The following is a 72,089-nucleotide window of genomic DNA, read 5'->3' as shown; positions in this document are numbered from 1 at the left end:
GGGCTGTCTTTGAATCCTTGGACTTTTCCCTCCTTAGCTAAAACAGATTCTCTGGTACAATAAGAATCTACATGGACATTTTTTCCCTCAATGTGGCTTTCTATAAGAAGGTATTTAGTTGCTTTACTGAGAGAGAATTTCCAAGATTTCAAATTTGAGTCTCTGGTCCTAAGCTACCTGGTTAAAGTCATTTGCTAAAGCTATCAGGCCTTGTGTACTGTATGTTACCTATGGGTCAAGAGACCTGGCCCCTTAACTCACCACAGGGCCAGTGGGGGAGAGAAGTATGTGCTGTGGAGCTGAAGCTGAAGGCTGTCAAACATGAAGCCTGCCCAGTGTGCTCCGAACTTGCCTGTTATTCTTGTTTGACAACACATTATATTCTTCTTATTATTTTTGAACTCACGGTCTTGTGCTTGCTAGACAGGCACTGTACCTTGAGCCACGCCCACGGTCCTTCAACTGTACATTATAGAAAGGAGAAAGAATAGGAAAGCAAGTTAATGCTTGACAATGATCACATCCAAGGAAGTTTCTAGAACCTGAAATCTACACACACCTGAGCCCTGACCCTGACCACACCTCCACCTTATCATTAACATCTATGATTCTCAGCCTTGGCTGCACTTTGATTCACTGAGGGGTTGAAGGTGGGAGGTATCTTTTAAAAAATTAGAATGAATGCCTGTGACTGTGATTTTATTCCTTACCCTACTATATGTGAGTCGCCCCAACTCAATCCCATTCATATTTTACCTGATGGTCTATAAGGCAAGCTGTGGCTTCTTCAGTTCCCTCTGTCATCTGTTCTGCCCAACACACACCTTTCTCCCCGCCCTCTCAAGATACTCACAGATGTCACCTGTCTGAGCCCAGAGCTTACATGCTGTCTTGGCACTGGATATCTTGGCCTCCCTAATTCCAGCCTATGAGAACAAGATCTGGCTTGGTCATGTTTGATTGTTGGCTACACCTCCCACTGGGAGTTGTGTGCAAATGTTTAGATCCTTATAAGCAATCTTTGAGGTAGCAATAAATCCTATTCCCGTTTGACAGTCAGGGAGACTACTACCCAGAAAAGTTAAGTGACTCATAGAAGATGACCCTGCTCTGGAACTTACTGTTGTTCATTCTGTAATCCAAATAATTATGATCCTGATTTTATTTGAAAACAGCAAAAATTATTACCCACTTACTTGAGGATAAAGAGACATAGATGCAAAATTAGTGAGACTCAAATAAATAAGGTTGGAGTCACTGAAAGCCAGCTGACTAAATGAGGGTACCAAACATTACACCAAGTGTTTCTTATTCATCAACTTGGCCTGCCATAACAAAATACCACAGCCCAGCTTGCTTGTGCAATGAAACTTACTTCCTCATGGTTGTGGAGGCTGGAAGTCCAAGACAGGGGCCAGCACAGTCAGGTTCTGGTGAGGGTCCTCTTCCTCTTCCTGACTGGGGGACAGCCACAATCGTGCTGGATCCTCACATGGCAGAGGGGAGGAGTCACCACATGTGTCACACAACACGCTCAAGCTCTGTGTCTCTTCTTGTAAGGGCTCTATCCTATCAGGCTCCCCTCCCCCATGAGCTCATTCAATCTTATTTATCTCTAACTATAGGGCCTTATCATATGAATTCAGGGGAGGGTACACTGAGTCCAGAGCATGTTCCTTGAGAAATCATTAAATTGAAGAATTGGAAAAGAACACAAAGACCTTTTCTTAATTTGCACATTCTTTGCCCAATTACTCACATTTCTGCTCAGCATCCATTCTTGAAGAAAGGAAGGGCAGAGTGGGTGGGTGGAGGCACTTTTCTGTCTGAATTCTATTCTTGTGCTCCAGAAAAGGTGATTCAAAAAGATTTCAATTCTTTTCAGAGACCTTTCCAGCCTGTGGGTTGGTTATTCACACAAATGCCTCAGGAATTGCCAGGAAAAGCCAGCTCCAATTCTAACAAGCCAACTTCCACTCTAGGTTCAAAGCTTTGTCCACTCAGCTGATCCTTCCACCTTAAGGAAAGGGAAAAACTAAATAGAAAGGCAGTTTTTCTTATCTGAAGAGCCATTTTATACTCTGGGTGAAGTGGATGTTGAAAAACAGTTCTAAGTGTAAGCCTATAGAATTCACTCCAGTGATAGTAATGACCTCCAAAAGCATCCTCCACAGTAGGAAGTCAAAGCTTAGCTTCTCCCTGAAAGATCACAGCTTCCCATTTCATCCTGAGCGGCTTTTCCTTATTATCTTGTTAGAAGTGGGCTGAGAAGATCTTAAGAGGCCCTCATTGTAATACTTTCAAAAAGCTTAAAGTACAGCTGCGTCAGCAGACACTCCTGGAAAGAAAAGTTATCGTGAGAGGAAAGGTTTACTTTGACTCATGGTTTCAGTCCATGATTTCTTGGCCTGCACATTATGGTGGGAAGCTTGTGGTGGGCAAAGATGCTCACCTTATGGTGATGAGGAAGCAAGAGAGAAAAAGAAATGGGAGGGTCCTAGTACCCCCTTCACAGGCACTTAGTTATTTTTTGGATAGGGTTTCTGGTTTTTGCCTGGGCTGGCCCTGATCTTCGATCCTTCTACCTATGGCCTCCTGAGTAGCTGGGATTTACAGGCATGCACTGCCAGATGCATTATTACTAATAAGCCACTCAACAGTTTTATAAGGTAAGGATTATTATTACTCCTGATTTAAGATGGAGGGTATGGGAGAAATAAATTATTTATTTAAGATTACAAAGCTAGTGAAAAGGGTAGAACTAGGAGTTTGGCTCCAGACTCAGTCTGAGAACAAAACTGGGCAATTACACAGACCTGAAAGGAGAGAGGGAAGAATGACAACATGAATGCTTTTCTATTGACTTTGCCAAAAACAATGTTGCGTAACCAGGCATGGTGCTTATAATCCTAGCCCTTGGGAGGTGGAGGAAGGAGGATGGCGAGTTCGAGGGCAGCTGGGGCTATATATTGTGACCCTGACTCAAACAAAACAAAAATGGTTGCACACTTTTACCTTCATTTTCCAGGTAAACCCTGTAAGCTTTCTTGTTTCTCAGAAAGGCTCAGAGAAGTGAAATTTCTTATCTATGGATGCCTTGAATTTCTCCCCAAGTGGCCACATGTGTCACTGATGACATCATTAGGCTCTGTGGGCTAGTGACACTGCTCTAGGACGAGCTATGAGACAAGTGCTGATTCTCTGCACATACTTGTTTTCTTGAGTCAGGAATTCTTCATGACACCACAGTTCTGCTATGCATTATTTTGGTTTTCTGACTCTCTATGTATTTAATATGCCTTGCTTTTATAGCTGTGTAATAGTTGCAAGCTGCTAGGAGTTGGTATGTATGTCTAAGAATGTGCTCAAGTAGCATTCAAAGAAAATTAATTTAGGATCCTAAAGGTCTGAGAGATACAGCCCTTTAAACTCACATAACCACAAGTCCAAAAATAGTTCAAATTAACAACATTAAGCTAAAACATTTTGTGGAAACGGAGTTGCAGCAGTAACACGAGTGTGACAATGATGCTGAAGGTAAAATGTCAGGTAGCTAAAGGATGGTTTTGAAAAAAGACAAAATCATGACTCATGGACAGATAGAAAGAACATGTACTAAATGATTTTATTTAGTTTATTAGTTAATTAGTTAATTAATTAGTTAATTTATTAATTAGTTAGTTAATGAGGGAAAAGGATGCTCGAAAGACTGGTTTAAAGAGTGTTTGAGAAGCTAGTGTTTATAAATAATGTAATAAAGGAATGATAAGATGTAATCGCTAGGTTAGACACAAAATTTCTTGACCTCCTATGTAGGGTAATGAATTATATTTTCTAGAAAGCAAACAAAATGTGTGGCTTTCCTAGGCAAAACTCTACAAGCTAAAATGGAATTTCACTGAGCCTGGGGTTAATAAACAGTGAATTCAATTAAGTACACTGCCCAGTTCAATGGTTTTTAAATCTGGTCCATGAGACCCCTACTGTTTTGGAGAAGCTTTCAAGAGATCTGCATGCTCAAACCTATTTTCATAATAATAATACTAAGACATTTTTTTTTAAATTTGAGACAGGGTCTTGCCATGTAACACAGGTTGGCCTTAATCTCCTCGGTGCTGGGATTACAGGTGTGTGTCACCATGTCTGGCCATTATTTTTCATTTGTTTACATTTGTATTGGTGGTTTTGCTGCCATTTTGACACAATTCAAGGCAGTGACACCAAACTGAACCACTCAGAAAAAGAAGAAAAAAAAGACTTTCACTTAAAAATGTTTTTTGATGAATCTGTATTCAATGCACAAATCCTTTCAAATATTCAGTTTGATAAAATGGGAAATACACATAAAACACTTCTGCAGTGTTTGGAAGAAAGCACTTACATTGAGTTGTCAACAGAATTAGCCACTTTAAAAAAAGAGATGACTGTAGAGAGGAACCTCAATTTAGGTATACACAATTAAACCTTCAAACAACAAAGACAACTAAATGACAGGAATCACCACATACCTATCAGTACTAGCACTTAATGTTAATGGACTTAATTCTCCCATCAAAGGCACCGTTTGACAAACAGGATTAAAAAGGAAGATCCAACAATTTGTTGCTTACAGGAGACCCATCTCACCAACAGAAATAAGCATAGGCTTAGGATGAAAGGCTGGAAGATTTACCAAGCCAATGGCCCCCGAAAACAGGCAGGAGTAGCAATACTTATCTCTGACAAAGTAGACTTCAAACCTACATTGATCAAATGAGATAAAGAAGGACATTCCATACTAATAAAAGGGGAAATAGACTAAAAAGAAATAACAATTATCAACCTATATGCACCCAATGTCAACGCACCCAATTTCATCAAACATACCCTGAAGGACCTAAAAGCATATATTACTCCAACAGAGTGGTTGTGGGAAACTTTAACACCCATTATCATCAATAGATAGGTCATCCAAACAAAAAATCAATAAAGAAATCCTAGATCTAAAATATACCATAGTTCAAATGGCCCTACTTGATGTCTACAGAACATTTCATCCAACTTGTACACAATACACATTCTTCTCAGCAGCCCACAGAACCTGCTCCAAAACAGATCATATCCTAGGGCACAAAGCAAGCCTCAGCAAATGTAAGAAAATAGAAATTATACCATGCATTCTATCTGATCACAATGCAATAAAACTAGAACTCAACAACAAAAATAAACACAAAAAACCATGCAAACAGCTGGAAACTGAATAACTCATTGTTTAATGAACAATGGGTCACTGATGAAATAAAAGAGGAAATTAAAAAATTCCTGGAAATCAATGAAAATGAAAACACAACCTACCGGAACCTATGGGACACAGCAAAGGCAGTCCTGAGAGGAAAGTTTATAGCTATGAGTGCATATATTAAAAAGACAGAAAGATCCCAAATCAATGACCTAATGATACATCTCAAACTCCTAGAAAAACAAGAACAAGCAAATCCCAAAACAAATAGGAGAGAAATAATAAAAATAAGAGCTGAAATCAATGAAATAGAAACCAAAAAAAAAAACATACAAAGAATTAATGAAACAATAAGTTGGTTCTTTGAAAAAATAAACAAGATCGACAGACCCCTGGCAAACCTGACTAAAATGAGGAGAGAAAAAACCCAAATTAGTAGAATGAGGAATGCAAAAGGGGAGATAACAACAAACACCATGGAAGTCCAGAAAATCATCAGAGACTACTTCAAGAACCTATATTCAAACAAATTCTAAAATCTTAAAGAAATGGACAGATTTCTAGATACATATGATCATCCAAAACTGAACCAAGAGGATATTAATAAACTGAATAGATCTATAACACAAAATGAAATTGAAGCAGCAATCAAGAGTCTCCCCAAAAAGAAAAGTCCAGGACCTGATGGATTCTCTGCTGAATTCTATCAGACCTTTAAAGAAGAACTGATACCAACCCTCCTTAAACTGTTCCATGAAATAGAAAGGGAAGGAAAACTGCCTAACACATTTTATGAAGCCAGTATTACACTTATCCTAAAACCAGGCAAAGACACCTCCAAAAAGAACTATAGGCCAATCTCCTTAATGAACATTGATGCAAAAATCCTCAACAAAATAACGGCAAACCAAATTCAACAACACATCAAAAAGATCATTCACCACGACCAAGTAGGCTTCATCCCAGGGATGCAGGGGTGTTTCAACATACGAAAATCAATAAATGTAATAAACCACATTAACAGAAGCAAAGACAAAAACCACTTGAGCATCTCAATAGATGCAGAAAAAGCCTTTGATAAGATCCAACACCATTTCATGATAAAAGCTCTAAGAAAACTAGGAATAGAAGGAAAGTTCCTCAACATTATAAAAGCTATATATGACAAACCTACAGCCAGCATTATACTTAATGGAGAGAAACTGAAACCATTCCCTCTAAAATCAGGAACCAGACAAGGATGCCCACTATCTCCACTCCTATTCAACAGAGTACTGGAATTCCTAGCCAGAGCAATTAGGCAAGAAGAAGGAATAAAAGGAATACAAATAGGTAAAGAAACTGTCAAAATAGCCCTGTTTACAGATGACATAATCCTATACCTTAAAGACCCAAAAAACTCTACTCAGAAGCTTCTAGACATCATCAATAGCTACAGCAAGATAGCAGGAAATAACATCAAAATAGAAGAATCATTAGCATTTCTATACACTGATAATGAACAAATTGAGAAAGAATATATGAAAACAATTCCATTTACAATAGCCTCAAAAAAAATCAAATACCTAGGTATAAACCTAACAAAGGATATGAACGACCTCTACAAGGAAAACTATACACTTCTGAAGAAAGAGATTGAGGAAGACTATAGAAAGTGGAGAGATCTCCCATGCTCATGGATTGGTAGAATCAACATAGTAAAAATGTCTATACTCCCAAAAGCAATCTACATGTTTAATGCAATTCCCATCAAAATTCCAATGACATTCATTAGAGAGATTGAAAAATCTACCGTTAAATTTATGTGGAAACACAAGAGGCCACGAATAGCCAAGGCAATACTCAGTCAAAAGAACAACGCTGGAGGTATCACGGTTCCCAAATTCAAACTATATTACAAAGCAATAACAATAAAAACAGCATGGTACTGGCACAAAAACAGACATGAAGACCAGTGGAACAGAATAGAGGGCCCAGATATGAAACCATACAACCATAACCAACTTATCTTTGACAAAGGGGCTAAAAATATTTGATGGAGAAATAGCAGCCTCTTCAACAAAAACTGCTGGGAAAACTGGTTAGCAATCTGCAAAAAACTGAAACTAGATCCATGTATATCACCCTATACCAATATTAACTCAAAATGGATCAAGGATCTTAATATCAGACCCCAAACTCTAAAGTTAGTACAGGAAAGAGTAGGAAATACTCTGGAACTAATAGGTATAGGCAAGAACTTTCCCAGTGGAACCCCAGCAGCACAGCAACTAAGAGACAGCATAGATAAATGGGACTTCATAAAACTGAAAAGCTTCTGCTCAACAAAAGAAATGTCTCTAAACTGAAGAGAACACCCACAGAGTAGGAGAAAATATTTGCCAGCTACACATCAGACAAAGGACTGATAACCAGAATATATAGGGAACTTAAAAAACTAAACTCTCCTAAAATTAATGAACCAATAAAGAAATGGGCAAGTGAACTAAACAAAACTTTCTCAAAAGAAGAAATTCAAATGGCCAAAAAACACATGAAAAAATGGTCACCATCTCTAGCAATAATGGAAATGCAAATTAAAACCACACTAAGATTCTACCTCACCCCTGTTAGAATAGCCATCATCAGCAACACCACCACCAACAGGTGTTGGTGAGGATGTAGGGAGAAAGGAAGCCTGTTACACTGCTGGTGGGAATGTAAACTAGTACAATCACTCTGGAAAAAAATTTGGAGGCTACTTAAAAATCTAAACATTGATCTACCATTTGATCCAGCAATACCACTCTTGGGGATATACCCAAAAGACTGTGACACAGGTTACTCCAGAGGCACTTGCACACCCATGTTTATTGCAGCACTATTCACAATAGTGTGTGAACTTGGGCAAGTCACTCAGCTTGCTGAGCCCTGGTGTCCCCATCTATAAAATGGTCAGAGCACCATGTGCACTGTCTGCTGTGTGGAGTTGTTGCAAAGCTCCAATTTGGTAAGGGACATGAAAGTATCTTGAAAGTCATAAAGTGCTAGTCCAATGCAAGTTGGGAATTCAACAGATCTTGACATAGTCACAGTTCTTTCCATCAAGCCACATAGGAAGCACAGATCAACACAAGGAAGATTTAGAAATGAGACTCTTACATAGAGGATTTCTCTGCCTTACGTCTTCCAACTGCAGTATTTTACATTTGAATATTGTGCTTGATGAGAAATCATTACCTTCTCAAAGAGACCACGCTGCCTCCCTATTGCCAAAAGAGGTCTCTGTGGAGGAACCAGAAATGGAACTCTAGGCCCCAAAAGATCCTTTTCCCTTTTCTAGTGAAGCACATTAAAGAGAATTAGAAAACCAAGAAATGAAAACCATGCAGAATCCTACTGGAATCCTACTGTGTCTTTGAGCAATGCAGCCTAGCTGTAGTCTGTAAGCACAAGTGGCTTAAGATGACCACAATGACAGTGGATACATCATTTTGTATTCTGCCCTGTTTCCACTTCACATATGTCAAACACATCTACACAGTCTCCATGGTTACTACTGTACTGGAAAAATAACATTCCACGAAACTAATCAATCCCGATTTCCTCTGGGGCAAAATTTAGTTTGTCTCTAGGTTTTTCTTTCACTGCTACAGGTATTAATGCCACAATGGACAGTTTCTTAAACACATCCTCTTCCATTTAAGATAAAGTCTCAATGATGGATTCATTAGCTTAAAGGTATGCTAATAGCTGGAATAATCAATTTCATGCCTGCATGGAAAAATCTTCAGTGTTCTTGCAAATATATTTCTATTGCTTTACAAAAGGATTTCACATATTATAACATGTTTAATTTCATTTCAAATAGTCCAGCAATGAGTGATTTATAATAGATTTTACTAATTTAATAAGTGTAAAATTTTACATTTTTTAAATGCTGTTTTCATTTTCACAAAGGAAAAGTACTTTTCAAGGGCTACTTTTTAGAGAGAAAACTTTTGGTACCCAAAAGAGAATCCCAGGTAGCAGATAGCATTGTCATTTGGCCGTTTGTGTACACCAAGGGGATGAGAGAGAAATTTGGTAGCCAACCTCTTTTTAGAGTGAGAGAAGTCAGACCAGCTTCCTCATCCTGCTAGTATCTAGTAGAGTGAATAGTACTGAAAGAATTCACATATTCTTGCTGGAACTCATCAATAGACAGTTTCAGTGTTGTTGAACTTCTAAACCAGCAACACCAGTTAAGGATCCAGGAAGGAATACTAGCCCAACAACATGCAAGTTCATTACCATTCACCGACTGCCATGCAGACTCAGTGAGAAGGAATTTTCAGGCAAACAGAGTCTGGTGTGATCAGAGAAAGCCAGGCTCTTAGCTTTATTTGTATCTGTTCCCAAGGGAACTTGAGTGGAAAAAGCCCACTCTGGCTTTCTCAGTTTAAGTTGCCCATTTGCCTGAAAGAAATGGTGTGAAATTTGTGAATCAGAAGCTTGAAAACATTCTGATGTCTGCAGATGGAAGAGACAATTACAATTAGGAAAGCTTTTTCCATTTAAAATAAAAAACCAACTTTTTCGCTATTCCTGTTATAATTCAGATACTCTTAATAAAATGCAAAGTGGCCAGGTGTGGTGGTGCACATCTGTAATCCCAGCTAGAGAGACCAGGATGCAGAAGTCAGGAGAACTGAGGTTGAAGGCCAGCCAGGGAAAAAAGTTAGTGAGAACCCATTTCAATGAATAAGCTGGGGTAAATGGATGGAATTGGAGAACAGCATTCTGAGTGAGGGTAGGTAAGACACCTAAAAAATTAGCTAGCATTTGTTGCCCTTAACGCAGAGAAACTAAAGCAGATACCCTAAAAGCAACTGAGGCCAATAGGAAAAGGGGAACAGGAACTAGAGAAAAGGTTAGATCAAAAAGAATTAACCTAGAAGGTAACACACACGCACAGGAAATCAATGTGAGTCAATGCCCTGTATAGCTATCCTTATCTCAACCAGCAATAACCCTTGTTCCTTCCTATTATTGCTTATACTCTCTCTTCAACAAAATTAGAAATAAGGGCAAAATAGTATCTGCTGGGTATTGAGGGGGTGAGGGGGGAGAGGGAGGGGGCGGAGTGGGTGGTAAGGGAGGGGGTGGGGGCAGGGGGGAGAAATGACCCAAGCCTTGTATGCACATATGAATAATAAAAGAAAAAAAAAAAGAAAAAAAAATGAATAAACTGGGCATGGTGGTGGGCCCCTGTGGTCCAAGCTATGGGGAAGCATAGGTGGAAGGAGCAAGGCCAGAGGCCTGCCTGAGCAAAACCGCAAAACCCCACCTGACAGATTTGACTTCGATAAATTTAAAATCAGTAGAAAAATATAAAGGGAAATTATTTAAAATTTGTTAAAAATGATACTATAAGTTGAGTGACTTGGTGTATTTAGGGACATTTAATTGTCCTTTATTTAAACATTTTTTGGTAGAAAGGTAGATTGTAAATGGAAACAATTCTTAGAATGAAGCAGATGTCATTATTGTGGCTTTCATTTTACACAGGAGGACCAGATTCCAGGAAGCTAAAGAACTTGCCTAGGTCACATGGGTCAGAAGCTCATCTAAACCCCTTTTTCAAGCCCTTCTACTGCTAAGGGTTTACCCAGTCTGCATTTGAACTTGAACAAAGGTTGAAATTCTCTTACCCAGGCTGTGGAATGGGTCTAGAGACGTTGAGAGGATCATGTGTGAAGGTGGTGGAGAGAAGCAGGTGTGTGGGCGGGGGGAGAGAATTATGAACAGCAGGTGGCAGTAGTGTCCTTGGAGTTCAAGGTTACCCCCTACAGTCCTTGGAAAGCACTGAAGGTTTGAATAAAGCCTGACCTCTCATCTCTGACCTGTCCACCTGGTCCACCTCCTGCGGAGGCAGGTTTCTCCTTCCCTGCGGTGCATCCCCAGGAACAGAGGAACGAGTGAGGGGGGAAGACGGGAAAGGTGAGTCAGGTGAGTTACAATGGAAACACCCTCATCTAGATATTTAAGACAGCATACACTTGTGTGACCTTGCCGTGGTACTCACTGCCTCCTCGGTACACTTTTCTATAGAATTGGGATAATGGCCGCCAGCTCCATAGAGTCAGTTACTGAGATGATTAAGGAAATACAATCTACCCAAAGCCCTTGGAACTGTACAGTGCCTGGTGTGCGCGTGCACACACACACACACACACACACACACATACACACACATCACACACCACACACACACACCACACATACACACCACACCACACACCCCACACACCCCACATGCACACCACACGCACCCCCCCACACAGCACATGCACACACGTACCACACGCACCACACCACACACACACACCACACATACACACCACACCACACACCACACACACCCCATATGCACGCCACACGCACTCATGCACCACACACACGCACATACATGCACACACACGCACACCACACACACACCACACGCACACACACGACACACACTATGATGCTCATTAGTATTATTCTCTGTAGAAGCTTTCTCACTTGCAGCAGACTTTTCTTTTTCTTTCTTTTCTTTTTTTCTTTTTGAGACGGTCTTGCTATGTAGCCCAGGCTTGGCCTTAAACTTTTGATCCTCCTACCTCAGCCTCCTCAGTGCAGGGATTACAAATCAACATGCCCAGCTTGACTTTTTTTTAATTAATGCATATTAACTGTACAAAACACTGGACTTCATCCTGACAATTTCATGCATTCATATAATGTACTTTGACCACTTTCACCCTCCATTACTGTTACCCCTCCCTCTAGTCCCTTTCTCTTCCCTAATAATCCCCCTTCTGTTTTCATGAATCCATTCATTTATTTTTTTCTCTAGATTCCACATCTGAGAGAATACATGCCGCACTTATCTTTCTGAACTTGGTTTACTTCACTTAACAGGATGAGCTCCAGTTCCGGCCATTTTCCTTGTGGGGGACTTTCATCCCTATCATTTCATTACAACCTCTTCCCATATTTTGAGATGCAACCATTACATTCATGTGACAGAGAAGGACACTCAAGTGCCTCAGAGGAAATGAAGATTAGCATGAGCTTTGAAGTCAGACTCCTCTGAGGTGCTTATGCAAATTACCTAGTGCTTGTGCCTCAGTTTCTTTGTCTGTAAAATGGCAATACGATTAGCTATCTTGTGGGTTTCTTATGAGGATTAAATAATATCACATATATGAAGCCATTTCATACAGTTCCTCTTACATAGTGATCACCTAAAATTATTAAAAAGATGCCCTAAAACATATAGAAAAAAATAGGAGGAAGACAAGTAAATTTATTCACAATCCCATTGAGGCAGGCTAAACTTAGGGAAAGTTCAGGACTCACAAAAACATATTACAGCTCAGATTAAACCATGGTTTGGCTGAGGGACTGCCCTCACCTGGCCAGGAGCAGCCCAGGCCTCTCCCACTCATTGACTGCTGGATGGGAATCACCTGGTTCCTCCCTTCCCATAGGTTAAGTTTTAAAAGGCCCAGAGCAGAGATGCATCCTTTGCCGCAGACTCTACCTGTGCCTACCATGCTCCATCTTGTATTTCCTTCCCTAACTTTTAATAAACTCCCTTTATACCCACGTGCCTGCCTTGGATTCTTCCCAGTGGGACACAAAGAATTTGGAAATCTTCAGATCACAGACTGCCCTGGCGCTGTTAACACCATCACCCAGAAATCACCTTGTCCTTATTGTCACATAAGATCTCATCTGTGTAAGTACTGACCCAGGCACAGTGGCTTACAGCCTTGCTGCCTCCGGAACCCGACTCTTCAGTGCAACACCTTCTCTACACTGCCTTGAAACTGATGAAGAAGTACTTAGTCTTTCGAGTTTGAAAATACATTCTTATATTCAAAAGTATGTAAAGTGAGAAACCAAACATAGCCCAAACAATCTTATATGTTTCAAGGCTGGAATTTTCCCAGAAAAGTAGTGTTTCATGCGGAAAAAAAGTTTTTAATTTCTACCTGTTTTTGTTTAGCCAACATTTTAATCGTTAAAACATTACTGTTTAAACTGTTACAACCTCAGTGGGTAAATTTAGTAAGAATCAGCAAATTAGCTGGGCACCAGTGGCTCATGCCTATAATCCTAGCTACTCTGGAGGATTGTGGTTTGAAGCCAGTCTGGGCAAATAGTTCATTAAACACTATCTCAAAAACACCCATCACAAAAAGGGGCTGGTGGAGTGGCTCAAGGTGTAGGTCCTGAGTTTAAACCCCAGTACTGCAAATAAATAAATAAAAAAGAATCAGCCAATTGTTTTGACAATTGATTTTTTAAAAATATTTGTAACTTTTTTTTTTTTTGGTAGGACTGGGGTTTGAATTCAGGGCTTCACGGTTGCAAAGCAGGCACTTTACTGCTTGAGCCATGCTTCCAGTCCTGACAGTTGATTCACGTGGCAATTCAGTTGACTTGAGTATTTGGTTGCACTGATTTTTGGCAAACTGGCTTACAGCTATTGGACATGGACTTCAAATTAATCAGTATGTAGATGAATGAATTTGTTGAATCTTGCCATAATGTAGTGATCTTTCCCTCTGAAAATCCTCCCTGCGGCCTCTCACGTTGAAGCCCAATCCCCATGGGGCTTGGAGTCACAAGAACCAAGTTTGCTTCTTCCACACACTTGCTCATGTCGAGCTGGTTCCTCATCTATGGCGTGGGGACAATTCTGAGGCCCACCCTATGCTGTTCCAAGTATCACTGTGAATAAAATATGTACATGTTCTCTGGGAGCAGGAAAGTTCTAGAAGGATGTTAGCTCATTATTGTGAAAACCAAAGTTACCTTGTGTGCTGTGTGTTGTGGAGGGAGGAGCTAGAGGGGAGGGGCTATTGGGGAAGGAGGGTCAGGCCTGCTCTCTAGAAGACTGTCACTTGTCACCTTTGCTCTTTGGTCTCTATCTTTCTGGTCACTGACATCCACAATAGAGAGCCATGGGCACCTCTTGAACCGCCTCCCTTGGATCATCTGCCAGTGAGGATGAGGTGGCAAACACTAGCGGATCTTGCCTCCCCACTGGCCACTTCATGGGTGAGGTCATAGCTTAGAGTTTGGTGCGACAGGAGAGGAAGACTGGGTCTATGGCTGTTCGGGCTGGGAGGTAGCCACCTCTGTCCAGCCTCCCTCTTCAGCTCTCACAGTTCTGCATCCAGCCTGAGAGGAGGCTGAAGTGGTGTCTGCTGGCCACCTTCCCAGCCTCACAGAATGGAGATTCTTGAAACCTGGCTGGGGAAGATGAGGGAAGAGAAATGACAGTTGGGTGTGACAGGGAAGGCAGGTAATGGGATAAGCTTGACAATAGCAAAAGGAGGAAGGGGAGGAAGAGGGGGAGAGGAAAGGGGAGGAGGAGAGGAAAGGGAGGAGGAGGAGGAGAGGGAGGAGGAGGAGGAGAGGGAGGAGGAGGAGGAGAGGGAGGAGGAGGAGGAGAGGGAGGAGGAGAGGAAAGGGGAGGAGGAGGAGGAGAGGGAGGAGGAGGAGGAGAGGGAGGAGGAGGAGGTGAGAGAGGGAGGAAGAGGAGAGAAAAGTCTTTCAAGCAGAACCCAGCCATTAGTGGGAACTCTATGCTTGACTAAGATGGCAGACATTCCAGTTGCAGTCAGACCAACCACCGCTAGGTGACACTGCCAGACAGTGGCCCTGGTGTTTCTTCTCACAACCAGGCCACTTGCCACCACCCAAGTAGTGAATCACTCTCAGTTCATTCTGGTTCACTCTCTGTCATGGGTTCTTCAGTCCCAGAGGAGACATTTGACGGGCGCTTCTTCCTTCCAGAGAACTTTGCATCCACTATCCAAAAGCTCATCTCTGAATAGCCCTTCTGGGCTGAAAGCACTGTGTACAGACAAACTCTGAACTGGAAGGTTCTGAGGGTCACCTAATCCAGTTATTTATTACCCAGATATGGGGCCTCAATCTCACCCTAAGGAATCTAGGTGAGTGTAGCCTGAACCTCAATTCCAGAGCGTGTGACCAGGTCGGAGTAAGACCCTTGCCTGCCCCAGGGCCTCTAACTGTGGAGCTTACATCCTCATGATACCTAACTCACTGGAATGGTCTCATAGTTCACATTAAGCAGAAAATGGTTGCTGTGGAAAGGATCAAAAGGGTTTTATTATTCTTGCTTTGAAATTATTTAGCTACGAGTATTCATTTACTACACAGCTGGCTGTGCACCCTGGGCTCATTGACTCATGCAGAGGCAATTTTATGCAGTGAGAAAATCAAACCTTAGCATTATTTCCAAACAGGGAACTTAGAAATGCTAAATTTAAAACTCAGTGGGGTTGACATGATTCCATGTTTTATAGACATTTCATTAAAATGGATTACTTTTGATTTTATTCTTTTCTTCTTGTGTTTTAGATCCAATACATTTTGCTGTGGGTCTCATGTGTTTTCATAGGCACTTGAAAAAAGCTCATTGACTAGGGACTCTGTGCCTAGGGTCTAGTGACCAGATGGCTCTGTTTTGGCAGCTGGAAGTCCTTGCAAGGGGAACAAGTACTAGAGAAAAGGTTAGATCAAAAAGAATTAACCTAGAAGGTAACACCCACGCACAGGAAATCAATGTGAGTCAATGCCCTGTATAGCTATCCTTATCTCAACCAGCAAAAACCCTTGTTCCTTTCTATTATTGCTTATACTCTCTCTACAACAAAATTAGAAATAAGGGCAAAATAGTTTCTGCTGGGTTTTGGGGGGGGGGAGAGGGAGGGGGCGGAGTGGGTGGTAAGGGAGGGGGTGGGGGCAGGGGGAAGAAATGAACCAAGCCTTGTATGCACATATGAATAATAAAAAACAAAACAAAACAAAACAAAAAAACAGTTGCTCAGCCAGACACCAGTGGCTCACACTTGTAATCTTAACTACTTGGGAAGCTAAGATTGGGAGGATTGCAGTTCAAGGCCACCCAGGGTCACAAAGCTTGCAAGACCCCATCTCAACCAACCAGTGATGGTACAGGCATCATTCCAGTGACAGTGGAAAGGAGGAATGTGATCCAGGCTGGCCTGGGCAAAAAGTGACACCCTATTTCCAAAATTACCAGAGTAAAAAGGACTGGAGGTATGGCTCAAGCAGTAGAATACCTGTCTAACAATTGTGAAGTCCTGAGTTCAAACCCCAGAACTGCCAAAGGGAAAAAAAAACCCTACAAATAAACAAACAAACAAAAGTTGCTTGTAAATGTGTGGGCCTATTTCTGGACTCCATAATCTTATCCATTGATCTGTTAAATTCCAATGTATGTTAAATTATGATCTGTTAAATTTCATAATTTCAATTGAAATTATGCCATGTTGACTTAACTCCCTTTCAAAGTTGTTTTAATTAATATAGGTTCTTTGTATCACCACATCAATTTTATAATAAACTTGATACTTTCTAAAAAAAAAAAAAAAGATTTTGGCTTGCCTCTCACCTCCTTCTGGCATCTTTCTGATTCCTTGAGCCTGCCAGTGTTCAGGCTGCAGTGGGTGTCAAAACTAGTCACAGAGCTCAGGTCCTTCCTTGTTACACCGGGCATCTCATGCAGCTGTAAGTGGACAAATTCTGAAGGCCATGCAGAGCAGTCACCTAAGTTCCTTGCAATCTTCTGCCATCTGATTAACTCTACTCTTTACTGCCCAGTGCTTCCCTCTCTCATCCACTCCTCCAAGCTGCCTGTGCCTCCAGGGAGCCTGTGTCACAGCATCTATGTCTCTTTTCTGGCTTTCTCTCAGACAGTGGCCTTCCAGGGACGTCCACGGTGCCTTGCCTTCCTGAACCTGCAGGACATCTTCTCCATCGCCTCTCTCAAGTGTCAACTGAAGCGTCTCACCTCCTCCAGAGCCGCCTGGTTAGGCGCTGCTGCCAGATTCTTCCCACAATAAGGAAGAATCATCTGTTCAGGATGATGCTTTGGGCCTGTTCTCACTGGTGCAGTCACAAGATGAGTGTGAATTCTGGCTTCATTTCACCTGATCTGATCCTGTCTTTGGGCTCCTCTGACCTTTTCCCTACACGGTGAGACAGACTTCTGTCTCCACCGGAGCCCATCAGTCAAGCGGGAAAGTCCTGCAGAGGCCCAGGCCTCACACTCCCAGTCTTTGGGCTCTCTCTGTCTCTCTGTCTGTCTGTCTGTCTCTCTCTCTCTCTCTGTGTGTATCTCGTCTGTCTGTCGTCTCTCTCTCTCTCTCTCTCAGGATTTCTTTTCCCCTCACTCTCATTCATTACTGGACTTTTCCTAGGGAACAAACACTCTGTGAATTCCCCTCAGCAAACAGAGGCTATGTGCTTGTTGAAGTAAACAGCAACATGGAGGGCAGGAAGCAAGGGGGAGAGGGAGAAGAGCAGCCAGCTTCTCCAATAACTCCCTGAGTAACAAGTGACGGTGCCCAGGGCCCCTCATACTCTTAGGGGTCCATGGGAAGGCTTCAGTTTCTTTTAAAATCAGGGAAAAAAAAAAGAAAAAAAAACCTTTTAGGTAAAAGAAAAATGTTCTACTATATATATAATATTTGATAATTTATATCTTTTTATGGTGAAAGGGGCTCACAAAGGCAAGAGCATCCAGAATTATAGCAGTTATGCTATGGCCCTGTGGGCAGGAGTCTCCTCACTAGATTTCATAGGTGAGCTCCATTCAATGGACAGTTGTGCTACTGGGAGGACAGAGATGGCACTTCCTAGCCTACAATGTAGCTCCTGACCGATGAGCTAATGAAAAGGCTGCTGGTTGTAGGGCTGGTAGAGTGGGTCAAGTGTAGAGTTCCTGCCCAGCAAGTGCAAGGCCCTGAGTTCAAACCCCAGTATAATAATTAAAAGAAAAAAAAAAAAAAAAGAAAGAAAGAAAAGGGCTGGTTCTAGGCCAGGTGTGGTGGCTCATGCCTGTCATCCCAGCTATTTGGGAGGCAGAATAGGGAGGACTGCAGACTGAGGCCATCCCAGGCCTCACCCTATCCAAAAATAACTAAAGGGATTCAGGAGGCAGAGATCAGGAGGATTGCAGTTTGAAGCCAGTCCTGGGAAATAGTTCACAAGACCCTATCTGGGAAAAAAAATTTCACAAAAAAGGGCTGGTGGAGTGGCTCAAGATGTAGGCCATGAGTTCAAACCCAGGTACTGAAAAAAAAAAAAAAAGTGAAAAAGGGCTGGGGGTGTGGCTCAAGTGGTAGAGTGCCTGCCTAGTAAGCATGAGGCCCTGAATTCAAATCCCAGTACTGCCAAAGAAACAGTTGTGTGTCTGGGGGTTGGGGGTTGGTTCTGCCAGCATGGTCAGCAGCATGCACTGGGCCCAAGCCCAAACCTGTCAGAGAATGTCCCCTAAGAGGAGAAACATCAGTGTGTGTAGGGTCGGTTTTTGTACTGAAAGAGGAAAAAGCATAATTTGTGGCTTAGGATCAGACTGGTTCTTTATCTCCTATCAAGTCAACAGGCACAGGTACACTGCCATGGCCTATGCATCACAGGGGACAGAAGTGTGGCCAAGGCCATGCTCTGGCTCACTCTGCTTGGGTCAGTTTTTCTCCTTTGGATTCTATTCCAGTAACACTCAAGCCAGAGCTCCCTGAAGGACAGATGGGCAGCCCAGTAAATCAGAAGGCTCAGGACCCTTGCACGGCTCGCTCCCACTGGCTGCTCCCACTGGCCTCTCCCATTGGCCGCTCCCTCTCCGCAGCAGCTTGTGACATTCTCAATGCTGGAAAGTATAACATGGTGCCAGCCCTGATTCCCAAGCCAGTTCTGCCTCTTCCCAGCTTATCCTTTCTGAGCCTCATTGTTTTTAGCAATGAAAATGGGCTAGCGTGACCCATTCACAAAGTTGGTGCATTAAGTAAGTATGAGGGCCCATGGAAGCAGGGGGGCTTGGGGCTGCAGTGTGAACACAGGCTCTGTGGGTTTTGTGTCTTACATGATAGAAAAAAGTATCAATAGCTTGTATCAGAGGTGGGGCGGCAGCCTCTGGTGCTTCCTCAGTCTGGGACCTAACAGACGACCTCTTTTGTTTTCTGTCTGGTTTGAACTCAGGGCTTTGTTCTTAATAAGCCAAGCGCTCTACCACTTGAACTACACCTCCAGTCCATTTTCTCTGATTATTTTGAAGATGGGGTCTTGAGAACTATTTGCCCAGGCTGGCCTTGAACCACAATCCTTCTAATCTCAGCCTCCCAAGAAGCTAGGATTACAGGCATGAGCCACTGGCACTTCAGTCTTCTTCTTAATGACTTGATCCCCTCCTCCAATTATCTGCTTTCACAGTTTTACCGAACCCCCGCCCCCCTCCACCAGCCTGGGAAAGAAGGCAGCAGGGCTTCCCAGGAAACGCTCTGGGGATGATGTCAGGGACTCCGGATCATAACATGACCCCTGCAGTCCCTTAGCTGCAGGATCTTGAATGACTTGTTTAAAAAAAAAATGTGGTCTTGGGCTCCACATCTGTAAAATTAGGTCTCTGCAATGTCTTTGATGATTTTATGACACTGGGTAAACTTGAAGTTTCTTCACATGAGGAAAAGATTGGGACTGCTCTGTCTAAACGTATTTCACGAGGCTAGAAAAACAGAACGGGGTGGACATTTCACTACCGGCCGTGGCCGGGCTGGCAGCATCCACATCTGTTGCCTTTCACGAACTCTCCTCATGTCACGTGGAATTGACTTTAAAATTGCTCCCCAGCAATTCAGAGTGAAGCTAGAAGTCTCAGCGCCCCTCCTGACTCAAGAATTGGCATCTGTTCACCTGCTGTGACACAGGAAGTGAGAAGGGAAAATGCACTTCAAGGCTCATACCAGTGAGGCCAGCAAAATCCCTCTGGCAAATCCAGGAAAATCTAGAATTCCAAAGATGAAGGGGAATCACACTGGGTCAGACTTCATCAGCTTTCCCCACTGCGAGGTGACTTGAAAATCCTGTGACTCAGTCCCAGTTTCCTCTCCTTAAAGTTGACCAGCTGCCAAAGCAGGAGTTTGGGAAAAGAGCCCATGAAGGGACGTGGGACACTAAAATGACAATCACACATTTACCAAGAGGTGAGGGTGGGGGAGAATGAGAGGAAAATCTTGCCCTGGAATTCCTGCCCTAGCCTGTCCCCTCCCCCTGCTTCCAGCATTATGGAAACCATTTAGCTGCAGACAGGTTTCCCAGGCAGATAGTTGGGACTACCTAAAGTAAATCAATTCCTTCTCTGCCCTGAGACAAGTCTCTCTCTTGCTTGGATCATAATTCAAAGAGTCTGCCTCCACTGAGCCAAGACTCTGAGATTAAGTATGGCATGCACCAGCGCCATTCTTGGGCCTGAACTCCAAGAATTATGAGCAAAAATATGATGAAGAGGTGGTACACCTGGGGTCACACAGCCCCTTCTTCTAACAAACCTGTCCCCCCAAAACTCGGAGATAAAACTCTCACTTCTCTAAACCTAAATAAATTATTTTAAAAACAAATATAAAGACTTCATGGGAGAGAATGAATTATGGCTGGTCTCTAATAAAACCTTATTTATAAACACTGAAATTTTCAGTTCATGTAATTTTCATGTTACAAACTGTTTTTTGTTTTTGTTTTTGTTTTAAGGTAAGGTCTCACTGTGTAACAGCTCAGGCAGGCCTGGAACTCCCTAAATAGCCTATGCTAACTTGGAACTCACAGTCCTCTCTCTCTCTGCCTCCCAAGTGCTGGTATTACAAGCATGCACCACCACACCAGCTAAACCATTATTTGTAAGTTTTTTTTTTTTTCCTCCAACTGTTACTTGCTGGTGTCGAGGGTCCTTGCCTTCACAGGCCAGAGAACTGGCTCATGAGGCAGCTGAATGATGAGGCAAAGCCGGTATATAAAGTGGGATTTATTAGAGAGAAAGGAAAGGCTACAGTTAGGGAACTGCAGCGGAGCTCAGAAGCTGCTGCACAGGTGAAGGCTGGGGTTTTTATGGACGTTTAACTCTGGGTTGGGGAGTTTTCTCATTGGCCTTGCATTTCAAGGGCTTTCTCAGGTGAACTGGTTTGGTCAGCACCTTTATTGGGGGAAGGGAACAATCGAGAGCATTTTGCTCATCAGCCCTGTGGCAGACCTGTATCTCTCCTTTAGGACGCAGGAATGCAGGCCTCCATCTCCTCAGGATGTAGAAATGATATCTCCATGGGGGATGGGATACTCACTCATCTGCCTTAGGTCTCCAGACCCAACACAACCATTTAAGACTGTCAGAGTCATTCTTTGTTCTCAGACTGTACAAAAACAGGTGGTGGGCTGAACCTGCTTTAGCTCTGGTTTAGAGGGTTCCCTGGGCAAAAAAAAACATAAGGAAGGTAATTTGTTTTTAATTAGAGTAACCTTTCCCTAATGGTACTGATATTGTATAATATAAGTGGACAAGGGAAATGAAAATCAAAGAAAAATGACTGATAGAGAATTTCAAATATTAAAGAATGTCCCTCATTCAATGCTTTGTAAACAACTACTAACTTGACCTTCAGGTGGAATGAGTTTCACCTCTATCAAATTCAATTTCTGGCTTCTGTTTTTTTTTTTTTTTTTTTTTTTGCAGTATTGGGGTTTGAACACAGGACCTACACCTTGAGCCACTCCACCAGCCCTTTTTCTGTGATTTTTTTTTTTTTCTACATAGGGGTGGGCTTTCGAACTGTTTGCCTGGGCTGGCTTCGATGCGCAATCCTCCTGATCTCTGGCTCCTGAGTAGCTAAGATTACATGCATGAGCCACAAACCCAGCTTGGTTTCTGTTTTTTTTTTTTTTGCCACCAACTACTCTGACACCTACAGACTCTGAGTAATGGCCATATTACACACCAAGTCATGTCTCAGACCCCTGCTCCTCAAAGTGTGGCATGGCCCCACTCACACCAGCCCTGACTGTAGTCCCAATCTGCATGTGGACAAGATCCGGTGCTTAGAAATGTGTGGGGAATGCAGCTCTGCACCTCCCCCTCCCCCTCCCACACTGCCTTGCCTGGCAAAGGCCAATCCTGAGATGCATGACTTTCTGAGACTCAGGGAGGCTTGAGGCTGGACTGCTGGCCCACGAGTCCTCAGCTAGGTGCTTCTCACACACATTCACCTGGTGCTCAGTTCATGGCTGACTCTAAAGTGGAAGAAAAATTAGGCATTGATCTCAGATACTAATAACCTAATAACCTTTTTTTTTGGAGGTACTGAGGTTTGAACTCACCCTTGCTAGGCAGGCGCTCTACCACTTTGGTCACTCTGCCAGCCCTTTTTTGTGTTGAGTATTTTGAGATACTGTCTTGCAAACTATTTTCCCAGGGCTGGCTTTGAACCAAGGATCTCTGCCTCCTGAGTAGCTGAGATTACAGGCATGAGCCATCAGCCTGACTAATGACCTTTGAGCAAATGTCTCATGAGAAACCCGTTCCCCTCAAAGGTTACTCCCTCAAGCTAGAGTGGATGGGACCAGGAGTGAAGACAGGGCTTTCACAACCCTAATAGTTGTTGACAGCCTGCCATGTTCCAGGCCCTGAACACACTTTGTATTTTGTTCTGAAGCACAACCATAGAGGGCAGACTTTCACAGAGGAGGAACTAAAATTCAGAGAAGCAAGTACCTTGCCTCAAATTCCCCAGCAGTTAACTGGGAAGAGAAAAGGATTGAACCCAGGTTTGACCAGTGTTGCAGACTCACAGAAGCACACGAAACATAACACATAGTTAGAAACATAGCTGGCATTTCCCCAGGTGATCGGTGATGGTGGTGATGACAAGTGGACTGGTATGGAGGAAGGGAAGGCTGGTCCTTGGGGGAGTCAAGGGCAGAGAAGCATGGGAGGGGACTTGCTCTTCATGGTGGGGAGTGAAGCATAGCATTGACAAGATAGGTGGTCAGTTTAAGATATCCTTAGCACCAAAGGCACTTGTAACTGAAGAGAAAATGTCACTAAAGTATAAAATATATGGAAGACCAAGGAAATGCATAGTGTTCTAATGAAGACTTTGTTAGTGCTTCTTTTATGTTTGTGAAATATAAAATGTAAATGAAATACTGATTTCTATTAAACTGTCAATTTTTTCCCAGTGTTTTTGCTGATGCACTTGACATAAAGCCCAATAGGATAACCCAGCGCTGACAGAGAGGAACAGACCACCTGCCCTGCTGTAATGCCAGATGATCCTCCAGCTATCTGGCAGTGGTCATGACTCCTCCACCTAGAAGGCCTGGGGTGTGCACCATTGTTAGGGAGGCGGTAGGCTGTAAACTCATGTAGTCCCTGCCCTAAGGATTTCTGGAGTGCCTGTTGTCCCCATTCCTAGGCTCTCAGTCAACAATGTAATCGAAGCTCCAGGACAACAGAGTGTGAAAGGAAAGATGTTCACTGGTGTCAGATGCCCTGGCCAGCCAGAATGAAAAGCACAGAGCAGATGCTTGGCTTTTTTCCTGGTGCTGGCTGGGCCCCTGCATCCTGCCCCTACCAGAAATACTCTCTAGGCAAAAGCCATGGCTAAGAACTTCAAGCTCCTGCCTTTCTGCCATGTCCCTAGCTTGCAACAGAAAACAGCCTACTTCCTCCTGCCTACTCCCTTGCTTAAAGGCAAAAGATACAGAGGCTGGAGCCACAAGCCCTACCTAGGGAGCCTGGAAGCAGCACCCTAAACTCTGAAGATTTCACCAAGGAAGGAGCAGGATATTATGATTTTCTAAAGTCAGTGTTTAAGAGCCCTAGGTCACCTTCCAGTGTCTGAGAGTAAGATCAACAGGCAGGTGAGCTGGGTTTTCATAGTGTCATTGAGAAGTCCCAAGGAAACCTAACCCCAGAGGCAAATGTCCATCATGCTCTGGGGGAGACACAGGACCTGGGCACTGTCTTCTGGATGCCACTTGGGGAGGAGGCTCACTGGAGAGCTGCTAATGGTTGATCATTTGGGATCTGCTCTGGGCCTCCTCTCCCACCTGCAGGGTGGTAGTGTTCACTGGATTTTAATCCTGATAGGCTAAGGAAGGAAACTTTGCCTCCTTGGCAAAGATCTTTGCCTCAGGGGCAAGATCCAAATGGGACACTGCCCTGACTCATCCTGATGAATTAGGTGGATGAACATCAGTGGGAGCCTTGAAGAAGACAGGACAATATGGCGGTCTTACTGGTGAGTAGGGAAGAAGCAAAGGGCAGTGGGGGAAGGGTGACTGAGGACCGATGGCAGTGATAAAATAACAACACAACAATGGAGTTGCCCGTGGTAAGAGTTTTTTGTACTGGTCATTTACCCAAGCATGGCCTGAATTTTATGATGCACTCATGGGAAAACAATCACAGAGAAGTAGCTTATAGTCACACAACCAGTAACTGGCAGAGGTGGCTTTTGAATTCTAGTCTTATTTCAAAGTCTAGATTTTACCCACGAACTGTGCTGCCTCCTTTGCAGTGTGACTTAAATTTCTTTGATGACTGCTTCCTCCCTCTGTTATTGTTAATTACCCAGTAATTAAGGGTCCTCTAAAACTGAGGTCCTGGTCTGAGCCCACCCACCCAGTAGTCACTTTTATCAAATCTGTGGATAAGGGTTAAAAGAAGGAGTGGGTGGCCACAGTAAACCCATAGCTTAAAATTCAAATCTTCATGTTGTTGTTGGGAGTACGGCAGGGGAGATGAGGAAGAGGGAGAGAAACAGATAATGTGGAACTAGAGTGTTTTTTTTAATGTGTCCATTTTAGTTGATTTTTTCTTATTGAGTTTTGGATGTACTCTGGATATGAGTCCTCACCTTCCCTCTCCTCCCCTCTTGTCTCCGTGTGTGTGTGTGTGTGTGTGTGTGTGTGTGTGTGTGTGTGTGAGAGAGAGAGAGAGAGAGAGAGAGAGAGAGAGAGAGAGAGAGTGTCCAGGGCCAGGGACAAGCTAAACAAATGTTCTACCACTGTGCTACATCCCAGCCAGTGGAGCTAGATTTCTTAAAGGCCTCTACCCCAACCAGTTTGGGAAAAGTGTTTTGTTTCTTTTCTAAGAGGCCAAAGACTGGAAATAAAAATTGGGCTGTCAAGTCCACGCTGGAGTGGACTTAAGAAACACATTAACACTATATTTAGATCATACCTGCGTTTAAAAAGAAATAGCTTTTTCTACAGTATATAAAGATTTCACTTCCCATCAGTTGGAAAATGTCCACATTACAAAGGACTCAAATGAGTCCTTGTTATAACAGCCAAACTTCAGAAATGGCCTAAATGATCAAACCCAGCACACATTATGGAACATTAACCAGAAGGAATATCATACAATAATAACATGAGGACTGAGTTAGCAATATGGGAAGGTGCTTATGCAAAAGGTTTTGAACAAACAATGAAGTTTTGAATAAAAAACCTTACATATACACACACAGGCAAAATACATGGAAAACAAGTTCTTATTTTTAATGGTGCTGAGGTTATGGGTAACCCTTTCTTCCTTTATGAATTTTCTCTATTGTTTTTATAAAGCTCTGTCACAACAACAAAACGAACTCAAACTGTATGCATTTTGTATTGTGACTTTTACCTTGAGTACACTTTACTTTTTATTTACTTTGCAACCCTGTATCCAAATGTGGCATACAGGTTGTCATTTGAATTTGCAAATGGCAGCAGGAAATTTACATATTCCTTTAAATATACAACACACACCTACTGCTGTCATACAAATTAGAATTCATTCTGCAGGTTGGGGTCTTTTCCATCTGAATGTAATTATCCATGTCTATCAGCAAAGTGGGAATCAAAACTAGAAAAGCAAAGAGAGCCTGCCAACCCACCCCAGCCATTCATGCTAACAGCAGTGAAACCCAAGTCTCTCTTGCACACTGCCCCACTTTCATGTCTCTGGGAAGGATGGAAAATGGATTATTTGGAGATACCCAGGGCTCTGGGAGGCTGTTAGGGAGGCTCTGAACTTGGCTCAGGCAACCCAAGGGGCTTCTCTACTGTTACATGAACAGCACCATGGAGTCTTCCCACAGAAGCTTGTGGTATTTTCAGAAGTCCTTTTTTTTTGTGGGACTGGGGTTTGAACTCAGGGCTTTGGGCTCACAAGGCAGGCCCTCTATCACTTGAATCACATCTCTAGCCCTTTTTACTCTTGATTATTTTGGAGAAAGGGTCTATTTTGCCTGGGTGGCCTAAACTGTGTGCAATCCTCGTTTTCAGACTTCCTGCCTTAGCAAGGATGACAGGCGCACTTCAGCACGTCCAGCTTTTTCTGTTGAGATAATGTCTCCCAAACTTTTTTGTCTAGGCTAGCCTGGAACCATGATCCTCCTGTCCTCAGCCTCCCAAGTATCAAGGATTATAGGCTTGAGCCACCAGTGCCTGGTTAGTAGGGGTTTTGAGCTCAGAGCCTTGAATTTGCTAGGGAAGTGCTCTACCTCTTGAGCCATGCTCCTTGCCCTTTTTACTTCAGTTATTTTCCAGGTAGGGTCTCTTGTTCTGGGGCATAGGCCTCCCATTGTAGCTTTGATTGTACAGCTCCACACTGGCTTTGTTTGTTGAGATGGGATCTCCCTAACTTTCTGCCAGCCAGATTTCTGCCTCCTGAGTTGCTAAGATTACAGATGTAAGCCACTGCACCTAGTCTCTTTTCTTTAATGATTAAGAGATGCCGTTAGGGCAAAAGCAAAGGTATGGTAAGATCAAAAGTTAAAAACAATTTTTTTAAATGTCATAATGCAATGAATGAAGGTAGGTAAAGGAGTTTTCCAATGAGTGTGGTACAAGAAAGCTACCATAATGAACAAAACATTGGGTGGACATATAGCAAACATCAAAGAATTTATAAACCAGCCAGAGCTCGTGTTCCTAAAATTTGAGAGGTAAGGGTGAGTCATGACCTGCCTGTGGCTGGAGTACCTTTGAGAAAATTATACAGACTTCCAAGGGAGCCTCTTCCGCTGGTTTTAGGTGGGTAGATAGAATTCTTCCGGGAGGGGGTGTGTCTGCTTCCATGCACTCCTGTATCATTTACTCTCAATCTGCCAACTAATCATAGCTTTACTTTTTGGGTGTATATATTCATTCAGCGCCTTCCTCTAGATAACTTCTTTGTGCTTTTCCTGTATCATTCTGTAATTTCCCCAACCTATAGTCCTTAAAATAATGTAAATCATTCTTAAATGGAAATGGAATTTCTTAATCTTCTAGTCCCAACTATGAAGCTTAATTTCCATATATCCTCCAGTTCATAGAAGATAATATGGAAGTCTTTTGTACATCTGAGTGAGAATAAGAGATTAGAGTGACAAAAATTGTAATGAGGGGGAAAGAGGGGAGGGAAGCCAGGAGACATTCCACATAGGAATTTAAAATAGAGGTTCAGCGATGGTGAGCAGTTTTGCCAGGACTGGAGACCAGAGACATCTCGAGGTGCACTTTCTTTAGTCACCACATTCCTGTTCCTAGGCAAATGATTCTACCTTTGTTCCTTTTTCATTTCTTGGGAAAGGGCTGGCTAGGTAGACAGCCCTAGTGTTCTGGGATGAGTGTCTGTGTGACTAGAGCAGGAAAGGCAGTCATGGGAATGGTGGCCTTCAGCTGAACAAGCTAGCAATCAATCATTTTGGGGCTGCCTGAGGTTTTCAAGATGCAGACATACTAGTGTTGCCTGTGAAGCCAGTACCCCTTTAAAAACAAAAACTCCTGCTGCACAGATATTTCTATGTAGATCTTTGAACTTTCAGTAACAAGCCTTAATCCTTTTGGGCATAGTGACGGGCTCATGTCAGGTAACTCCTTGACCACAGTATGACTCAAGTAACTTCTTGGCAAATGTTTTATTGTGAACCATAGTCTTCACAGAGGAAGTGAACTTGGAGTAGGGGCTGGGGTGTGGGTGCTGATGTAGGATGTGGCCAGCCCATCAAAGCCCTGCTCACTGGAGGGTCAAAGGACTCTAGAGCCCTGGGAGTTTACTGTTCAATCTTTGAGTCTAAACCAGTTCACTGGAAAGGGAGCACTCCAAATCCTTCCTGAGTCGAGACTAGATTAGGACTCACCATCATGTCCTGTGTTGGCACCTCTGCCCCTCACCCCCTCAAGAGGATCTGACTCTTCATTCCTCCAGCTCACCCATGCCCAGTGGACCCCTGGGAGACAGAATGAGCACTTCTTACCTCTCCTACCATCAGCTTTCTTCTGGACTCACTTCTGAATCCACAGTGGTCCTACCTTATGGCTCCTCTGAAATGAATGAGGCCTGAGCTACCACTGCCAGGTCTTTGGGCATAATTCTGTATTCTACTTACCAGCACCCAGAAGCAATATCAGAGCAGTGAGAAAGGAGTCACCGAAACTTACTTCCAAGGGCCAGTGCTTTGCTTAAAAGCCAAATTTGAATCTATGACTTTGAAACATTCTTCACCTCCCATGCACTAATTAATAACTTTGGAACTATTAACTGGGGCTTCTTTTTTGGCCAATTGCCCAGGCAAATTTATTTTGTCCCCCCCCTCCAATCTCCGCCCGCCTGCCACTAGGGATTGCACTCAGGGCTTTGCACTTGCTAGATAGGCACTCTGTCACTAGCTCTGCCCCCACCCTTTATTTGGCCCTTTGTGTCAGGCTTCATGACCACACAACCAGTGGCCTCTAGGACAATGGTACTGGGGATTTTGATTTCAAAAGAAAAAAGTTACCCTAAGGTAACCTACAAGGGGCCAGAGGGCTGCTCAAATGGTTAGTTACGTTTGTAGGTCTCACTGTGGGCTGGGGGCAGGATGCAAGGCCAACCCTTTGCTGAGTTGAACTTAACCGGCCCGGTGGCCTTGAGTAAGCACCTAATCTCTCCAGGTCTGGTCCTTTGCTTTGGGGAGCATAAGAGGCAGTGATCTGCTGAATTAGCATTTAAGTTCAGGGCACCAGCCTTGGCAGGCTCTGATAAGGTTTGGCTTGACTCTGTTCTTCTTGGCCTTGCTAACAAATGGAAATAAAACTCAAGTCAGCAAGAACCAGCTTTATCCTCTGGGTCAATGCCAATTTGTCAAAAATTTGGCAAAGCTACATTGGTATTAGCGAACTCTCAACATAGCTTCCATCATTGACACACACAAAATTTGTCATGTTGGAGAAACATAGCTCTGAAAACCCTCAGTGTCAAAGTGTGTACAATGGAGGGAACACTTCTTGCATTGCCTGACATTTCTAATTTCTTTCCAAACTCCTGTCTCTAGCTCTGGAAATGATGGCTTCCCAAGCACACTAGTGCTGTTTTGGTTGGAGAATTCAGATTTCTTTCCCCCTGTATGCACATCTGACTGTAGATCTCTCTTAAAAAATTACATCTATAAACAGTGTTGACAAGTTGAAAAATGGTTACCACACACACACAAATGTTTGTTCAAGTAAGAAGGATGTATTTTCCTTGAGAAACAGAAAAGTTGGGCTCAAAGTATTACACACTGGAGGACACACACTAGCTTACACAAAAGGCGGACTTTGTTTCTGCTAATGACGTCTCTGGGAGCAGTAAGCAGGGGAGTTGTTCTCCTTACCGCCGGTCTCAAAGTTCAGAATGTGTCCACGAAGTGTGTTCTCTCCTAACAGACTGTGGAACTCTCACTGAGAGCTTCTACTTTTTGAAGATGCTTATGTTCTCCCCTGTATCCTTTCTCTGTGAGGTTCCACCATGTTTTACTCTGAACGAGGCCACTATTCCAGCTCTCTTACTTGAAATCAGGACTGTGGAGTTCCTGCAGTGCATTCTGAGTATGCAACTTGAACTCCATGCTTCACGGGTATCTAAATGGCAACCTTGTTGGCTTCCAGCCTTGGCCTTTTCATGACAGAGTCCTAATCATATCCTGACTTCACAGGGTGGCCTGCTCAGAGGTTATCACACTGGGTCAGGCCCAAGACATGTGCCATGAGGAGATAGGGCTGTCCTTTTATTCTGATCTGAAAGATGAGGTAATCATTCTTCAAATTGGCATGTTGCTTCATGCCAATTTATCTGACCCCTGGGACTCCAGGGAGGAGGTCTGATGTTAAACTACTATCCAGCCACTGCCTTTTTTCTTGCTGTAAAATGATCGCGAGTGGAAAAATTCAACTAGGGCTTTGGAGCCACACAGACCAAGCCGCTGCACCACCCCCCCCCCCCCCCCCCCCCCGCCACTTTGTGAACTGAGGAACTATCAACAGGTTGGCCTTTGATAGTCTATTAGCAAAACAAGACTCGATGTGAAGTTTAATGGAGTAACACTTGTAAAGTGCATACTGGCTCTGGTATATTGGTATATGATAACATTAATGCTCATCCTTACCTGGGCAGTTTTGCTCTCCTGGCTTCACAAAAATGCATCTTAAATGCCCACAGTGGTCTTTGCAGCACAGGTGCCAAGTTGAGGACGGCAGCAGTCATTATTTACCAGTGTGCCTAGAAGCCCAGCCTGTGCCGTGCACTGTCATGGTTTACACATCAGATCCCCACAATTGTCTGTCAGCACACACAGCACCTTAGACAGGTAGGGCAGCTCCTGATTTGAATCAGATCTGGCTCCTGAGGTGAAAGTGCTAGGTTCAGGAAAGGCTTCCCAGATTACAGTGAAGCAGTCATATTTTTCCCAGCTGAGTACTGAAATGCAGAAAGGATGAAACCCAGAGCACTTATTTGTCTCGGGTAAGGGGACATCTTTTTAGAAGTGGGATCTAGAAGCCACCTCTCCAGGCTCCTATGGGGTCTCTGCCTTGCAGCCTGTATCTTTCTGTGATACCTGGCCCAAGGGCATGAAGAACAGTTAGAGAGCCGTTTAGTACTTTTGAAATGAAAATATTATTCCTGAAATGAGTTTTCACTTATTGCCACTCTGCCGTATTTGCTTTTGGTGAGAATATCCATTTTTCTCTCCCTGTAGCACAACTAAAGCCAACTGATACTGTTTCTATTTTTGTTCGCTTAGTGGCTTCAAGAACTAGGGAAACTGATCACATTTTAAATTTCAAGTCTGAGGAAACAAAGATGTACTGGAATTTAGAACTCACATGGGCTAAAAGCAGAAAGGCCACACAACCTGTTAAAGCAGCACTCTCAAGAAGCACGGGGCTGGGGCAACAGCAAAGCTGGTCCACTAACCCCACTGGTTGATGTGTCTGACACCACTAAATCTGGAGGAAATCCTGAACAGTAAAAATCACTGTAGAAGGCCTCTATGTCCATGAAAACCTGTACCAGTAACATAGAAGAGGTTTTTGGAAAGGGCCTTTCCTGCTTGTTGTAACTCTAACAGGCCCAAACCACGCTGGCTTTGTGATCCTGGGAGGGTTACTCCTTGGAGCATCATTTTTAAGAAACCTTGTGTGAAGGCAGGTAGGTAAATCAGTCTACAGTGCACGAAATAAAAACAACAGGACAACCAGATTTAGAAAATGTCCTACAATGTGCATTTTATTTCATATCATATCATTATACAATGTTTACATATAGTTTTAACTCTGAAGAAAATGGTTTGTCTTTACCAACTGCGTGTAGTGCCTAAATCTTTCACTTTCATAGAGAACTGGGAAGAGTTGAAATCCACATCGAGTGCTATCCTACAGAGCTGTAATGGGCTGCAAGTGAGCCGATCAGAAAGGACATTTTAAAGGAGCAGCTTGGCTTTCACACCCTTGGCTTTATGAATACATGCACATGGGATCTGTAGTCTCATCTTGTAGTTAAACTGTTTAAGACAAAATAAATTAGTGTTGGACAGAATTCTAAATTGTACAATATTGAACAAAAGACCACAGGGGACCTTTTGCTTAAAGTAGCACCAATCCACACCTGATTGTCTCCAACATGGCCTTCCTGGTGACCCTATGCTTGGCACTTTGAGTGGATCTCTTTTGGCTTTGGTGAGGATTCCTACACTGACTAAGCAAAATGTGTGGTTAAAGTCTACAAAGTGTGGCAATATCAACCTAGGAAATGGCACATTTAAAACTTGTCACCCTGCCATGGGCTCGCCTTTGTTTGTGTTTCCCCATCCCCTGCCTTAGCTGTTTCTTTGTGGATGTTTCTGTGACAGTGGTAAAAGTAAATAAAAATGCATTTAAGAGGTTTCATGGAAAGCAGGTGTTAAAAACAAAACAAAACAAAACATCAAAAACAAAGTGAAAGACTGTGGCCGCAGCTAAGGAGGTTTTCACATGTTGTTTAACTCCAGTAAAGTCTGATCCAGCATCTGATGCATACTAAGGTTTTCTTCTTTGGCATGAGCCACTTTCTCTGTGGTGGGATTAGAAAATTAAGTCATGAATAGCTGCACTTTGGACACAGTGGTGGTTTGTACATTTAGGCAGGCAAACATCAGTCACAAACACAGGGTGAGAAGATTAGAACTAAGCATGCTTTAAGACATCATTCATTTCCAGACAAGGACCTGAGGGGGGGGGGAAGTCATTTTTAACCCAAAGGAACCACAGGTACAGTAGTTCTCAGCAGTCAGGTGTACCAGCTCCAGTCACCCATCCTGAGAGTTAAATGTAGGGTGGGTCTGGTGAAGGTTCACTGACAGTGTGCCATGGGAAAAGGGAGAGGGAAAACCAAATACAGACACAGCATCATTATACAAACAGAAGTTAATACCGGCAGACACTTCTGAGTTACAGGCAAGCTAAAGGTCTGGGAGTCGTGTTGTAACACAACCTCACAGCAAACAAAGATGACAGAAGTAAGTTTCTGACAGCTTTTTAATGATTTATTTCTGTTGCTCATAATAGTTATCAACATGTTTCATGCATACTTCATAAGGACATTCTCTTAAATATTTTTATAGTATTTTATTTATCATTAGCATGATGTCTTGGTAGATTCCAACACCATCATTAAACTAGAAGAAAGCATACCTTTCAGACAACCAGGGACTTCTGATATGAGCTCCTGTTTTCAAAAGCTATTTTGCTCAAGCATGGTACACTTAACTGTATTTCAAACACTATGCCAGATACGAAGAAGTTAATAATACAAATATGGAATGTATATATTTAAAACAGGATGCACAGTTGTCTGGGGGAAGTAGAAAAGATTTTTGGTCCTCATTATGTACTAATTCAAAGAAGAGGACCTGCTATTGCAAACAGTACTGAATTGTTATATTTATCCATACACATAATGTATATGTTTTACTATAAAAGCTGTTTTGGGATTAAAGAGAACTTGGTTATTTTTGGATATATACAGGAAAATGCAGGCAAGGTGAGCCTTTCAGCTGGGTCCTTTCCTTCCCATTTCTGCAGAAATCACCTGTTTCCAGCCCTATCAGTTGAAGGTTGGCCAATCTAGATTTCCTGCTCATAGGCTCATTCCTAGAACTCAGCCCATTTTTTTCACATGTAAGTTTTTAATCCTCATTCAGGGCCAGCTTTAGCTCATTAGTTAGGCGGCGGTTTTGCTCAAGTTGCTGGTAGAGTTGATCTGTACAGGTCAGCAAGCAGGTTAGCAGAAAAGAAGAGGCAGAGGGAAGAGAGGTTAGGCAGACTTGGTGAGAGGCAGTTAACAGAGAACATAGAGATAACTCAGGCAGAACAGCAAATGGTCACTTGTTGAGCAGTCTACCCTTACCCCATGGGTCATCTGTCCTTGCAAGGGTGGGTGGTAAAGGCTTGGCAGAATGAGGAAGAGCCAGGATCTCTCCTCTGATGGGGAGGGGAGGAGAGGTGCAGGATTCAAGGAGGAGAGGTGAATGTTCCTCTTATACTTCATTAGAACCATTTTGTGAATGGAGCCATGTGCAGTTTTTGGCAACAGACTTGGGCACTGAGGACCAGCTGGCGGCCAGTCCACATAATCCACCTCTTGCTAGGGCTCAGTGGAGTTCCTTGGTGATACACTGGCTTGCCCACTCATGCCCACTCTTCCTGAACTCCTTTCTCTCCACTCACAGTGCAGGCTTTCCCCATGGGTATTACCAAGTGAAATGTACAACCAGGCTCCCTGTCCTTCCCCCAGTCATCAGGGTACAAGATATACCTTAACAGTTTATTACCCTATTCAAATAGCAAAAGATCAAGCATATGCAAGCAACACTGATTTAGAATTTATCTGCTTACTTCAAGAGGATGGCAATCATGTTTGGTGCTAATAGTTGTGCATAAAATGAACAAACCCTCAAAGATCTACACAAATACCAGTGCGATAGACTTTACATAACTGAGTTGCAATTTATTCAGGTGGCAAAGAAGCCAACCACAGGACTCAGGCTATATCTGATGATCCTTGGGACACTCAATGACAAGCAAGAGACTAGGACCAGGAGGAAAAGCTGGAGGATGCATGACTGCTTGGAACAGTGACAGCCTGGACCTAGGAAGTCTACTTCATGGTCTTGGAAAGCTAACAATTCTATCCTCTGGAGAGCCTGTGCTGACTGCAGTCCCCAGGCCTGAGGAGAAACCGAGCAGTCCTGTTAATCTCTTACAAATGGTAGGAGACAGAGAAGACGCTATGCTCATTACGTTTGCTCTGCTCAGAATCTGCTGCCTTTTTCTTCTTTCTCATCTAAATTTTCTGAATATTGTCACCTCTTCCAGGTAGCTCAGAATTATTTTCTATTCCTTCTTGGCTCAAAATGTACGTTATCTGTTAGTTCAGACTCACCTCACTCATCTATATTCCTACAAGATGGCCAGTTTGTGGAGAGCAAGCACTTCCAGCTTATCTCTTTCCACACCCCTGCTGCCACCTTCCAGTGCCTTGCATGTGGCATTTGCTTGGGGGCTGCAATATGTAAACCCCACCACGACATTCACATTGTCATGATGGGAAACTGCCAGCACGGGCAGGGAGGATGTCTGCTGGCTGAGCCCAAATGTCTGGCCAGCTGGAACAGAATTTTGGAAAAACACCAGCGAATCCAGAGGGCCTCTTTGAATTCAGCTTAAACGACAGTGGTCCTGACCTCAGCCCCTTTGGGCCTGTTCCCTGTCAGCTGTCATGGAACTAGTTGGGCCTAGGTGGCCCAAAAGCAGATACCAGACAAGTGTACACACTTGGGAGTGCTTTCCCTCCAGTTCCACATAGACTCCCAGATGTCTGAGGTCTCTGGTACCCACACTTGGTCATATTTTTGGTTTGGTCCAACCCAGATTTCTTGTAGCCTTGGGGCTACGTGAACCCTGCCTCCCAGATCCTTTACTTTCCCCTTTTCTCTTACAGAGAATACCTATAAAATGTGTATGAAATTTCTGGGAGGTTTCCCAAGAAACAGTTGTGTCTCTAAGACTTCACTGAACATCTGTTCAGCAGACCTTCCAGACTCGTCACTTTCGCTATGGCAGGATGACTCAGAGAGGGTCACCTCTGTTTCTCTGAATTTAAAAAAAGAACAAGGCAGGAATCATGGTGAAAAGTGGGCCCTGGAACCTTAGAAAAAGAAAAAACATGAAACTCAGAAGCCAATGTCTCAAGAGAGACTGTCCAGATTCTAAATTAAGAAAATCTCCCATACCTAAAATTACCAAAATACTTAATTCAGAGCCTTCACAAAAAATTTTCTCTGTGCTCTGAAGACTTCATAGAGAGATTGACACTGTTTTCAGTTTGTCTAAATTTATTTGAATATAGTGGCATATAAATTCTGTTGGGCTAACAAACCATATACAAAACAGATTATTCATTTTTAAAACACAGAAGAAAGAACCAGACTATTGAGGCAGAGGATACGTTGGAACTAATAAAGTTCACATTGTTTTAAAGTTCTAGTTTTGCAATTAAGAAAAATCATGAATTGCTGCTTGTGACATGAAACTGTGAAGTCCAAATAAAATCCAGTTGTATTCTGAGTAATTTCCACCAAACAGTTTTTCTGGGGGAAAAAAACTCTAATGGCTGTATTTTTAAAATGTCCATATATGGGAATCCCCCCACACCAGCTATTAAACACAGTATTATACAATCCCTCCTAAACAACACATAGAGTGCTTAAAGAACGCAAATAAATCGTGACTCAAACAGGGTAATTATATTCAGAAAACCTAATGTCATTCTTGTGATCAAAATGAAGGTGCCTGTATAACAGATATACTTGTAAATTCCTAGCACCATGGGATGTGGGATGGCTCTGCAGCCATTCCTCCTGAGCCTTTCATTAGCAGACCGTGTCCTCTAAGGACAGTCATCCACAAATCAGCACAGAGGAGTTGCCACATCCTAAACTAAACCTCTGGCTGAGGAAGACAATGCTCAAGCCAGGTTTCCTCAGTCCCAACAAACACTGTTCCCTGTGCAGAGGTTCTTGACCCAAACTGCATGACAGAACTACCCTGATTCCTCAAATCAGCGATGCCTAGACCTCACTCACTATACTGTCTGGAAACCAAAACTCTCTTGAGGGATGTGAGCATGGGTATTCTTCTAAAAGGTGCACAAGGAGCTACTACTTCAGAAACTCTTGATGCTCAGCTGGGCATGGTGCTGCACCTCAGTAATCCTACCACTTGCAGGGCTAAGGGAGGATTCTGGGTTTGAGGCAAGCCTGGGCTATAGAGTGAGACCCTGTCAATTAAAAAGAAAAAAAAAAAAAAAGCAGAAGCCAAAAATTAACCCTTAGATGCATGAAGCAGGATTGTAATTTTATTCAGTGTTGAGATGAAATGTCAATAAATAAGAAGTAAAAAGAATAGCAAACGGAAACAGCTTACGCAGTGTTTATTTTACACTGGACGAAGAGCTTCTGTACAATAGGAAGCAGTGTGCCTGGCCCTAAGGCGAGTGCTAAAAGCTGGAGAACAGACAAATGCAGCGCTGAGAGGTGGAACACCCAGCTTGATGAAGAAGTCTTGAGAGAAGTAAGGCACAGAAACTTATCTGCGTGAAGACAAAAGGTGGGAGAAAAAGAAAAAAGTGGTGCAATGGAAAAAAAGGAAAACCAAACAAACAGATGAGAGCAGCACTTAAAACAGGCAAGCAGCAGACATGCAAAACCTACTGCCAGCTGCACCCTCGGTGAGGTCCATCCTCACCCGCCCATGTACTGACCTGAGGCCATCACGGGCCAGTTGTGGAGAAGACTCGTGAACAGACTTTAAAACAGGTTTTAAGCTAAACCATTCTTTTAGAACATTTTATCATACTTGATGCCAAGAGGATTTTTTCCCCCAGAGTCACATTTTAGCACCGGGGAGGCCTTTAGAGACAGATGATCTGACCCACCCCTCATTTACAAAAGAGGGAGACCCCTTGATCTCTAAGGGCTGGTTTTTAGGTGTGAAAATCATAGAACCCCCAAGGCAGCAGACATAAGCCACACTCTTCACACTACTGTTTTTCTGCATGGGTAAAGACAAGTAAGCCTAAAAAGTGACACTTCCAGCTCTAATAGAGTTGTGGCACTAGCAGCAGGAAGCCCTCTGTGACACACTCAAAGTGAGAATTCAAAGGCAGGTAAGTCTAATGTTTACATGTGGTTAGTAATGTGTAAGTTAGCTATGTATGTTTAAGGTTTTCCTCATGAGAAGGAGGCTACCTACTCTAAACTCGCACTGCCTCATGAGAATAAATTTGGGACCATTATCCCCAAGTTCATGTGACACAAACTGTGTTATATTTCCTAGTTCTTTGTCATGGCAAATGTTTACTATGGATATTTCAAATCTTTTTAATATAAGCATAGAAAATTAAAGGCAGAGCATTCATTTTGTTCTAGAATTCTTAACAGTGAAGAAGAGATGATTGTTTACATAGCTGCTCTGTAGGCTATCGTGGGTCATGCCAATTTCCTTTTCCTTGGATTCTCAGTAATCTGATATTTTAAGGTTTCCTTAAATTTACATTTCTTTTATGAAAATGATCATATCGTACTCCACGAACCTCAGGAAACCAATTTTGATATTTCAGGAGTTCCTACATAAGTGCATGGCCAACTAGTTCTACTTGAGTCTAGTGTAATTTCTTAAAGGATAGTACTCAAGGTCATTCATATTCCAGCTCACTGCTCAGTGGAAGCAATCTAGTTCAGCATTTATGAAATAAAAGGATTCAGAAAGGAAAATGGTTCTCACTGGCTTAATCTACTTGGCCTTTATGTTAGTACAATGTGAAAAAAATAACAGCTACCCTAGGTTATGCAGACAGCAAAGAGAAGGGTGCAAAGCTGAAGGTCATGGAGGAAGAGGGAGCTGCGGCGAGCTCATCACATAGGCATGCGAGCAGGCGAGTGCGGTGCATGAAATTTACATGGAAGTCATGTCGTTGAGGGCGTGGTCCAGCTCCTCGCTGATGGCCTTGTACTTCAGCTTCTGAGCATACAGCTCGTCTAGGAGCAGCAAGTGGAAGGCAGAGGAGCAAGGACACGGAGAGTGACCAAGAGAAGAGGGTGAATGAGGGTGGCGCGGGCCATCCCAACACGGCAGCCAGAAAAGGCAATGCATGAGGGGTTGGTGCCGCAGCAGGTGGCCAATGCAGGAGGCGTGCGTTTTGTTTTTAAATAAATTGAAACAAAAACAAAGAGAACAAAACCCATTAGAAAATAAAATGAGAAAGACTCAATATGAAAAGCATAACGAATATGATAGGTGTATCAGTGAACTGTTAAACCCTAAAGAAAACCACAGAAGGGGAAATGGAACATCTTTCTTTTTACAGAGCTATATTTTAATCACATCAGAGTAGTCAAGCCACCTGGAACTATAGACAATAGAAAAATATTCAAAGGAAGTGTCTTGAAGTACAATTTGTCACTAAAGCTTGTAATGCTGATCTTATGACACCTTTCAGCCACTGACTTCCTGACCAAACTAGACCATTGGGATATTGACTTCTTAATGTCATTAAACTACTCTTGTGGTCTTTCCGCTTTAGTTGCTTGTTACTAGCTAGACAAGAGAAGAAAGCCATACTTTTCAGGGTGGTGTTGTGACAAGTCTGCAATATATCATTAATTTATTATCAATTTCCAATCCCTTCTCCAATTATGTTTTTTTCTTCTTTGTCACAGGTAACCCTTCACCTCAACGCTCAACATTTAAGGTGTATCTGTGAGGTCGAGTGGGTGTGTTACGCAAATCCTACATGTGTTAGGGGAAAAATTCTCAAGATACATTGCCATATTGATTCTTGCACTCCACCCTTTCAGGATGTAGAATATTTTGCTAATGAGTGAGTTTAAAACCCTCAAGCCCTTCCACAGAACTCACACTAGGAAGATGGGTTGTGTCTAAAACAAATCCACATTATTCTGACTATTGGAGGTATCACCAAAGACACAAAATATACCAGTCACTCTCACCTATGAGTACTTCACTCATAAACCCTGACATACTTCTGAGGAGCATGAAGTAAGGCTGGATGGCATTTGCCATTACAAAGAGAGACATGCACTGTCTGGTGGCTAGCCAGTCACCCCAAGAACTGAGAACTCAGGTCCAAGAGTTTATGAGCTGTAGATAAAAACCCCAGAAGACAGTCAGGTAGAAAATGCGAGAGCAAAGAAGTTTGTCAGGGTGCACTTGAATGCTTTTGTCACGTCAGTAGACAACCATAAGGATTAAGTTAAAGACATATTTCAGGTCTTACCTTCTAAGTCATCAATGCTTTTCTCCAATTTAGTCACTGACCTCTCCGCAAATTCAGCCCGAGTCTCAGCCTGTGAAGATTTAATTTGAGTCAAAGTTGGGAAGTTTCGCAGTTCTAATAGCCACAAATATAGGAAAAACTATAGGATGAAGCTCCAGTCTACCACCTGGGAAATGGGTCTGAAATTGCCTGTTTCAGTCACTACAGTGAGTGGTGGAAGCTAGCATAGCACACGAACTCCAAGGGTACCTCCAAATGTCCCTGACTTGGATCATCATAACTTGAAAATGGAAAAATCTTGGCCAACTCCATGAAAACAAACTTAATTTAAATCCAGCTGCCTTTATCCAAAACTCTCAAAATATTACCTCCTTCAGCTTGTCAGAAAGGACCTTGATCTCTTCCTCATATTTGTCTTCCTTCTGTGAGTACTGTAATTAGAAAGAGCATTCCAGATGTCAGGCTGCAGATCACAGTACTCACACTTCTAACACAAAGAACATGCCAACCCAGCCAACAGATGTTAAGGATCTCCTAGCAGGTAACAGAACCCCTGATATCAAATGGCATGCTGCAATACACTCTCTGCTTTCTTGCCTATTGTTTTACATGGGATAAGAAGAAGATAACCTAGTCACTTGGCACTGTGTTTAAATTAAATTGAGGACTCACTCAACATAAAATACATCCTCTATTAAAACATTTTTTAAAAACCTGCTATCTAATAACCAGCAGGAAGTCATCTAAAATATGTTGCCATTTACTAAATGCCTCTTGTGCCACTGCCTTCACGGCAGGGTCTCTCTTGAGAAGCTCTGAAAAGATGCCTTCCCCAGTCCATGCTCCTGGCCTACCTTCTCAGCCTGAGCCTCCAGTGACTTCAAGTTGTTCGTCACAGTTTTCAATTCTTCTTCAAGCTCGGCACATTTGCTAATGTTTTCGATCAGAGGCAGAAAGGGTGGGAGACAAGCCAGAGAAAGAGGAGAGAAAAAGGAGAGGGATGGGAAAAAATGAAAACCAAGTCCTAGAGACAAAGGAGCTGCCTTCAAGGAGCCAAACCATCAGGAATGAAAATGCTCAATTTTACCATGGACACTGCCCTCCAACCTCACAAGAGTGGAAAGGCAGGATGACAAAATCCAGCAACTCCGAAAGGTGATAATTTGGCTTCTAATTGGCTGCCCCTAAGAGCATTTATGAAGAAAAAAAACAAAGAGCAAAAAAGACCAAGAGAAAGCATTTAAAGCGAGATATAAACAGCAGAGGGTGTAGTGAAGGTGCAGTGGTTACACCAAACCAACCAGTGGGCATTGGAAGCTGAAAGATGTATAAATTGCAGTTAAACCTAAAAACCACACACGAGCCATCAGTACCTTATCCTCTGCAGCCATTAATGCTTTCAAGGTCTGATCCATTATTCTTAATTGTTCTTCCAGCTGTCGAACTTGGCTGTTAGTGGACACAGGAAATGCACAAGGCCATTCACAAAATCAGTGTGCAGGTAAGGCATGCAGTGATACACGCATTCGCACACAGACACCCCACGAGTCCTCTGTATTCCACACTCGTGACTCATCCACATCAAATGAGCACAGAAGGAGCTGAAACAGGTAAATGTGCAGCTGCCAGAAAGTCATGCTGTTTAGTCACTGCTCTGCAGTACCCACAGGCGGCCTCCTGGCAAGGGGCCTGCTTACCCTTCTGAGAGCTCAGCCCGCTCCTCTGCACGTTCCAGGTCACTCTCAATGATGACCAACTTGCGGGCCACCTGCAGCAGAACAAACAGTACACACACACTGTGGGGCTTGTAGGCTTTGTGTAGGGGATCGGGGGTGGGAATTGGGTCCCGTTAGTCCCCAAAGGTTTCTGTCTACATATAGTATGCTTCTCATTACAGCAGACTGGTGAGAAGCAACTTGCCCTCAGGAGTGCCCGTACAGCGGAGGTCAGGGGCTTCTACTACCAAGACCCAGAATGCCTAGCTACAATTCACAGTCTCAAGCTGAATCTGACCCAGGAGAAGTCTGTATAATTACACAGCAGTGAGACAAAAGTAGAATGAGAAATATGAAATCTGCAATTTCAAAAACAGCAGTATGAGGAGACATACTGCACTTTATGCTGAAAAGGTGGGGGCTGCTGAGAAACACTGAAAATAAACCTAAGCACCCATGGATGTAGAGTTGTGCATATCAACCTCCTCCTTGTGGAGGCAGTTAAAAAGCAAAGGGGCCACCACGACATGACTGACCAGGTCAAATCTGCACTCAGTGGCAGCAAGCCTGAAAGAAGAAAGGTGTCTCTGAAGCAGTTCAAAGCCAGTAGACAGGAAATAATTTGGACAAATACTACACAGAAGGGCCATGCTGTTTCGAACAGTCATGATGTAATATAGTAATGAAAACTGTGATAGTCGCACTGCCTCCATTAGCACAGGTCATTTTCATGTGGACATTATTAGATGATTCCCTGAGAACCTGTGTGGACAATGGGTTTCCACTACTCTACAGGAGAGGACTCCACAAAGCTACCAGGCAGCTGCACGGCTCATGGTCTCCAAGCTGAATGAACTGAATTGTTAGGCAAAGCAGTCCTTCTCCTGAAAGGACTACCTATACCACAACAGCATGAGAGCCTCCTTTCCCAAGGGCCCACTTTCCCTTTCCCTGGGCAGAGACCTCTGCCCTGGGCTTTGCGGGGAGTTTTGATCTTTCTTTGCAGCGCTTTTGGCTGGCTTTATTATACACCTGAGAGCCCCTGGCAGGATCAAAATGAGAACCATTTTCTGGAGATAATGGAATTTTGCTTCTCAAAACCACTGACTTCTGCCAAGGAAGCAAACTGTTTCACATAGGAATCAAGGCCGTACACTACCCCTTAAGGCCTCTGTTGGGAGTCCCCACAGCTCTGGGCCCAAATCTGACCTCTTCATACTTTCGGTCGGCATCTTCAGCAATGTGTTTTGCCTCTTTCAGTTGGATCTCCTGAATTTCCATTTTTTCTTCATCCTTTTGGGCTCGACTTTCAATGACTTTCATGCCTCTGGAATAAAGACAAGGGGGAAAACCCAAGATTTAGAGTCAATTTCCCAAAACTCACTGTGTACTGCTGTGGTCTGCAGGCTTAGTGCAAATAAATGGCAGACCAAAATATCACATAGAGCTACATAGAGCACATAGACTTCCTAGAGCTAGAGGCAAAAAAAAACATGTTTCTCTCTGTTCCTTGTAGATGAAACCTCACACTGTTACTGGTGAAGCTACCCGATACCTAATGCTAAATGGAAGGCAAGACGGCAAGGACCCCATTTGAATCGGGGAGACGTGGAAACAGGAAAAGCCAATATACTTTATTTGGTAACCTATAAAGTAATTGCTCCCCTTTCCTGATGGAAGTCTCACCTTGAAAATGGACTAGTGCTAAGACAAAAGTAAATTCATGTACCTCTTTCTCTTACTCCCTCAATCACACACAAAGCTCAAAGGAAACTGATGTCTGACCATTTCAGACGTGCAAAATTAGCAACTTCAATTGATTCAACTGAACTCTTCAGATAAACCAAGTTTTGCCTATAATGGAACTTTCTAAATGGGGAGTTTGGGAGACAGGACTGACACGGGTATCTACATTGATGTGTACATTAGGGTCCTATGGTAAGGTGTGTTTCAGAGAATGTTAACTTATTTATGATAAATTACAGATTTGTGGAATAACAAGTCATGTTAAAAATGGGACAGGTCATTCTCGTTCTCACTCTAGAGAGGACCTATATTCAGTCTATTGAAAGTGTATTCCTTTCCTAATAAACTTTACTATTATTTTCATTATTAAAAAAATGGGACTTAACCAAAATTTAAGCAGGCAATAAATAAAACACTATTTTTTGATGAAGGGCTAGATCTTTGAGAAGATCTGTGTTCTAGTCTTGGCTTAGTCACATGTATGCTGTGATCCTTTGGGCAGTCTCTGAGCTGTAATTTTCTCACTTGTAAACCCAGGAGGCTGAGTAAATGATTTCTCAGTTCCTTTTACTCCATAGCATAACATTGCAGGACTGCCTTCAGGTATATTTCAGGAAGAACTCAGTCAAAACACCACTGTTGTGTACACACCATAAGAGAGGTTTATCAGCTGAAAGTATCACAAGTTCTACGTTAGTGAAGAAGCACTAAGAATAATGAGCTGAACACTTCAGCTAAAAGTTTCTTTAACCTTTAAGTCTGAAATCACTCTTTACATTGTGTGATGGCAAGGGGCAGATGCACATTAACCTGCCCAGGTCATTGCACAGGTAGGCACGCTTGCAGTGTTCTGAGCCTGCACTGCTGTGCTATCCCTTGGGGACGGGCAGAATGCTCTTGCCTCATGGAGTCTTTCTTGGGGATGTTTCTATGCAATGTGGCAACTCCATTAGCTTGTAGACTGAGTGTGGAAGAAAAAGCCTCCTAGAATGCATGTGGTTAGTTGGCTGGTCTATATGAACCACACTTTCCCTTCACCATGATGAGACTGGAGCTTTGAATAATAAATCAGGTTAAGCAGGTTACAGTGGAGGTAAGCTCAACATATGAGCACCTGGCTGCATGTGTACCTGTGTCTTATGTATATTGAGTACAAGTCCCAAACATTTTACTTTTGCAGATCCTATTCACTTTCACTGTGCTTTTTCTTCTACCTATTTGACAAGTGATAACCCACAGTTCCTTTAGGTCTAAGTTTCCTTGATGTCTTATTAAATAAAATTATATATTTAAAAAGCACAGTTGCTCTGTGGTCAGCAGAAAGAAAAGAACCACCATGTACCCATGGAATTTCTTGTTTACATGACTGTGTCTCTCACTGGGTGGTGAACTCTGAGAATGGCAACAAGATCTTTCTCCTCTTTACAACTTTAGGGCTTAGAACCATGCTTTGCACAGTAAGTGTTCTAATGTTTAAAAAAAAAAAGCTGAGATTATCCCATTCAGTGCAGGGGACTGAAGCCAAGGCCATGTGCATGCTAGGCAAGTACTCTGGGGTTCTTCCCACCAGGAGGAAAGGCTTGTGCTGAAGGGGCTGGATGAGGTGCTCTCACCTCTCACTCTCATCGGCTGCCTTCTCGGCCTCCTCCAGCTTCTGCAAAGCTGTTGCCAGACGCTCCTGAGCACGATCCAACTCCTCCTCTACCAGCTGGATGCGTCTGTTCAGAGAAGCTACGTCAGCTTCAGCCTAGGTAGAGAGTGAAAGGCATTTCAGAGCTGGAGAGAAAGTGAGGGTGGCACTTTCAGGGAGTGGCTGGGACTAAGTGCTGGCTTCAGACAGGAGGTCTGGCCTTGTGTTGAGTGACCTTTGGTGCAGTACAAGCCCTAGCCAACTTCAGAGTTCCGAGAGTTATACCATGAGCAGCTATACTTGGATATATACAAACCTAGACATGCAATTCTCATCAGACAGATGGCATTAGCAAACACTTACATGGTTCCTTTCTCCCACAGATTTCAAAGCTCTGGTTTTCCTTACCTGATGAAGGAGAGTTCACAGCCACCTCACTCACTGGGGGCTTGAGGTGTGGACAGAGACAACACGATTTATTCAGACTCAACCGCACAAGACACTAGCAGCATGACAGAAACTGGAATCAGGTGTTTCATTCAACTCTTCTCTGAACTACATCCAGTGGTTTTTAAAACACTGTATGGAGACCCGACACAATCTAGAAACTATTCCCCTCCCCTACCTTTTTGGTAACTCTTTTAGAACAACTGGTCAAAATGGAACAGGGCCAAGAAAAATTTCCCAAGTGCTTCTGACCTAAGTCTACTGGAATATTTTACAAGTCAAGATTGCATAAGAAAAGTATCAAAACTTCTAAGGAGAATAGCAATATAGGTATGGTTTTTACTAGGAATTTATCTTTGAAATAAAACGTTTCTTTCTTGGGGATACAGTAACTATCTCCTGTCATAAGCACTTATTACTATGTTCCTGAGAATACTTGCAACGCAGGTCCTGGTGGCCATTCAAATTCTGCAGGAAGTGAACATGGAACTTAGGTACCATTTACTCATCTCCATCCACTTTAGAGATATATTCATCAGGTGTGATGGTTCTCAGGACATCAGGGAAGTTTTTAACAATATGCACCTCAGGGCCCATGCTTGTTCTGTATATATGTTGGTGTCTTTGTTGAGCTGTAGGAGAACCAGGAAATAGGTTCTCCACAGAGTATGGGCTCAATAAAAGTTGACTGAATCAAAGAAGTAAAGCTAACCTAATTTAAACAATACTAACTTTCTTACAGTTCATGAACCCACGAGAAAGTTTGAAATGCTTATATAGTTAGAGAGGTTGTGGTCATGGCCTTGACTCAAAGGAAATCTGAGAACATTCAGCTCTCTGTTTATCTAGATTTGTTAAGATTTTAAATGCCAAATTTTATCTGGGGGAAGAGAGGTAAATAGGGAATCTCTAACCATGATGAAAGATTCCTAAAAACATTTAAATACATGTTTATTTCAACAAAACTACTATGTAATAACTGGCTGGTAGAGGCAGGGAGCATGGCAAATGTGAAATGAATGGGGAAGGAGCTTTTACCACTCAACTGGCCCACAAAGTCAATGTTATCAAAACACAGGAAGTGACTGGTCCCAGCTAGGAATGACTGGCAGGTGACTGTTGGTGTTGGTTTGTTTTCTTTGAAGGGTAAGCATAATAGGAATAACAAATTTCTTAAGTAGAGGGAACTGCCTTTTAAAAATCATTCTTCCTTTTTTTTTTTATTTAAGAAAAAGTATACTTTTTTTTTCTCATTAAGTATACTTTTGGGTCAGGTTAGATTTCTTTGCTTTTATGTATTTTCCATTTCCAGTAAAATTCTATTCCTTTATAAATGGGGAGAGAGAAAGGGGGAGGGAAGGGGAATGACCAAGCCACCCTGAAAGCTGAACAAAAACGAAGAGCAAAAATCTCTACGGAGCACCCAAGTCATGTGCTCAAAAGCACTTTTCTTTTCTTAATGTAAAGGCAAATACCCTTGTTAAAGATGCTGTGGTCTATCAGAGAAATGGCCAAGACTTTCAAAACACTTTTGTAGTCACCAAATTCTAAGTTCCCTGCTCTGCTTTAGATCTGGGTCCAAACCCCAGGGACTTTGTACTTATAGACGGACAGCTGTTTATGCTCTGGGGAAAGAAATTTGTGGGTGACAGTTGGGTCTGTGTCTGTAGCTCCCACACAGCTGGAGTTCCAGAGAGGAAAGGGATGGCACCCAGTACCTGTTCCCGCGTCTCTTATGAGATCACTCTACTTGAAAGGCCCATTCCAATCAATCTGTACTTCTCTTATTGCCCCACACTACCTCTATCAGTTCTCTGTTTTAGCTCTTGACACTGTTCAGCAAAATACTGTTTTGTAAATGTCACTATGCTCTTCTCCCGGGGAGATCATTTTCTAGAACCCTAGACTCTGACATTAGGGTTTATATCCACCAACAATACTAGCCAACAGGGCCTCCTTCAAATTCAGGCAAGTTTAACTGAGGCACATTTATCCCCCAAAATTTATTATACATTGTGTTCCAAAGGCCTATACTTCTCCCCTTCCCTAGTTCCCATTTCTGGTGCTTTTTTTCCCTCAGTTCTGAGACTTCTCCAGATATTTCCTAAGGCTTTTTCAACACTCAGGTAGTCTTCAGGTCCTGCCGCTGCCTCCATCAATACAAGCCCACAGTCACATGACCATTTGTTATTTTATTTAAAAGCTGACATAAATAACAAGGAATCTGGGGAAGGTCAAGACCCCAGACGCAAATTATTTCCAGGCATGTAAATCACCCTTAGTGTACTGAATTAGCTTTCTTCTAACAGTGGCCCATGTGTCCACAATGCCAGTAAAGCCTTTCAGTTTGGGATGTGAATTTCTTTTATTTCAAAAGTGCTATTGTGTCCCAACACGTAATGAGCTACTCAGAGAGACTGCTGCATCAGTGAGGGTGTGCTGTCTTCCTGCAGATTCCTTGTTAAACCACCAGCCCGTGTTTGGCACTTGTGAGGTCCTTAGGGTGGTACATGCCTCCTGCCCCACAGGAACTAGCTACATACACAGAAGTCAAGGGCAAGCTCACCATTCCACCCTACTCCCCACCTCCACCCCCAAATGAGGTACTGGCTACCTCCACAAAAACAAGGTTACACAAACCACTCTCTTACCTCACAAGGTGGTATACAAAAATCAGGGCATGCTGACCCCAATAGAGCAAACTATTACTTCAAATCAGATTTTGGGGAAAAAAAAAAAAAAAAACTTTAAAAGGCCTACGATTTTCATGAAATCCAGATGTTTTAGATGAACACAGAATAGTATTATATCCTCAAGATGAATCCTCTGGAATATGTTTTCAAAGTCATGCCTGAACCAGCACGGAGCATGGAATGATCAAAGGTCAGACCCTTTCAATTCATGAAAACTGAAGTTATACAGAGAAGGTTTCACCCTTCTTGCTGTATAAGACCAAGTGACTACAGCCAAGCTAAACTCCTGCCCTTATATGGTAAGAAAAAGGAAAAACAAAACAAAATAAAAAAAAAACACTGATGACATTGAGGGGCACTCCCATGGACAGTAGATAAACACAACCTCCTCTATCTGTGCCAAAGCCTGCAATTTATGAGGCATATTTGTATAATGAGGGAGGACAGACATGAACAAGGCATTGTGGTTGGTGCCTGAGTGCCTACATGAGAGCGTGGAGATCCAGAGTAGGGTATACACTCCAGTTACAGCCACTCGGGAAGCACTCATGCTTGCACAAAAACGCAGCTTCCTGGTTCCAGATAGATTTACCAACTGTAAGGAGGAAAAGGGCTAGAAAGTCTTATCTTCCATGATTTAATCAAGTTACCAATTAAGAACCTACTAGCTGCAATTTTAAATCTCCCTCTTTGCTTGGTTCTATTCAGAAAGGAGAGAGGAATAGCTTTTTTGCCCTTTTAAAAATAACAAAAATCAAACGAAACCCTCATAGGTCACCTGGCCTACAGTCAACCATTACATCAAGCAAAGTAACCTCATTCCAAGATTCTGAAGGGCCCACACACCTTGGAAAAACAAACTAGGAGGAAATAAGGGCTAGCTAGCTTTTTCCAAGGTAAGTGCTGGTTTAATAGGGCCAATTAATGACAGCCTATGTGAACCTTGGAGTATCTGAACTCAGGGCCAACTTTCCAGCCAAGTATTTTTTGCAGTGGCTTTGTCACTAAACCTTTATTTTTGTTGCCAAGAGAAACTGTTTGCTAGCTTAATTCACAGACTAAGCTAGGTCTATAAACCAGTTACACTAAAGTTCCTGTTTCAGAAGTTAGAACAACTCTCAACTTGAACTTCTCTCTTCAATGGTTTTGCCCAGTGTCCTGGTTGCTGTTTTAGAAGGTTCTGTATCCAATCACCCAGACAGAGGGTTTCAAAAATTACTCTAAAAATACTTGATATAAAGCCTTGAAAACAACTTGTCCTTAGCCAACCAGCACAGACATACTGTTACAAAAATGGCACAAAACAGAAGGTGAGTCTGAAAAGTAGTAAGGTGGCCTTCACTCATAAAATTTGTCCTTTGTGTCTAACAACCACTAGCCAGGAATTGATCAAGGATCTGCTTTGTAGGATCACACATTTTTTCTGAGTCTTTCAACAAACAGCCCTTCAACCCACCAAACATTCCTTCCAGACTGCCCACTTCCCCTCTCCATTCAAATTCCAAGAAAAAACTTGTTGATTAAAAGCATCTGACAGGTTTTTTTTTTACACTTGTAGTGAAGTGAGCCCTGGCTGGGTGGGGAGCTGCAGGTGAGGAGTGCCAGGCATCTAATAGCAGGGAGGCATGCACAGCACTGCCTGTTGTGTAGGGCCCCACTGGGATCTCTTCACAGCCTGCTCTCTTTAATAGCAGGGAGGTGCTATTATGATGCACATTCTACCGTTAGTGAACACAGGCACTGCTGGCTTAAGTAACTGTCCCCAGCTGGTGAGTAGTGGGGCCAGGATTCAAATCCTGACAAACTAGGACCAGCGTTCTTGCTCTTATTCCTCATGTTCCATTAGCACTAAAGGTTCAAGGACAGATGCTAGCTAGTCAGAAAGTGGGATTAATTTACCACCCAGCCAAGTTCAGAGACATCTCTGGGGAATGTTTTGCTAACTCGGTCTCTAAAGCAAATACTGAAAATTACCTTTCGCCTACGGACTTCCTTGTTCCCATCTGTATTTTGTACGAAATCTCTTCTGAAGAAAACTTATTTGCTTGCCCAAATTTCACACAAAACACGCCTTTAAGTTTCTGGGGGAAGCCATGCAGCCATTACAAACACTTAACCAGAAGGATTCACCCAGTTCAGAACAGTACCGTGTATGTAAGGCACAGCTGGAGACCAAATAATCGCTTGTCATAAAACTCCTAAGGTGCTTTGAGCGTTTTGATTTAAAACACACACACTGAAAATTGCTAAAATCCTTGTGAAATCTTGTTTCTGTTCACTGGCTACATTTGCCTTAGGAGAAGAAAGGAAACCAGGTATTACCTTCAACAAGGAGGAGGGGAAGCCGGCAGGAGAATACACCCAATAACCGTTGACATTTAGCCAACTTTTTTCAAGGCTGGGTAACAAAGGAATATCTATTTGTAGAGACCTTGGGAGGAGGAAGGGTTAAGAATCATACGGGTAAAAGGGCTGCATACTGTGCAAGTGAGCTCTTCCGTCAGAACCTCGGTGCTGTCCATGTCTTAACCCGCACAGGACAGCCAGCCAAGTCCAGCATCCCTAGGCCTCAAAGTCCCGCAATGCCTCACACCCTGGACCAGTTTGCGCCCCTCCCCACCCTCAGTAAATGATACTAGCAGCGCACAAAGTGCATATCCTGGGGACTGAGACCCAACCCACCCCAGAAATGGAACCCATTCCAGGCAAAATGCTGCTTCTAGAACCTTCTCAACCCCACTCTCATCTCCTCTGCAGCTTTTACTTTGGACCAGCGAGATGGCCGAGGAGAAAGGGCAGGCAAGGCCCCTCCCAGCGCCGGGCGCCAGCTGGCCCAGGTGCGCCAGGTGCAGCGCGGCGGCCTGGGGGCGGGCGCGGGCGGCTTCGGGAGGGCGGTGCAGGGCACCGCGGGCCGACTGCCTGGGGCAGCGCCTCCGAGGGGTCGCGGGGGGCTGGATGAATCCCTTACGGTCTCCCTGAGCTTCCGCTCTTGGTCCAGCTCGCGCTGCAGGCTGCCCGCACGCTCCTCCGCGGCGTCTGCCTGCTCCTGCAGGCTCCGGATCTTCCTCCGCACCGCCTCCAGCGAGCTGCTCCCCGCCATGGCGAGGGCGGCTGCTGCGCTCAAGCCGCCGCCGCCGCCGCTACCACCACCGCTACCACCACCACCACCGCCACCGCGCGCCGGTCCGCCCCGCCCCGGCCGCTGTGCGACGGCGGCGCCCCCTGCGGCCCAGGAGAAGCCCGGAAGTCACGGCCGCGGGGCGGCGCCGACAAACCGCGGGCGGGAACGCGAGCGCGGGGGCGGGGCGAGCAGGGACGCACTGCGCATGCTCGCACCGCGGGGGGTACGAGGCCTCGGGGCGCGGGAGAGTAACGGGGAAGTTTACTGGACTGCTGGCGCTCGTTCCCCGCGCAGGGGCCGCGGACTTGGCAGCTAAGCGCGATGGCGGCCTCTGCCGGCTGCAGGAGCGCCACGCTTAAGCCATCCTGATTCCCACGTCTAGGAGAGACGCTGAACGAGGGGCTTTGCTGCCTGAATGTGCCCTAATGGGGCTGTTCCTCATAAAGAACCCCAGAACACAAGATCTTAACCACATCGCGCTCCTCCGCCACCCCAAGTTATGTCACTAAGTAAAAAGCACATATAAAACATAGTTGTTAGAGCTCCTGGTCTAAATGTCCTAGGCTTGATTCTGGTTGTGTGACTCTGGGCAAGTAACTTCTCTGGGCTTCATCTGTAAAAATGAGAATATCAGTATAAGGCTAGTCACAGGGCTGTTAGAATTATGAGATAATAAGGCAGGTTTCACAGTGCCTTGAGTAGAGTTAAGAACTCAAATTGATAGCTATAATTAATAAAAACACAGACATTGCTTACAAATTAGGCTGGGCCGGTAAACAGCTGTGCAATCTCAGGTCACCTTCTAGTTACAACTTCCCCTGCTTTTAGAATAGCCTGAGGTCTGGAACCCGACGGATCTGGGCTACACTGGTAAACCTTTAAAAAGGTCCCCCAAGGAAGGCCACAGAACCCTATGACAGAATTCTGGCTACCAGCTTGAAAACCACGTGGACAGAGTCTCTGGGAACCCATCTGTGCTGATTGATTCCTCTTGGACTGCATTTTAAAAATGCCTTTCACGGCTCAAACGATTTTTTCCTCTCACCTTTGTCACAGAGGACCCTTAAAAGTCAGTGTCTGTTTTAAGTGTGAAGGAAAAGAAAGAAAAAAGAAAACATGCCTGCCATTCCCCCCTCCTCCAAAGCATTATGGACAAGCCTGCTTTGCTTTTCTGACTTTCTAAAGAGCTCAAGGGCTGACAGACTGAAGGACCCCAGCTTGGGCCCTCACATCCTGTAGGTGGAGCCTCTCGCTTTTTTTCCAGGCTGTCCATCTGGTCAGGCTGGTGACTATGGTTCCTGCCCTAAGCCCACAGATCATGGACCTCCTACATTGAGGGTATGGAAAGAGGGCATTGGGGAAACTCCAGGGGCAGCCAGGGAAACTGCTGGGACTTGCAAATGCTCTAAGCAGCCAACTAGTGGCTTAATATCCTGCTTTTCAAACATTTGAGGAAGAGTTTCAGGTGAGTTCATTTTTAAGCTGATGTCATTATAGAAGAGTTTGGGACAGATGTTCTCAACCCTGGCGGCAGGTTGGAATCACCTGGGTATTTACAGAATTCTGCCTGGCTTCCATCGCAAATGTCCTGATTTAACTGGCCTGGGCTGCAGCCTGCCTTGAGTTTTAAAAACCTCCCTGGGCATTCTTGTTTAGATAAGGTTAAGACTCACTAATTTAGAAAGAAAATATCTACAGGAGATGAAGACTCACATCTTGCAAATATCTGATACATCAATTATTGGGAAAGGGACCAAGACAACAGAATCCCACACCCCTTTATTCCCACTTAGTTCAAAAGCCATAACAATTTCAAAACAAAACCCAGCTCCTGAATGACAACCTTTTAAGCCAGGAAAACCCCACTTCTGGAATAGGATTTATAAAGTATGTTGGTAAGTTAAAAAATAGTTTTAGTGGTAATAATAGAAAAATATAAAAATGTTTTTACACTGGGGGGTAATGAAATGTCCCCATCCCAGTACATCAGGAAGCTGACTTCTCTCCTACCACTCCTTTTTTTCTAGTGGCATGTCTCTTCCTCCTCAAATCTTGACTATTTTTACTAGTTCAAGAATCACTCTAAATATAACATTTCTTCTCAAACTTCCCCAACATCCCTACAATCTCCAAACAACCTAAAAAGTCTTAGAGGGTAAGATGATCAATACACTAACCAAAAGAAACGCACCCACCATATTTAGGGACAGTTTTCCAGTGGATAAAAGGCACCAACACTGGACTGAAGAACCTCCCTCCCCTAGGGGCCCCGCCCCAACTTTAAATAGCCTCTTTTCCATTTCTGCCCTGCCTCATTCCAAGGCCCCCTTAAACAAGACTTCTCAATAATGATATGATAGCACTACATAGTTACAACAATTATTATCATTTTCCCCCCCTCTAAGAATTGTAGTAGCTTTTTCCTCCTCTTGCTTTCATTCTTCCTGGGCTATTTTCAAATTCTCTGCATTCTATTCCTTATAAGGAATATCTCTCCATGATCTATCAGCAACTCTTTTGAAAAAGCTAAATAAACGTCCTGCTGGAGAATTTGGGGGAGACAGTCATCCTCCATGTATACAGCAGACAGACATCTGATCCGAATTATACAAAACCGACTCAGTTTTAAGTGTTGTTTTTGTTGTTTTGTTTTGCACTTTTTCAAAAGCCAGGTAGTTTTATAATGCAAATATTTTAGCTAAATCAGTGCTTTCCAGGCACCTTGATTTTCATTGAAAACTTCTTTTTGTCAGATCCTAAGTGACCTTTGTCTGGATGTTTCATTTACAAAGCAAATGCATGGTACAAAAGGCCTGTACTAATTTTGAGACCTGAGATCCTTTAGTAATTTGCATTTACTTTCATACAAGACAATTCTGTTGCACTTGGGGGTTCAACTTTTGGGCATTGCTTTCCCTGGTGCTCATACATTCTTGGAATTGTTAGCAACTTCCCCAGGAATTCTTTTCTAATTAGGCCTCTAGGCTTAATTAGCTTCTAGAATGGAATTCAACGGTGTGAAAAGAAGTCAGTCCTTTGGAAATCTAATCCTTGGCTTGACTTTCAGAGACAGAGAGTCAAGCTCTACAGTTAAGATCCCAAAGGACATTGAAGAAAATGCTAGCAGAGCTCTAGCAGGGTGTGCATCACCCCTGAAAGTATGTGGTGGTTGTCAGAAGGCTGACAGGTGGGGGTGGGGCGGGCAGGAGGGGCAGGGGGCAGCTAGCTCACTATACCATATAAAGCACTGAGCTATATATAACTCCCTGCTTACTTTCTGGATCTAGACTGCAGACCCAAGCAAGTATCAACTTCCCAGGCAAGTCTTAAGAGCTGGATTAAGATTTCCCTATTGAGAAAGGAAGCCTGACAGCGTCTCCACCATCAAACTTAACCTTGTAAGTGAAAGGCCACTATGTTAGAAGCCAGACCTCTGGACCCTCAGTAGGTCCACCCCAAACCAGATCTTCTCACCCACTGGGGATGGCAAAATGGAAGAAAATAAGGTATTTTCTGTTGCACAAACCTTGCAGTTGACACACTCCAGGGGTTTTCTGCCACTAGGAGGCAAGGTTCACCTCCAGAGTCCAATATCAGCGACTCTGTTCTCCCAGCTTCTCACTTCACCCACCTCCAAACCCAGGGGGAAAGGTGTGTGTGTGTGTGGCGGGGGAGGGGGTGAAAGAAAAGAAAAGAAGAGAAAGAGGAATGGATGAAATATAAACGAATGTGTGCAACAGCAGTCAGAGGCGGCATCCAGTGCTCTGGGCCATGGCCAGGCTGTGTGCAGGTGTCCCATACCCTCTGGCCCTTGCAGTGACCCCAGAGTGGCCACGCTGGACAGATGAGGGCGGCAGTGTGAGCGTGCACTTACGTCGGTGGCCTTTTTCTCTGCCAGCTCCAGTTTCTCCTGGGCATCTTTGAGAGCCTCGGAGTATTTGTCCAGTTCATCTTCAGTGCCCTTGAGTTTCTTTTGCAGCGACACCAGCTCATCTTCCAGCTGGGAGTTGGCCGTGGGGTACGGGAAATGGGGGTGGGGTGGGGTGCAGCAGGCAGCGTGATCCCGCAGGGCGCGGGGTGCACAGACGGTAAGGACAGGGACAGTGGGAAAAAGAGGAGGAAAGATAGGGAGGGAGAAAGAAAGAGAAAGAGTTAGCCATTCGTGCGCCGCGCTGCGCCGCGCGCTCCGGGTACCTTGGCGGCGGTCTCGTCCGCAGCCAGGAGGCTGTCCTCCGCCTTGTGCAGCTCCTCCAGCACCCTGTCCCGCTCGTCCTCCGACGCCCGCAGCAGCTTCTCCTTCGCCGCGATGTCCTCCTCGAGCTGGGGGGGCGGTGGCGGGCGGGCGAGGGCGGCCGGCACGGACCGGGTGTTAGACACACACACACACACACACACACACACACACACACACACACACACACACACACACACATATCACGGGCGCCAGGTTGGCTGGGGCCCTGGGGCTGGGGGCGGCGCTGAGTTGGGGTTCAAGGGATCCTAAGGAACCACCTCTGGCCAGAAGCTGGAACCGCTCGGTGGCTCATCCCGCACCCTCACCTTCCCCGGGACGAGATTCTTGCCGACGTCTCAGCGGGTTCAAGTTCACAACTTGGGAGGAAGGGGCGTTGTATCCTCCATTCTGCCCCATCTTTGTTCTTAAGAAACCATGATACCCCTCTCCTCGCCCAAGGTCTACATCCCAGGTTCAGGTTCCCTTTTCCCCAGTCAAAAGTCCAAAGTTCCAACACTTTCAGGATTTGACTCTCCTTCCCCCTCCCCCTTCCTTCACATGTCCCAGGAGCCAGTGTCCTTTTCCCACTCCGTTTCCAAACTTGACTCCCAGTCTTGGGAATCGAGTGCCTCTAGGTAGGACTTAAGTGGACTTGGCGGGCTGTGGGAACCAGAGAAGGGAAATAAGCGTCCCCAGACAAGACTGAAAAGTTAGGATAAGCCTCAAACCTGCACTTCCCCTCCCTCTTTTACGCTCGCGCGCCCCTGGCCACCCTGGCTTGGGGATGGCTCCCGGAGTCCTCGCGGTGGGGGGATAGGAAGGGGTGCCGGGCTCGGGTCCCGGGGCTCGGGGACACCCGGGCCCGCCTAGTGCCGGCGATCAGCGGTCGCAGGGCTGGGGAAGCGCAGACCTGCTTGCTCCTGTCTTCCGCCGCCTTCTTGTCGGCCTCCGCCTGCTCGGCTCGATCCAAGGCGTTCTCCTTGTCGAGCTTCAGCATCTGCATCTTCTTCTTGATGGCGTCCATGGTGGCGGTGGCGAGGGGCCCTGGGGCTGCGGCGCGAGCGGAGACGCGAACACGAGCGCGGTGTGGCGGCCGAGCCGGAGTGCGAGCGCGGAGTCGCCTGCTGCTGCCAGATATGTACTTTCCCAGGGGGGCGACCGCATTCCTCAAGACAGCCAATACTTTTTTGGAAAAGCTTTTTTCTCCTGCCTCCTTTCCCCCTCTCTTGCCTCCGCCCCGTGCCTCCTCCCGCGGGGGCCGCTCGCCCATTCGCTGCCGCCTGCCGGCCTCCCGGTTGACGGTGGATATGACTATATATGGGGACACGAACCGCCCAGGCGGCGGCCCGGCGAGGCCATCCTATTCCCAAACCTGAGCGCCGCGGAGAGGGCGCCCCGGCCTCGCTGGAGCCTAGCCCGGCGCAAGGCGGTAGCCTCTGGTCTGCCCTCTGCGTCCCCTCCTCACAGGGCCGGCGCTGGCCCCGATGGTCCCCAGCGGAGCCCACCTTGGGGCCACTGGAGATCGGGAAAGCAGGACAGGTGGTGGTGCGCATTCCCCTCACCCCACCCCCGGGTCTCCAGACCCTGGGGCACTCAGCCTAAGACCTGGAGGTCCCCGTATCTGGCCTGTGTGTTCTCGGCACCCAGCTGTGCCCTGACAACTCTCAGGATGCTCCATTCTGGAAACTCAGCTGGAGCAGAAGAAAGGGAGAGATAGGGGAAAGGCCTGGGGGTTGTTACTGGGACTTTCTCTGCTCATGCCCAGTCGAGGGTGGGTGTGACAGCACACAGAATGACTTTTGAGCCCTTTCCCCCAAATACCTAGGGGCACACAGGAGTTGGCTTAGTTGTGTGTGTGTGTGTGTGTGTGTATTGCTTCTAAAAAGAGCAGGGTGTGTGTTGTGTAGATTGGCTGTACTTTAAGGGGAGAGAACAGTTGGATTTAGAATCAGGCAACTGTGTTTTCTGCTCTGTTACCAGCAGCTGTGTGACCTTGACTAGTAACAGCCTTGGTGTTGTAGATTCCTCATAGTTAAATCCAGGGGTAGATGACACCTTGAAGTCTCTCCAGACAGAACTTTTCATAATTTTCCTTGCACTGATTTTAGAAAGTCAGCCTCTTTCTGTGTTAGGCATTCAGGTGCCAGGTTGCCAAAATAATGGAATGAAAGTTATCCTAGCTAAGGCATTTGTATCCACAGCCAGAACTCTGAGGAAGGAATGGGGCCAGCTCTGCATGGTGAGCTCAGTTTGAAGGCAGGAGGTCTTCTCTATCACAAACTCCCCTCTTCCCAGCCTTCTGCTCTTCTCAGAGCTTCAGTAAGAGTGGAGGAGCAGGGGCTGTCCCCAGGCCTTGCCTGAGGGCAGCTCAGGCAGGGTTGGGGAGGGTCTTGTTAACAGTCCCCACAGAATAATTCACAGTCTGTACTACATGGATACTGAATATGCCCAGGACGGTGTCTGAGCAGATTAGGCAGGCCAAACAACTTGTAAGTTTTTCAGAGAATGATCAAGTTTCCTTCTAAGATTTTATCAGGTTCCTTCCACTAACCTGACTGACTGCCCAGGAAGGAAAAAAATACTAGACCTCAGGGTCAGACCATTAAGTTTGTGTGCATAGGGGTGGTATGATATAAACCCTCACCAGAGCCCTTTAATCACCATGTGTCAACCCGACCACTGGAACACTGGCACATTGCCAGGCCTGTGTGGACTACAGGGAGCTGACCCCTTGCTTGGGGCTTAGCAGCAGTGGCAAGAATAGGGATTCGGAAATTAGACTCCCAAACCTGGCCTGGCCACTTCCTTGCAATGTAGCCCTGGTCATGTCAGAATCCCTCAGAACCTCAGTTTTCTCTTCTATGAAATGAGGCAACTCAACTCGAGAAACAGTTTGAAGACCATTCATTACTTTTCTCCACTCGCTGCGCTCAACATAAAAACCTCCTTAAATGAGTCGGTGCTATAGACATTTTGTTAAACACCCCATCATTGACCCCCTGCTCTACATCACACTGGCATGAGCTTCTGGAATCCAAGCAGGAGTAACGCCCATCCCTGTCTGCCAGGTGCTCAGCATGAGCAGTATAAAAACTCAGAGAGAAGCTGGGTGCAGTGGCTTGAGCAATCCTAGCTACTTGAAAGGTAGAGATTGAGAGGATTGTGGTTCTAGGACAGCCTGGGCAAAATGTTCTCAAGACTCCCATCTCCACCAATGGCTGGGCGCCTATCATCTGCAGCTACGTGGGGAAGCACAAATGGAGGAATGGATGAAAAGCAGAGCCCATCTCAAAAATAACCAACACAAAAAGGGCTAGTGTTGTGGCTGAAGCAGTAGAGCACCTACCTAGCAAGCCTAAGGTCCTGAGTTCAAACCCCAGTACTGCCAAAACAAATTCTGAGAAAGAAGAAATTCAGAGAGGTCACAGCAGATGGAAAAAGCTACTCTGAAAAAGTGGTGACTTTTAAATTGATTTTAGAGAGGAGGGCTGATGTATGAGCCAAGGAAAGGATAGGGAATGTTTGATGGTAGTTGGACATGAGATTGGAAAGGTGGGGAGGGGCCACAGACTGAAGGGTCTGGAATTCCAGGCTGGGATATTCAGACCTTATCGTATGGTTTGAAGCCATTGGTTTCTCTTCTTTCCACCTCTTCCCTTCCCTGGCCTCTCACCTTAGGGCTATTTCAGAGGTTGAAGCCTGTGATGGTCAATATGGAAATGGAGCTACATGAAGCTAATTTTTAAAATCCGTTGATACAATATCACTGGTCCCTAGACTGACGAGCTAACATAGCAGATCCCTGAATTCAGTCATTTCTGTTTCACCCCTGTTGAGATTCTGTCCTTTGAATCAGCCAGGTCCAATCCAACTTTGTGGAGTGCATCACTGATGGCCTTCCTGTCATCAAGAGCTAGGACAAGCCAACACCATGACTTAGCTCACGCAACAGCACATTCTTCTGTACTGGATAGGGCTGGTCCCTGGAGAGGACCTGGAGAAGTGGGCTGGACAGCCAAGTGCTATGGTGTGTATCCCTGTTCCCCAGTTGATTGGCCATGACTCAAGGATAGATACAAAGACTAACCAGGGACCTACTGCTGTGATCTGTCAGGCAAAGATGAACTGGGCCGCTTAGCTTCTCTCTCATCATAGTTTGAACACAGTCTTATTAGCTGTGGTTGCTAAAGCCCTAAGGGTTTGCAGTGTTAGGCTGGGGAGGCCACAAATATTTGGGCTTTCTCCCTGGTCAGTGTCTTGGTAGGATTGAGTTAGGTGTGACCATTTGACTTGCTTTGGCTAAGGAACTGTGAGCAGAAGCGACTTATGGTACATGACTTACCATATTCACTTTTCAAGACTGTGGTTGCTCTGTCATTCTGGGTTCCCAAGTGGCTCCCTCCTCCTGGTCCCCTACTAATCCTTGGAGAACATGTAGCAAGAGCAAGATATGAGTCTTTGTTATTTTAGGCCACTGAGACATGGGGGTTGCTTGTTATGAAAGCATCAGTAGCTTTTCCTGACTAATATACCACAATAGGCCACCTTAGTCATGAGGAAGCAGAGAAGTCTGGTCATAGAGACAGGAGAATGAAGCAGATGTGTCAAGGTAGACAGGAGGACCAGTCGGAGAAAGATGCAGGGAATATGACTAGTTCCAAGAGTCCTTATAATGCCTTCTTCATTTTCTGAGGTGACAGGAGCAAATGTTTCCTTGAAAATAAAAAAGCTGAGCAAATCACGGTGGTAGGGGAGCCTGCACAATATCCTTGGCCCAGAAGTTCTGGGTAAACCCTGAACACATGCTTGGAATTTCCAGACTTCTCCAGTACTTGGTATTCAGTTATTTCTCAGCAAATGTTTGTTGAATGGCTTTTAAATTGTTGCTTAGCCATACGAATAAGTGGCAAAGTACTGTCTGGGAAGGGAAGGAAAGACTGTGTCTCAATTCAAAGTGCACACTCTGTAAAAGGAACCCTTATACGCTGCTGGTGGGAATGTGAATTAGTGCAGCCACTATGGAAATCACTATGGAGGTTCCTCAAGAAATTAAAAATAGATCTACCATTTGATCCTGTGATACCACTTTTAGGCACATAGCCAAAGGAATGTAAATGACAATACAAGAGAGAAACCTGTACATTCATGTTTATAGTGGCACTATTTACAATAGCTAAGTTATAGAACCAGCCTAGGTGCCCAACAACCAATGATTGGCTAAAGAAAATGTGATACATGTATACAATGGAGCATTATTTAGCTATAAAGAAAGATGAAATTATTTGCAGGAAAATGGATGGAACTGGAGAGCCTCATGTTAAGCAAAATATGTCAAGCTCAGAAGACAAATGTTACATGTTGCTCATATGTGAAATCTAGACCTAAAAAAAATGACATGATTGTAAAAGGGGGACTATTTTTTTTGGGGGGTGGAACCAGTGGGGTTAGAGAAAGGGAAAAAGAGAGGGTAGAAGGAGGTCAATATTATAGAAGTACATTATATATATGTGTATGAAAATAGCACAATGACCCCCACCAAATGATGTTAAATAGAAGAAGAGTGGAGGGGAGGAGGGTTAAGAAAGAGTAAAAATAGATGGGGTGAATTTGATCAAGTACATTATACATATAATATATATGTCATAAGTATCACAATGAAAACCCTTTGTATAATTAATTTATGCTAATAAAAATTAAATGAAAGAATACCAAAATATAGACTCTTACTTTCTGAAGAATGAATACAAGTGATTTGACAGTGTAGGAAAAATATCTCACAGTAGTTTTTGACACCTCTTATATGGAAGCCATTTAGGACTTACGGGCTCAACAGAAGTGGAGAGGAGATTAGTCAGCCTCCCATCACTGTGATAAAATACCTGAGACAATCAACTTAGAAGCAGCAAAGGTTTATTTTGCCTTAGTTTTGGAGGTTTTAGTCTATGGTTGGTTGACCTGTTGCTTTTGAGCATGTGGCAAGGTGGCACATGGAAATGTGGGAATGTGAGATGGAAGAGGCCTGTTCACCTCATGCCAGCCAGGAAGCAAAGAGAGAAACAGGAAGAGGCCAGGGTCCCACTGTCCCCTTCAAGAGCACAATGACCTAACTTCTTCCACTAGGCCCCAACTTCTAAAGGTTCCTCTACCTCTCAATAACACTACAGGTTGGAACCAAGTCTTCAACCCATGGCCTTTTGGAGACATTCAAGATCCAAACAATGAAGGAGACATGAATCTTCTCCTCTAGGAAAAATATCTTTGCATAATGCTGGCTAACCCCCTCTCTTTGGGGTCATTTGATATGCATCTCCAATCAAGTTACCTTTGTCCCTACTGGCTGTCCATAACTCAGTTTTCCTTTCTTTCTCTCTCTCTCTCTCTCTTTCTTTCTGAGGCAGGATCTTGCTTAGTTGCCCAGATCAGCCTCAAACTCACTCTGTAGCACAGGCTGACCATGAACTCAAGATCCTTCTGCATCAGCCTCCTGAATGCTGAGATTACAGGTGTGTACCACCACACCCACCTAGCTTAGTTTTTCTAAGAGGGTTTTAATATTCACTATACTGTCCCTTTCCCTCCACAAAAGCACCTAGACTTGCCATACCATATTCCCCAATATTTAGTTACAAAGAGAGTCAATTTGAGCAGAGCTTCCTAATGTGACACCTTCAAAAGGAATGCTCACTTGAATATGTTCAGCAGGGATTATTTGTTTTAAAAAAGAAAACAAAACCTTCACTCCCTTATAGTCATACCTTGTTCAACTGTCGTGGCTCTTACCTGTGCACCGTGACTCCCCCAGAGTCAACCATGCTGACTCAAGCAATTAAGGGAAAGTGAAGAATCTGTAATTAAATGGAGACACAATCGCTTCTCCTACTAGGTTTTGGAATGCAGTATGTTATGCTCACAACTCATTGTCCTATGGAACAAGATTCAGCATGTTCTCCTCATACACTAGGGAGTTTTGTTCCCAAGAGTTTATAATGCCACCATCACAAACCCATGGAAAATAGCTTCTGCCTCCTGGGAGGGCTGAGCTCTGAGAAAGAGCTTGAGGCCATTGTGGATGCCTGTCTTCATTGCTCAATGACTATAGCCAGCCCTAATTCTGCTCAGAGGCCCTGGAGTATGCGCACTGCCTGGGGAGTTAACTTAGGCCAAATGGCTCTCTCGATATGTCACAAAACAAACAAACAAACAAACAAGAAACCCCACATAGTTTTCCTGCCTTATGTTTTATCTTCTGTCTCTCAACAGCCACATCTATGTGTAGGTTTAATCAAACCCTTTGTAATGGAATTTAACTCTCTCAAGAATAGCAATATTCCTATTTGCATGTAAAGTTTAAAAAGCACTTTCGAGTTCATTATCTTAACTTCAGAACAAGTGCTGTATTTTCTACTCTAGTTCAGAAAACCAAGGGCAGTGACTTGTTTGAGTAAGTCTTCCTACCTGGAAGGTTAACAATGCAGGAACTTACACAGTTGTCCCAGTCCCAGCAAGAATGCTTTTCTAGTCATTTATTCTCAAGTCTATTTTTAAATTCATATTTAATTTGATGTTTAAAAGCAACAGATTGGGGGAGGGAGGTGGCCCAAATAATGTATACATATGTAAGTAAGTGTAAAATCGATAAAAAAAAGTTTCAGAAAGCAACGTATTTGATCAGAGGAGAGGGGGCCACCAGAGGGCTTTTGTACATATTGAACATGGTTAAAACGTGAAATGAATGAGGCTGAGGCTGAAGGCTGTCTTATTCTGTAGGTCAGTGTGACACCCTGGCCTCCTGAACTTACCCACCCACTCTCAGCTGATGCAAAAACTCCCTCTCATGTTTGTGGTCCAAGATGGGAGGATATGGAAATCTTTATGAGGCTAGAAGGGCAGGTATGTTTACTTTATTCCCAGTAGCTTCAAGCAAGAATTTGCTGTAATCATTAGAAATCTAGCCCTACTTTCCTGCAAATCCTGAGTTTGGCAAAGGGAAGGCCACCAATTCATCAAGGCAATATGCGTGGGGAAAGCAAGACAGCATCCGCATCAGGACAGCATCGAGGACTTCGTCAAGCTTGGCCTGTGCAAAAACGAAAGTGCCACAGGCCTTGCTGGAGACCCAAGCCAGCCTCGCGGCCATATCAGAGCTGTGGGATGGTTTTAATCATCACTTACCAGCAAATCCTGCATTCTTTTCATATTAAAAGCCACCTGTTCATTTTTATATTTTTATACTTGCTTCTCAAGTTTCCACTGATGTGCTTAACAGGAACACATGTGGAAGTGACCTCTAGGGTCTCCTGAATGGGCAGCACAGCTTCACTCTTACTGTGTACACAGCCAAACCCCAACACAAAAGTGCCTTCGGGGTGGATGACTGGGGGCCCCTTGTTGGACTTTATATCTAGCTATACACCCTATTCAGGCTCTGTGAGGGCCACTCTGTTAGGTAAATTTAAAATTAGATTACTAACATTTTGTTTCTATGCCTCTGGCACACTCACTGCAACAGATTAACTTTCAGTGGAGTGATGTGTCTGGAAGCCTGCGGGTGGGGTCAGGTACTTAGCAATGAGTTTGCTTTTTTATTGTTGTTGTTGAGATCCTTTTGCTACAGACCAGTAGAACCTTTTCCCCAAACACTTTCTTCTAGGACCCTGGCTTCTTCTTAAGAGAGCCTGTTTTCTTGCTTTCATAGAATTTTCTGTTCCTCAGGAGAAATGCTTTCTTCCAAAACCATTCCACCACAGGAACTTAAGAAAACTTTGTTCCTTTTCTGAGGTCCTGCCCTGGAGGAGGGAGCTCCGTCCAGGCTGTGGGCTGAGTTCCAGAAGAGGCCACTATTTTTAGAGTGGCCTTCTTCACTCCCCAGCACCTGCCATGATCTGTAACCCAAGGGGCTACTTAAATGCCAGTGAGATGACAGAGGACAAGGCAGCCTGAGCTAATATCCTAAAATATAACCCAGGAGAGATTTTTCTTATGCGAGCCATGTCATGCCCAGCTCTTCTCCTCTTCCTGTTCCTTTCTAAACCATGGGGTTGTCATAAATCCTGACTGAAATGTGTGACATCTGCCCCAGAAAGATGCCAGCCTGAGTTGTGATGATGCTACTCTTGGCTCCCAACTTAATCTTTCCTTCTACTGTTCAGATTGGATGGAGGCAACAAGAGGAGGTCTACACAAATTTCCTTGAAGCAAATTCTTTTTTGGACATCTGTGAAATTATGTGAAGATGAGAGACAAAGGCCAGGTGATGAGGCAAAGGCGGGGGGGAGGGGGGTGTGGGCAAGCCTCCATTCCATTGAGTTCATTAGCCCTGGAGATGGTACAAGCTGGAAATAGAAATGTGTTCTCAAGAGGCCTGATAACATTTGTGGAGGGCAGATGCATCATGGGTAGTGAAGGATAACTTGAATGTCTTAGGATGTCTCTAATCTTAGAGTTTGACATCAACCCACACTATCCCCAGCATTCCTTGGTGTCACTGCCAGTACAATACTGAGCTGATAAATTCTAGGACTGACCCAGTGTGGAAATATATATATGTGCCTCTACTGATTGGTCTACCTACTTTAATTTCTCCCAAATGCTGGGATACAAACTGTTGCTCTTATGAAGTCAGAAGCTTATTTTAAATGAAGTAAGCCAGGGCTTTTGTCCCCTTTCAAGGGATCAGTTTCCCTTAGTTGCATGAAAAATGTAATTGGTAAATCATACATACAGTGATTAAAATTTGGTTTAAATAATATGCATGATATATATGCAGTGTATTTCATAGGTATGTATAATTATATATGTCCACACATACTAAAAAGATTTGGGAAGTTACACATCAGCCTGATAACTGAGTTCACTTCCTCTGGGGAGGTAAGAGGGGTGCTAAGGTCAGATAAGGTGGCCAATGATACAGCTGTATCATTAAGGTTGAATTTTTAAGTAGAATATATTTATGAGTTGTGTAAAATAGTAACAATCTCTTATTTTCACTTTATAGCTGTTTTAAAATATATTCTTGCATTTATTATATAAAATTCTAGAGGGTTTATAATTTTCCCTTAAAGGAAGAAAAGTCCACTTTGGTTGGTATATTAGCTAAAACTTCATGGTAATGAAAAATACATTTTAACATTTCCTTCAGGGCACTCAGCTGTTTTCCCTCCCTCCCTCCTTTCCTTCCTTTTTGACACAGACTTACTGTGTAGCCTGGGCTGGCCTCCAACTCACAATCCTCCTACTTCAGCCTTCCAAGTGGTGGGATTACAGGCATGCACCACCACACATGGATTCAACAGTTTTTAAGTGCCTACTCTTTGTCAGTCAAAAAACTAGATGTCAGAAATTTAAAAGTGAGCAACAGTATTCTGGCCTCTCAGTGTTCTGAGATCCTTTATTCCTAAGTCACAGCTTGTAGTAAAGTCAAGTGTTGAACCACCTCCTGGAATCACCATTATGTTCTTTTACAGCCCACTCAATAAAATTAGTTTCATTATTTCACCATCTTATGTTTGGATCAAAAACAACATGCCCTCAGCTTAATCATGTCTCAAATTTGCCACACTTGGTTCCTGATGACTTACAGGTGTTTCCAAAACTCTAGCCTACCCTCAAAGGATAAAGATTTCCCCCAGGAAAAGACCAAAGAGTGTGCTACAGAGTTTAAAGACATAGATGTTCTCAAAGTGAAGATCAAAAACACTTTGGGATAAATATAAGTAAAAGAATATATAGCAAAATGTTTAATGTAGCTTTCAGATGATAGAATTATGAGCAATTTCAGAAATACTTTATTTTCTAAAGTTTCAAAAATAAGCATGTTTTCTTTTTATAATAGTAACCAAGCAATAAAATTGCTTAATGACTCCTTTACCCACCACCACCAATGCTTTTTATGTTAGTACAAGGCCTTCCAAAGAGATAATTTTGAAAGGAACAGTGTCTATAACCCTGATTACCTGTGAGGTTCCATATCATATTTTGTGTGTTTCCAATTTTACAATCACAGGCGATCTGTATACTTGTCCTAATGCCTTTCATGGAAGAAACACTCTTTGAATATTCTGTCTCTCCCCACAGGATTCACCTTAGGATTTACACTGAGTGTACCACAAGTAAAGATGGCCATAGCCTCTCATTAGCTTGGTCTTGAAATAAGGCTAGGACTTGAACTCATTTCAGACAGGCACCAGAGTTCATGTTCACCACTAGACTGCATGGGCCCTCCAAATGTCTGGTGGAGTAGACCAACTGAGGGAGCACATGTTCATTCCCATTTCTCTCCTCTCTCACTTAGAGAATCTGAGTATGGACGGTGAGTTCATGGCTGGAACCATGTGCTCCCTCCATGTGTGTGGTCAATGGGGGCAGCCATTACTCATGTCCTCTCTTCCTGGTTTGCCCTGGGACTTCTCAGTCATCAACAAATTCCTCCACAGCATGAGTGTTGATGAGTTGGGTTCCCAGTTTCCCCCATTAGGGAACCCACTATGGGTTTTCTTTTGAGGTTCTTTCTTCTTGATGCTTGCTAAGCTGGTGGGCTGGAGTGTCCTGGAATGACCAGAGACATTCAGAACGCTGAGAAGCAACAGTTCTGACCTACTGCCAGCCCAGGTAACACACAAGCCCTTGTGTCCAACTCAGCATCCCACTGGGGCCGGTTCAGGGGTTAAGACAGGGCGCCTTTGGAGGAAGAAAAGATTGTTTTAGTGAACAAGGTTTTGTATTTTGTTTCTTTATTTGTACCCTAACTTGTTAAAAACAGATGTAGTCTTCGTGAAATGGAGACACAATATGGAGATGCAATAAACTGGATACAAAATTTAAAAAATTGGGCATGGATTGCCTTCTTGAGGTCTGGAGTCACCCAGGCAAGAGTCTGATGAAGGCCTTTGATTGCTCCCAGCCTCAGATTCTCCTGTAAACTAGAGATAAGTAAGGGTGGTACATAGACTGCCATGTTTGCTGCTTCCCTTCCAACATTCACATATGGGGAAAAGATCAGCAATTTAATTATCTCCTATTTATCCATGAAATAGACAAGCTCGCTTGTCTTGATACCAGATGTGTCTTTAGTACAAACTAGTGATGAAGAAAACCGAGCATTGCCTGTGTTTTACTTCACACAGAGGAGTCAAGGCTACAAACCCATGTATCTTTTTGAGCAATTGGATTTTGCCACTTATTAGTTACATAACATTAGCCATGTCACTAAATCTCTCGAGCCTCAGTTTCCTCATTTGAAAAATAGGGATAATGACAGTGACCACTTCTTCAGGTGTCATAACTGAGCCATTTAACAGAGATAAACCACAGTGCCTGCCATGTAGAAAGATTCAATAAATGCTACCTTTATATTATTATCAACATATCAAAAGGTCCAAGGCAATCAACACGTGTACACATATGAGTGTTTGTGGATCTGAGTATAAAATGTTAGCGCAAACATTGTTATCAGACTATTTGAAGCTGTCTTCTTGGCAGTGAGCTCTTCTCTTCAAATTCTTCCCTCAACAACACTGACCTTATGTGACATGGCTTTCTATTTTACTTTGATTATTTGTTAATTTATTTATTTGTAGGCTCAGGATTGAACCCAGGTCCTGGGCACACTAGGCAGGCTACACTCTGCCACTGAGTTATATCCCCAGCCCACCACTTGTTATTTTAATCAGATAAGACTTGTATGAAAATGCTAGGGAGGTAGAACCTTGAATCCCCACCAGGACTGTATCAGATGGACTCTGGGGTCAAGGCAAGACCTGACCTCTGTTTGTTTCACCTTTGAACTTTTTGCTGACATATACATAAGAATTGTGCATATATTATACACATGCAGCTCATTGAATTGCACAAACTCAACAGACCAGATGGGGAATCAGAACATTCCAGAAACCTTCTTTCCCCTTCTACACACTATCTTCGCTAGAGATAACCACTCTTCTAACTAATTTATTCCTGTTTTTCACTGCATTTCAGTCTGGCCCCTGATTGAGCAGTTCAGTGACTGTTTCCCAAATATACTCTGTGATTAGTTTTCCATTTGTTTTTGGTGATTAATTCAACTGTCCATCACTTTGTTCAGTAGCACCTATGTGCAAGGCACCCAGTTAGTTAACTGAAACAACGAGATGAAAGAAGCTGAGTATCTTCGGTGCTTTTGCACCGTTCCTTTCATGGGGATGCGTCTCTTTGGAATGAGGTTCAAGTTTTCCATCCTCTTCTCTTGTTTCAGGCTTCCCATCTGTATCCTATCGATGAAAGCCAGGCCAGTTGAATTCTGACTCTTGAATTCTGACCAAGAGTTGACTCTTGGTCAACTGTGGCTGGAAGGTTTAAGGACACATGGTGCTTAAATGCTGTGGGACCCATTGTTGAAAAGGAGTGCTACTGAGAAGGGGGAGGGGTGTGGCTTGGAGGGTCGAAGCAGGGATGTGAGTCTGGGCTGCGCTGACCCTTTCCAAAGATGATAATCTATGATCTCCTTATATTCTCCGATGCAAATCCTTGCCCAACATTTCAGCTGCCTTGTTGTTCACCCTCTGCCCCAAAATTTGAACTAAAGTAATTAGGTAAGAGGCTCACGGAGGACGACAAGGGCTGCTGCTACCCAAACTGCCTTTGGGGGCCATTTCTGACCCTGACATGGCAGGGGCCACTCAGGAAGGTGGTCTTTTCATCTGGTTCCTAGAACTAGCTGTGGTTTTATAGACACACATGCTCTGCAGTCCCTCAGAGGGACAGGCATGTTTCATCACAGCACAGACTTGGCCCCTGAAAACTAATTTCCTGGATGCAGGGACCACCAACTGTTTATGATGATTTATTGTTGCAGAGCTCTGCAATTCCTGCCCAGGTCCCAGAAGTCACCCCTGGAGAAAGGGGAAGGATTTGCAGTGGCATCCTGAATCCTGTACAATGTCAAGGAACATAATGCTGGATCTACTGTCCAGGCTCTGCTTCTGACATTTGTGAGGCAGAGATGGAGGCAGGGAACTGTGTGCAGTTTGCTTCGCACACGTGATTTCATTTAATCCTCACTGCAAATCCAAGAGGAAGACATTGTTACTGTTCCTATTTTTATGGGTGTGCAACCTGAGGCAGAGAGAGGTTCAGTATGACACAAGTAACACTTACTATCGTCATTTCATCCTCATCCATTTTACAGATGAATTTCTTCTGACTTAGTTTCCCAATTTTGCACAGGTCATAGTGCTAGAGATTGGATACAGACTCAAGATTCTGAATTCTATCCACTAAGGCACACCTACAAATAACTGAAATAGAAGCTGACTGTAATAACACCTTTAGGTAATCCAAGTGAAATTCTATGGCATCTCAGAGAAAGGTGAGGTCACATATCTGTTGAGAAAGGATTGAAGGTGGAGGTGACAATTAGCTCTAGTTGTTGTAGTCTGGGCAGTAACTGGACATGTGTAATTTGAGGGAATTCCTCCAGCAAGAGGAATCAACATGACCCAAAGCCTGGGGAAGAGTGTGTGTTGGGGAATAGTGGGAAGTCATTTGATGTATCGGGAAGATTGCTGAGCAGAGTAGGACATAAGGCAGGAAAACCAGGGGGCTGTGGGCTTGGCAATTATGTCTTTGACAGGTTGGGGCAGATGGGATGACTGGCCATCAACCCACTGGTGGAGATCCATGACCCCAGAAGAATCCCCTGGTTTCCTTCAGCTTACTGGGCGCATGTGGTGGGAGAGGGGGAGGTGGGAGTTGAAGCACCACATTATTTAGAAGCACTGGGGAAATCCAGCAGCCTTCTAAAAGAAGGAACAGTAAAACTTTTATAGACTGTTAAAGAGTTCGACGTTCTAAGATAGGGTCAGATTGCCTGTGTGCGCACTTGCGCATGCGCAGACGTGTGTATTGGTATCATGATGTTTGCAGGTCAGGCAAGATTGGCGGGAGGCCACCTGGGGTAGCAGCTGGGCACCTCTGACCTCAGGTTACTTTCCCATCTCCAGAGGCAAGGCGTGTGGGAGGTTCGTGTCCCTCCTCTGAGTCTTAGTTTTCTCAGTTTCAAAATGGAAGATCATAGTATCTGTTGCCCCAGCTTGCTGCAAGGATCCAGTGAGATGTGCCTGTGTCTTCTGGACATTACTTCCACTGCTAGTTTATACTATGGTTTAATGTAAGCCCTCTCAGGGAGCATGCCTTAGAAAACAGCAGTCTTTAGGAGTAGGGCTGTTGTTTGACAAGGCCTAACAAACACACAACACCTTGTTTCAGCAAAATAACAAATTCTATGTAAGGCACATTTGCCCCTGCCATGAGCCAGTCCACAGTATAGTTTTTTGGAGGTTCATCTAAAAACATATTGAGCTGATCTCAGTGAGCTGAAAGAAACAAGGAAGGTTCTACATGATCCACTGATGCTTGTACAACAAACCTGCATCGAGCTTCTGTGTACCTTGCTCCATGAGTCCTGGACATGAGTGAGTTCTGTTCCATTGGCCTGCTTCTCTATAGCTTGTTTTAGAATCCAGAACATGAAATGTATTTGGTAATGAAAATGGAAGGAACCATGTTATTGAAAAAACTAATTTTTTTTTTGGCAGTACTGGGGTATGAACTTAGGGCTTCATTCTTGTTAGGCAGACGCTCTCCCACTTGAGCCATGCCCCAGCCCTTTTTGCTTTAGTTATTTTTTTGAGTAGGATCTTTTGTTTTTGCCAGGGGATGAATGATCCTCCTACCTATGCCTTCTGAGTAGCTGGGATCACAGGCATGCACTATCACACGTGGCTTGTTGGTCGTAATGGGGTATCACTATGTTTTTGCAGGGGATGCCTAGGGCCTTGATACTCTAATCTCTGCCTCCTGAGTACCCCTAGGTAATCCTATTACAGGTGTGGACTACCATGTCTGGTTGAAAACAAACAAGGATCTTGTCTGCTTGCTGCTCCTGTGGCCCATCAGTAAAACAAGGTGAATTAATCCCCTTCCAGATTTGCTGGATGGGGCCGACAGCCCTCCTGGTCTTGAGTTTTGCACTTGCCCTGGTGAATGGGTGAAGGGGCTGCTAGTGAACTGCTTGTATGTGTGAGTGTGTGTGTGTGTGTGTGTGTGTGTGTGACTCCAGAAGCAAGAGGAAAATCATTCTGGGCTTTTTTGGAAGGTCAGGCCCATTAGGAGGAGGGCCTAATTGTCCATAGGAGAAGGGTTTGTGGCTTGCAGTTTGGGAAGAGGATGAGATGCCTTCATCACTGAGGGTGGCAGATCCTGGGTAGAAGAGCTGCCTGGATGCTTGAGAACAACCGCTCAAACACCATGGCTACGGAGGAGCTTCTGTCCTGTGGTTCAGTGTGTGGATATGTTCATGGAACATTCTACCTTTGACTACAAACTTGGAGCAGGCACCTCAACAGTGACCACAGTGGACCACAATTACAGGTTTTCCCACATTTTCTCGTGAGTCCTCTAATCCTTGGGGAGAGGGTTGGTGTACACACATATGCACACACACAAAGCCAACACAGACAATTAAGCTGAGCTTGGTAAGTGAGGAGCTGGAGTCAGATCTGATTGAATCCAGCAACATTTGCAGTTGTAACCATTCTGACAGAGCAAGCAAGGGGCAAAGATTCACACCAGGTCAGCTCCCAATGGTGCACTGTCAGCTGGAGAAATTGTGATAGAAACACTGAATATTGGGGTGATGAGGATGGGAGGAAGGAGAGGCTGACATGGAAGTACGTGGGGCCAATCTGCATTATCTTTGGATGCTAAGCCTTTTTTGGAGAATTTACTTGTAAATTGCTTGGAAATTGAAG

The 72,089-nt window shown here is 44.0% G+C and overlaps 1 protein-coding gene across 22 annotated transcripts; it reads right to left on the bottom strand.

Annotated features, from left to right (window-relative positions):
- Positions 1 to 31,586: 31,586 nt before the first annotated feature.
- Tpm1 (tropomyosin 1) lies at positions 31,587 to 56,508 on the bottom strand. Of its 22 annotated transcripts, none has more exons than XM_074066136.1 (10): positions 56,216 to 56,494; positions 55,266 to 55,391; positions 54,946 to 55,071; positions 44,794 to 44,927; positions 42,644 to 42,761; positions 41,417 to 41,487; positions 40,574 to 40,649; positions 40,088 to 40,150; positions 39,720 to 39,789; positions 31,587 to 32,435 (listed from the first exon to the last, which is right to left on the bottom strand). In XM_074066136.1, exons 1-10 carry the CDS (start codon positions 56,327 to 56,329, stop codon positions 32,353 to 32,355), a joined length of 981 nt encoding a protein of 326 aa, XP_073922237.1. In that variant the 5' UTR covers positions 56,330 to 56,494; the 3' UTR covers positions 31,587 to 32,352. The 22 variants fall into 22 exon arrangements, with proteins under 22 accessions (XP_073922237.1, XP_073922227.1, XP_020034013.1 ...); XM_074066124.1 differs by lacking the exons at positions 31,587 to 32,435; positions 40,574 to 40,649; positions 55,266 to 55,391 and adding exons at positions 36,838 to 37,013; positions 38,382 to 38,460; positions 41,093 to 41,168 and having other exon boundaries at positions 56,216 to 56,493; XM_020178420.2 differs by lacking the exons at positions 31,587 to 32,435; positions 55,266 to 55,391 and adding exons at positions 36,838 to 37,013; positions 38,382 to 38,460 and having other exon boundaries at positions 56,216 to 56,489.
- Positions 56,509 to 72,089: the final 15,581 nt, after the last annotated feature.

Source organism: Castor canadensis, chromosome 2 (assembly GCF_047511655.1).
Source record: "Castor canadensis chromosome 2, mCasCan1.hap1v2, whole genome shotgun sequence".
Taxonomy (NCBI): Eukaryota; Metazoa; Chordata; class Mammalia; order Rodentia; family Castoridae; genus Castor; species Castor canadensis.
The sequence above is the reverse complement of the archived record's forward strand: the minus strand, read 5'-3'. Positions and strand labels throughout refer to the sequence as shown.

Coding starts and splice junctions, on each gene's coding strand:
- Tpm1 (XM_074066137.1), bottom strand. CDS start 56,329: ATGGACGCCATCAAGAAGAAGATGCAGATGCTGAAGCTCGACAAGGAG. Junction 44,928..54,945: donor CAGAGAAAAAGGCCACCGAC/GTAAGTGCACGC, acceptor CTCTCTACCTAG/GCTGAAGCTGACGTAGCTTC. Junction 41,488..42,643: donor CCGACCGAAAGTATGAAGAG/GTCAGATTTGGG, acceptor GTTCTGCTGCAG/GTGGCCCGCAAGTTGGTCAT.